General features: G+C 38.4%; 7 protein-coding genes and 2 long non-coding RNA genes across 15 annotated transcripts in view; 2 read left to right on the forward strand and 7 right to left on the reverse strand.

The window, feature by feature from the left end:
- Positions 1–237: 237 nt before the first annotated feature.
- Positions 238–1,841, reverse strand: LOC148728234 (uncharacterized). Its single transcript, XM_088724935.1, has 2 exons — positions 1,632–1,841; positions 238–793 (listed from the first exon to the last, which is right to left on the reverse strand). The coding sequence occupies exon 2, from the start codon at positions 784–786 to the stop codon at positions 238–240; it is 549 nt and encodes a 182-aa protein (XP_088581061.1). The 5' UTR covers positions 787–793; positions 1,632–1,841.
- Positions 1,842–3,201: 1,360 nt separating this feature from the next.
- Positions 3,202–24,684, reverse strand: LOC111340501 (polycystin-1-like protein 2). Of its 4 annotated transcripts, none has more exons than XM_088763376.1 (20): positions 24,589–24,684; positions 22,433–22,532; positions 22,120–22,223; positions 18,071–18,178; positions 17,225–17,553; positions 15,681–15,822; positions 15,205–15,314; positions 14,619–14,677; positions 14,099–14,256; positions 12,866–13,586; positions 11,921–12,527; positions 11,424–11,591; positions 10,760–10,879; positions 10,368–10,556; positions 9,799–10,038; positions 8,821–9,522; positions 8,255–8,491; positions 6,633–7,898; positions 5,926–6,097; positions 3,202–5,449 (listed from the first exon to the last, which is right to left on the reverse strand). In XM_088763376.1, exons 4-20 carry the CDS (start codon positions 18,141–18,143, stop codon positions 3,759–3,761), a joined length of 6,984 nt encoding a protein of 2,327 aa, XP_088619502.1. In that variant the 5' UTR covers positions 18,144–18,178; positions 22,120–22,223; positions 22,433–22,532; positions 24,589–24,684; the 3' UTR covers positions 3,202–3,758. The 4 variants fall into 4 exon arrangements, with proteins under 4 accessions (XP_088619502.1, XP_088619499.1, XP_088619501.1 ...); XM_088763373.1 differs by having other exon boundaries at positions 5,926–6,100; XM_088763375.1 differs by lacking the exons at positions 22,433–22,532; positions 24,589–24,684 and having other exon boundaries at positions 5,926–6,100; positions 22,120–22,240.
- On the forward strand, positions 23,915–28,091 carry LOC148728235 (uncharacterized). 3 transcript variants are annotated; one of them, XR_016002547.1, is made up of 5 exons: positions 23,915–24,140; positions 24,564–24,730; positions 25,029–25,195; positions 26,637–26,784; positions 27,775–28,091. It is a non-coding gene; the product is annotated as an uncharacterized LOC148728235 (long non-coding RNA). The 3 variants fall into 3 exon arrangements; XR_016002546.1 differs by having other exon boundaries at positions 24,564–25,195; XR_016002548.1 differs by having other exon boundaries at positions 24,605–25,195.
- LOC111340506 (polycystin-1-like protein 2) lies at positions 27,742–44,719 on the reverse strand. Its single transcript, XM_022947362.2, has 17 exons — positions 44,440–44,719; positions 43,954–44,294; positions 41,787–41,928; positions 41,027–41,136; positions 40,558–40,616; positions 40,248–40,402; positions 38,961–39,645; positions 37,824–38,442; positions 36,536–36,700; positions 35,843–35,971; positions 35,176–35,367; positions 33,977–34,216; positions 32,882–33,628; positions 32,332–32,568; positions 30,800–32,083; positions 30,250–30,421; positions 27,742–30,007 (listed from the first exon to the last, which is right to left on the reverse strand). The coding sequence occupies exons 1-17, from the start codon at positions 44,516–44,518 to the stop codon at positions 28,317–28,319; spliced, it is 7,047 nt and encodes a 2,348-aa protein (XP_022803097.2). The 5' UTR covers positions 44,519–44,719; the 3' UTR covers positions 27,742–28,316.
- Positions 35,310–36,522, forward strand: LOC148728236 (uncharacterized). The gene is made up of 2 exons (XR_016002549.1): positions 35,310–35,393; positions 35,825–36,522. It is a non-coding gene; the product is annotated as an uncharacterized LOC148728236 (long non-coding RNA).
- An 8,166-nt stretch (positions 44,720–52,885) lies between the features above and the next one.
- Positions 52,886–59,926, reverse strand: LOC111340483 (uncharacterized). Its single transcript, XM_022947335.2, has 2 exons — positions 59,698–59,926; positions 52,886–58,214 (listed from the first exon to the last, which is right to left on the reverse strand). Exons 1-2 carry the CDS (start codon positions 59,768–59,770, stop codon positions 53,581–53,583), a joined length of 4,707 nt encoding a protein of 1,568 aa, XP_022803070.2. The 5' UTR covers positions 59,771–59,926; the 3' UTR covers positions 52,886–53,580.
- A 1,667-nt stretch (positions 59,927–61,593) lies between these two features.
- On the reverse strand, positions 61,594–66,005 carry LOC111340502 (calcium-activated potassium channel subunit beta-3). 2 transcript variants are annotated; one of them, XM_022947359.2, is made up of 3 exons: positions 65,317–66,005; positions 63,758–64,090; positions 61,594–63,313 (listed from the first exon to the last, which is right to left on the reverse strand). In XM_022947359.2, the coding sequence occupies exons 1-2, from the start codon at positions 65,968–65,970 to the stop codon at positions 63,776–63,778; spliced, it is 969 nt and encodes a 322-aa protein (XP_022803094.1). In that variant the 5' UTR covers positions 65,971–66,005; the 3' UTR covers positions 61,594–63,313; positions 63,758–63,775. The 2 variants fall into 2 exon arrangements, with proteins under 2 accessions (XP_022803094.1, XP_022803095.1); XM_022947360.2 differs by having other exon boundaries at positions 61,594–64,090.
- A 1,248-nt stretch (positions 66,006–67,253) lies between these two features.
- Positions 67,254–68,866, reverse strand: LOC111340504 (melatonin receptor type 1B-B-like). Its single transcript, XM_022947361.2, has one exon. The coding sequence runs from the start codon at positions 68,719–68,721 to the stop codon at positions 67,702–67,704; it is 1,020 nt and encodes a 339-aa protein (XP_022803096.1). The 5' UTR covers positions 68,722–68,866; the 3' UTR covers positions 67,254–67,701.
- Positions 68,867–69,899: 1,033 nt separating this feature from the next.
- Positions 69,900–70,302, reverse strand: part of LOC111340482 (calcium-activated potassium channel subunit beta-4) — a 2,270-nt gene continuing 1,867 nt past the window's right edge. Inside the window, exon 2 of the mRNA XM_022947334.2 lies at positions 69,900–70,302. This exon is cut by the window's right edge and continues 259 nt beyond it. Coding sequence (XP_022803069.1) covers positions 70,241–70,302 — 62 coding nt within the window. The 3' untranslated portion in view covers positions 69,900–70,240.

Genomic DNA, 70,302 nt, shown 5'->3' on the forward strand with positions numbered 1-70,302 from the left:
GTCCATCATACGTATCAAATACCGCAGTTCAAAATATATGATTTTCATATATTTATTCTATCTCATTTATCACTTTCACGGGTTCATTACGAATCAACTTAACGGCCTGCTCTCAGTTGGCTTGTTAGCTCAATTGGTTAGAGCGCTGCACTAGTATCGCAGAGGTCAGTGGTTCGAGTCCCGTACAGGCCTGATTTTTTTCAGGTCTGAATTTCGCTATTGCTCAAATAGCGCTATCTACTGCGAGGATCGTCCATCATATGTACAGATCTTATTTCTATTTCTCTCCCTTAAATAGGCCACCATTTCAGTTTCATTGGATCGCCTCTTTTTGGCCTTGTTTTGATTTTCACCATCCCTATCTGAAAGTGACCGTTTCTTCGTTTCACTCAACGACTCCATGGCATTAAGCCTGATATCCTTAGCTTGCTTTTGTTCTCTCTGTTTTTTCTCTCCTGTGTTGTCATCCTCCTCGTCTCTTGACTGATCACAGGCCTCAGCTCTCTCTATGATTTCTTCGAGTAGCCTGTCCAGCTTGGTTGGCTTAGGACTAATGCCACTGGCTTTTAACTCTTGTGAAGTCTCTTTTTTTAATTTTGCCACCAGGACCATATAATGATCTCTTACAGACCTCTCGTTAACTTTAAACTCTGCTCTTTTGATGAGAATGTTAGCAATTTTCTCCCATGCCTGTGCTCTGCCCACAGTCTTCTCTTTAGCCCTGTATGGCTCAGCCTGCAAGACTTCATGGCACAGGAGAATGTCTTTCTGTTCACTCCATTCCATTTTACCACTGTTTTAAAACAATGCATGAAATTTCAGCCTTTAAAAGATAACTTATACAAGTATCCAGTTAGCTTACATGAACATAATGCCCAGTTGATCTGATATGATTAAAAAATGCAGTGTTAAACTTCTCTGGAGCATATGTAAATATAAGTCCCCCCTATTTTCCAGTTTTCGAGCGTACACCCTATTTTTGGTAAAAATTTATATTTTTCATTCCCAGGCTGAAAATCCTTCGTTTCCCAGCGATTTTAGGCTAATTTAAATGTTCTATACAGAGGATAGTAGTACGTCAGCAAAGTAATTAGTATGTATCCTACGAGTCAGCCAACAAATGGCATGGCCGGTATAGAACCACCACAGTTGCAAACTGTCTTGAATTCTCCCAACCAACCTCGTGTTTAGATGAGGCTATATAAACACGGAAAAAGTGCTCTATTACTTAAGCTTAAATAATATGCTTTACGTGTAAGAGTAAGTTTATTAGATACAACACACACTTTATTTTCAAACTAGTTTGGGCGGTATCACGGCTATTCTTTAATTTCCGCCAATCTCAGTTAGTCCTTTAAAAAAAGATTACTAAAGAAAAAAGTGTGTACATTAGTATAGCTAGATGTCGCACTTTGAGCCGGGCCGGACAAAAAAGATAAACAAAATAGGAACTGCCGACTGCTTGTTGCATAAAACTAACGGACGACTTTTGATATTTATTTGTTGTAGCGAAGTTAACTTTAACTTAAGGCTAAGAATTTTTTTTTTCTCAAAGTACGCATTACGCTAAGTTACTTGCAAGACTTCAGAGATTTTCGTCCAAAAAAAAATTAAGCTGCATGACAACTAACCTCGAGGATCTGCTTCGACCAGCGTAGTTTCCTTATTCACCGGGAACTTGCAAGCTTGACATGACTACCAGTACAACAGCCGAGAAAATTTAATGTGGTTATCGGAGTGAATGACATCAAATCATCTTCGAAGTACGGCAATTTTAATCTCAAATCCACCTGTATTTCTGCGTTTTCTCCAGGACGTCAAACTAAGTGATCCTGCGTTGTCGACGTCACCTTTCATCAGGGACGGACGGTATATCCATAGCAACGACTAACGACAGCTGAAAAATCCCTTCCGGCGAACGTCCGTGACACCTAAAGTCATCGATGCTTAATGTCTTTAATAAGAAGAATAAGCATCACCATGATCGTTATTAACAATGCTTCAACGGGACGCATTTTTTCAACGTTTGTTTTCCTTTTTCAGTTAACTGCTCTCTCCCCATAACACGTCGATAAACGTGTGTCTGGTTTATCAAAGTGTCATCACTGACATTTTTTTCACCTAGTGCGACCCTGGTAGTTGAAACCAAAAGTTTGCTTTCCGGTTGCGGTTTCAAATTTTCTGTGGTTTTTTTGCCGGCAAAGTTGAAAACTTTGCCCAAGTGCGAACCATACCTAACTGACGGCATCGTCAAATCACCTCATTTTATGCAACTCTAAAATTTGATTAAATCGCATTGAACCATTTCCCTAAAAAATCCTTTGAACACGAGAAAGAACCACACTTCACCTTCCAAAAGCCAGATTTTCAGTCGATTATTTTGTATAGCACATAGTCAAATAACAAGTTACTTTTGACCTATTTTTAATCTTGTTAGAAGAAGGTCGGATACATTCAATTACGTTGTGTGAATAAATGATCAAGAATTGCTCAAATTGCTGTCAATATATGTATTGATGTCGTTTTTCAAGATTTGGTAGTTTGTATCGGTCCAAGTGTTTTCAATTCGTGGCGCGACGTTCCGAGATTCGTCTGAAATTTTGAGCTTCAAAAGTGGCATTTGGACGAAATTCAGCTTTTGTTGATTTTCTCGAAAATAAATCGATATTTAGCCGAACGAAGTATGCAGTGCTTTGTTTCACCATAAGGCCTAACTAACTTGAGAATATGAGCTGAATCGATTTTTCGGCTGTTGCCACCATATTTTGAAAATGTTGGATTTTTGGCCACATTTCCTCTTAATGTCGTAACCCCAACAGCTGCGTCCCAAAAACAGCCATTTGAAATAAGAAAAGGACTAACGAAAAACTGTGTTTAAATAAAATACACCATGGAGAAGAAAAACGTGCGATTTGTAATGAGAATTGAAAGACGACAGGTTATGTCACTTTCCTTTGAGATATTAATTAACACTGCGTTAAGAAAATAACAACATCAACAACGAGCTAACTTGCCACTTCAGGTTTATCGTCTCTTAAACTTAAGCAGTAAATGTGGAACATGATGACTTTTACATACTTTAAAGGAGAAGTCTGTTTGGGCTCGTTCTGTATGGAGAAAGAGGCTGATTGGTTATAACGTGTCCTTTATATCTGGTTATTGACTAACACTACGACTAAAATAAACAAACAAACTGAAAAATTGGATCTGCATCTTTTATTTTAATGGAAAAATAAGACTTTTTGAATGGTAAACATCCGAATACTATTTGGATTTTTCTTGAGAGAGATTGCATTTTCCTTAATATGAATTTCTATTTTAGTTTTTGATAAGATATTCGTATTTTCTTTTCTATTGAGAACCACATATTTGAATATTTGGGTGACGTACTCATATTTTTCATATTGGAAGACGACAGGTTATGTCACTTTCCTTTGAGGTATTACTTAACACTGCGTTAAGAAAATAACAACGACAACAACGAGCTAACTTGCCTCTTCAGTTTTCCCGTCTCTTAAACTTTGCAACGTTATCCTATATGTCCATGATGTCGGTTCTCAAGTGAGGGAGCAAAATGAAAAATTACATTAGATAGTAACTAAAAGACTGCTAAATAAGGCTGTAAGTTAGATAACTCATTGGGTTAATTACGTCACCTTCGTTAAATATAGAATATTGTTTTGTATTGTATTGTAATGCTTGAAAAGTTCAAGATCAGCAACAGAATCCCCAGAGAATATATAATCCTTTTCTTCAAATTATAAACGAGTTTCTGATATATCACTTTCCGACAAACCATGGAATGAAAAAATATCTTGAAAATTGAATGTCGAAGAAGCAGATGACGGATATCCAATTTCCTCAAGAAAACTGTCGGAATCACTTTCAAAGTCAAGTTTATCCTCAGAAGAGTTTCTGCTTACATTGGTAGTTTGGAATGCATTGAGACTTTCTTCGAGGAGCGTTTGTTCAGATAATCGTTTCAAACGTTTTTGTACTATGGATAACAAGTCATCCACAAGCGAGATCCTCGACGAGTCTATTTCGATGTCACATAAGCTTTCCATAGACGCTAGCCTTGGAACCAAATGGTTTATTTTAGAGAAAGGTGCTGGATGATATCCATTGACAGGCTTTTGAGAAGTGAATCTTCTTTTGCAGCTCACACTTTGTTTTAAGAACTCGTAGAAACTGCGGCAAAAGTCAATCCACGATTTTACGCAGGACATCAAGCATTGAGCCAATTCAATGGAATCAATGTCATTTACATCTTTTGCTTTCTCTGTTCTCGACTTTGTATACGACTCGTTCAGTATTGCCACAAACGTATTGAGCACTATAGCTATTGAAGTCATCAGATAAAGGAAGAGAAAAAGAGGGCCCAGAAATCCGTCGGCCGCGAACTTAAGCTGATAATATGAAAACCTGCCCCCAATGAGCATCTGAAGCAATGATCCAACTGCTAAGGGTAGGGAAGAGTAGCTATCCATCGAAGATCCGAAAGACAGCAAACCAAATGAGGCAAATGATACAACAACGACAAGAAATATTGCCATGAAAGAGCAAAGTGGAGTCAAGGAACTTCTAAGAGTCAATCTCATTTGATAAATGTGACGATTAAAACGAACAAGTCGCAGAGATTTAATTGTAGCTAAAAACATAATTATGGCAAGAAGATAGTCTTCCATTTCCGACCATAGCACAATGTGATCTGTGCTCCAGTTGTCAAACGGATTTGCGCGAACGTTATTCACGTAATTCCGCATAAACTTCTCTTTATAAAACATTACTCCTATTCCAGAGGCTGAGACAAATAATAGTAACATATCAGCCCAGCTCCAAAATTGCTTGAAATACGATTGACCCCCGCGAAATGCTTTTACCATTTCCATAATTGTGAAACCGAGGATGATCAGCATAAGGAGTGCTTGAGAGAGAAGATAAAACAACCTGAAACTGTTGGAACCATGAGGTAGATATACAGTCATCGCTTTCACTTTGCTGCTTGTAATGACACCTCCTGTCAGTAATCTTTCGTACACGTATTTCGCAACCCCAAATAAGGACGTTGAAGGATCAAACAATGTAAATTCAATTACAACAGCTGCTGTCTTGTCATCGATCCACCTGTTCTCTTCCAGGCTATTAATTGTAGCAAGAGCCGATTCAGAGTTGTAACCTAGATTAGCTACATACCCTCCACCTCCGTACATAGCCATTTTACCTTGGAATGGTGCATTACCTAGTAAATCCGCAGTTCTATATTGCCACGGCTTTGGACACAAGAGCTCTATTTCATCGGCACTGCTTCCAAACCCAGATATGTTGCTAACTGGTATCCACCCAGGTTTGTAATAAGGTGTGGTATCTTCTTTATGACTGTTATACAAGGGCAAGCATCGTGGAAAAACAAGTCCTTTCACTCGGCTGTTTAGGTCACAGTCCACTTCTGTGAGTGCAAAAAATAAGAGCTGTATTTCGCTGGTAAAACTATAGTCTTAACAATCTCCTTTGCATAACAAAATTGCATTAATAAAATTGCTTTCAACCATCAACCGAACGGAAACCTTGTGCTTAAAATCAGTCATACATGTCAGCTTATTTTATACTCCTCGAATAGTTTTAAGAGGAGTAAGAAGGTTATAATGCACTTCGATGAAAACTAGAAGGTAAGAGACTAGGGCCGCGTCAGTTGGAGAATATATTGCAATATGGGTAAAATAAAGTATATGTAGACCATCAGGAAGGTAGTGAGCGACCACATCGTGATTCGGGACTGGTTACTGACACTACTTGTGGAGAGGTTGACTTACATAATGAGCTCTTCAAAAAAGCTGTTTTACTAGTTCCAGCACCCTACAGGATGAGTATACTGTGAATTTTCCTAACAGCTAGGAAACATAGGCATACGACTTGTAGACTTACCTGGGAGTATACGCACTTGTCTCAGTCTTGGCATTCCGACCAGAAAATTCTCTCTGTTGCCAAGGAAACCCTCCTCGTAATCGAACAATTCACCATTGTACCAACGGGTGTCAAACAATCCGCAGACAAATGTGCTCCTCACCCAGGTCCATAAAGAAGACTTGTTATTAACCTGCTGAAGTAAATTTTGAGTATCACTAAAAAGCGTGCAAAGTAAAGTTCTTTAATTGTCACTGGGTTACCCACTTAGAAGCTGGCCTTAATGGCACTGACACACGGCACTTTGAAAGCTTAGTCAATTCCCAAAATATTAAACAGAAATGTTTTCAAATATCTGCAATAATTTCTGCTTCAAAAAATGTCTATAACCTTAGATAAGAGGATAATGACCAAGCGAAGCCTAAACAAAACCTTAATTTACTTCATTGCGATTCAGGCTGAATGATTTCTTCTACGTGCACCAAACCAAAGTCGACTTATGAATAAAGGGGGTAAGTTTTTAAAGAAACTGTGGTGCTGCGTCGGTGGGAGTTACAACGTAATTTTGGTTTTATGATAAAGTACACTGGCCACCGTAAAGTATTCCAAAGCTATCAGCGAGAGCGTCGAAGGGCTAACGCTTGAAACGTCAGCTTTGAAACTCTTTACAGTGGCCAATCAACTTTATCAACTCATTTCATAAAACCAAAATTACAATGTCGACTTACCTTTGTGAAGCCTTCAAAAAGATCTTCTGCAGATTTCGTGACACTATACCTCAGGGAATTTCTGTTCCCGTAGCACACGATCATAAGGAGTGAGATGAATAAGATAAAGAAACAAATTTCCACGATGGCGCGAAGTGCCTTCAATTCCCTTTGGCGTTTTCGGCGTGCATCTTCAATTTCTTCCATTTTAAGCATCCTTGCTTCCTGTTTAAACTCGTCAGTGCGTACAGAATAATGTTCGGATGGATATTGTGATTGACACACCTCTTCATGATCCACTGGTTTCCTTATGACTATGGAAAGTAAACAAACAATACATAACACTTTGACGGGTTGAACGAGTAAGACGTCTTGAAAAAAGGACAATGTCATCGACACAAGCCACTGGTTAGACACCTCGGCACCCCAAGTTAGACTATAAAAGACAGTAAATGCAGCACTCCCTAACATTGCAGATACGCACAGAACCCAGCCAATGTAAATGCAGAAGCGTGGTAAGCATCCTGAAGATGTTCCTTGATCTCCACTATATTTGGCGTTCCTAAAGATGGTTACGACCAAGAAATTGACTGGTATAGCGACAAGGCCACTTTGAATACCTATTTTTATTTCTGTCCAACTTAACTTTAGTGGTCCAAGGTGAAAGGTGTCAGTGGCTTCGGCACCAAAGCGATAAAACATTGCTCCTGTTACCATAGCGCAGAATATCACTGACATGCAACAGGAAAGTCTTTGACATCGCGTAAACTGATTGTGAGGTGGCTTAGTGAATAGAGAAAACCACAAATGGGAATCTCCCACAGCTTGCTGGGTTCGTGAATGAAATACGTTCTTGAACTGCAAAAGGTCTTCATTCGACGCGGCTTGTAACTCCAGTTCTATTTCTCCAAGGCCTTTTTCGACAGCAAGCCACCTATTAGCAACAAAATGCCATTTTTCTTCTGTCTTGATCTCTTCTATGACTATTTCGAGAAGAAACCATGATGGACTATTTCCAGAGTTGTCGTGCCAGACATTCACCTTATAAAGAGAACCCAGAGACTTGCCAAGAGACAAGGTGAACGTGTTCACACTTCCCCTTGCAAAGAATATCTTTTCCAAGTCTTGATGTGTAAATACAATCGGATTTGAGACACTTTCTTCGCCAAATAATACTAGTCCTACATTTGCTGTCGTTCCAGAGTTTCGCCAGGCGCCAGTTTGTATCGAAATAGTATACGTGTGGTGCCCATCTTGTCGACTGGGAAGCTCAAACTCCGCAATCACCTTTGGTGGATAAAAGAAAAAGTTATTTGAAAAAAGATGTGGTATGAATGGTCTTTGCTAAATTTGTAAATGCAGTATAAGCACATCTACGGCTGAATCTTTAAGCAAGAAATGCTTCCTTTTGGGAGAATCTTCTTTCGCGCGGCTTAAGTAATTTCGTAATATGATATTAGAAGTTCTTAAAAGTTACTTACTCACAAACACATGTATTCCATAACTAATAATGACAACTTCAACGTTGCCATGACTTTTTTTCATAATCAAAGACAATCTACGGCAAACTCTCCCTGCCTTTGGAACACTACCTTTTAAATACTGAATGAAGTAATTTGTATGTACAGATATTTTTAATATACCTTCAACTCATCTCTTTTGTCAGCTCTTCGTGCAAATACTAAACCCACGAAATAAAACCATAACATGCTGCAGACTGTCACCAAAACAGTATAATTTCCTGTCGCTCCTAATCTGCCAAATTCTTCCCAAACTTTGTCAAAGTCAATAGGATTTGGGGCCACAAAGAAAGCTCCGCCAAATGACGTCAGATGGTTGCAGAGACAGTGGACTTTTCCAGGCCTTGATCCACGGCCAACCTAAAATCAAGAGCTAAATGAACAAGGTGACCAAAGCCATATTGTGCCGGCATTAGTGATGTGCATTTTCAGGGATATCAAAAAAAGAGAAGAGTCTATCGAGGAATACTGCCCTAAACATATATGCAAAAAGAAAAGAAATTTTGATATTTATACCGCTATATTTTGCTTCAGAGAATTTTTTTTTAAGAATTATCAGAGAGAACGAGATACATTTGTTCGGAGTGCCTAAAATATTACTTAGTTGAGGTGTGGGGTATGCATAGATCCTTACTGCTCGAAACTTTCCTTCTCTAAAAGTATTCAATTTTCATATAAAAACTAAGTACCTGACACCCTTTACTCGACCATCTCTCTTCTTGTTCCGACCAAAACAAGCATGCCCCTATCTTCACGGAGAAAGTGTAAATAACGTCTGTTGTCGCATTATATCGCATTGTAATAATTCTAGGAGTTGGAGGTGGTGTGGAGGGTGGATCCTTAACCTGAACACAGAATCTCTTTGTACGCCTTCCATTTCTACTGCATGATCTCCGGAATCTAGCAGCAGGAGGAACCAACATGATGCCAACATAGTAAAGTCCGGGAGCATAACCATTAAGTTTAAGAGCGTGAATATCATCGCTGCAGTTCGGTAACCTGTGACTGTTATTGCCGTAACAGGAGGATACATCTGGTAAATTAATGACAAAAGTATAGTTGCTTACGGTAGGTTTAAAGTCTCTTCCGAAGTAAACAGCCAGCTGGCGATCTCCGACGGTGGCGATCCTCAACGACACAAAGTGATTTTCTGTAGGGATAACAAAAGTGTGGTATCGTAATTTTCCTGGTTGTAAGAACAATGGTTGTTTCTTGGCTCTCAAGTCTCTGTTTGTTTCGCTATAAGGTATGTGCAGTTCGAACGGCTTGCTGAGATTGTCCATTTGTACTTCTACGCCTTTACTGCCTTTTAGAGTGACATCAATAACAGATGATTGGACACTCGATGCAGTCATATCCCACGTGTAAGGATTTTCTTTAAACGCCATCATCTGAAATGAAAATAGGCAGAAGAAAATAAATAAGTGGATCGAAAGAGATAAATTTCGGTATTTTTAATGATAAATTTACGTTCCCTAAGAGCTGTTAGGAAGATAATGTGAATAGAAAGAGCCCATCCATTTTCATTCAAATTATGCTAGAAGTTAAAAGGTTGTTAACGATCCAAATTTTTCAAAAGCAGTCACTGTGATGGATATCCTGTTGCCTCTGTGAAAGAGTATTTTTTCAAGGTTAATGCAAATAATGGTAAAAAAGAGTCAACATACCTGTATTGTGACACTCTCGTTTGCGTTAGGAAATATATCCTTCGAGTCAGGAATGGCAACACTAGCTCCTCCCTCGCTGATACTCTTCCCACTGAGATCTTTTGGTTTTTCTTCGTAGATTATTATGTCGACAAAGTTAGATTTCAACACCGTTTTATTCTGGCGGTTACTACCTGTAGAATAAAGGACTTCGCCAACTTTTCTGACTAAATCCAGTGTCTTCATGGTTGTTTCCCTTCCCTACGGCACAAGCGAAGAACTCTAATTTCCTTAGAAGAACTAATCATTTTCCGACTGATGTAAGATCAGATTAACGCATTTTTAAGGTTTCCATTTCAGCTGCACAGTTTTTCATGAAATTCTGTGGGGAATATTGTCGTATATATTTTACAACAGTTAATCTCTAAAAATGCGTAAAGGGATCGTTAGCGGTCAAGTTTTCAACAGATGACATTTCTGTTGTCCGTGTAATTCATCAAATAGCATTATAAAACAATTTCCCCTGTTAAAATTACGAAACCAATACACTAAATTAAATTTAAAAGCTGGTGAAACACGATTTCATCTACCTTTTCTTTTATAAAATTGTCCTTTGTTTCTACTTTGGCGTCCCTTGAAGAAATCTGTAGAACACTTCCAATGCTATTGAGAAGACCAGAGCTAACATTCTTGGCAAGCTTGGTATCGTGGGTACTGTTTGAAGTGAACTGTATCGCCATGAAATCTGTGGCTTCGGTCAGGAGGGTCAACGCATCAGTCTTATAAAACAAAAAGTGACAAGTATATCTCAGTAGTGAAAACACAGATAGTGACTCGATGCATTTTATGACTGGTATGGCATGCATGTTTAGCCCCAGCAGAAGCAAGTGATATGCATACGTTCAGAAAAAAATATCCCCTGCATTGGCCATCAACAAGATTTTCAGCCTATATTGTGTATTCAAACGTAGTGTAAACCTACCTGCAAAGACATAGGAACACTTCTCCTATTCTCTGTTGCCCAAGCAACTACAGCCGCGACTTTTGTAACATGAACCACGCTATTGACTTTTATGCCTTTCATATCTTGTAAAATGGCGCCCTGTTAAAAAAAAGAAAGGAAAAAAAAAACAGAAAAAGAGAAATTGCTAAGAAATAGAGAAGTACGAGCGTTTTTTTTTTTTTTTTCATCTTTCTTACGTTAAATCCAAGCTGCAGGACACACTATCACTATTTCGTGTTAAGATAATTTTTCGCGTTTACCAGTCTAAACCCAAAGAGGGTGAACAAGGTTAAAAAAAATTCGAGACAGTCAACTAAATCCTTGACCGCTACCGAGCATTCTTCAAAACCTCCGAGAGTTTATTAGAGGATGGAAAAGTCCTCCATTGTTTTCTTAAATAGTTGTAGAAAATGAGCACGACTCGTAAGCAACACAGCTACGTTTTGATGCTCTTCTCAATACTCAACTAACAAACTGTCACAAAATCCTATGCACCATCATAAACATCTGAAATGCTGTTTTCTAGCATTACTTCGTATCGGTTTTTTCTCAAATGATTCATCACTAAAGTCCTTCACAGATGACATCAACCTATGTGCTATCATAAATATCTTAAATGCTGTTTACTAGCATTACTCAGTACCGATTTTTCCTCAAATGATCCATCACTTAAGTCCTTCACAGTTGACATCAGCATAAAAGCAAGCTCAGTTGCTCGGTTAGCATCGCCAGCCTGCACAAAGTCCCGGATGACGCTAAGCTGCTTTTCCACAAGTCCATCGTTTAATTCAGACTGCTTGGGTGGACGTACCTACATTTTAAAACAGCAGCAACGTAAACTGCAATTATTTCGAATTCACCTTTTGAGAACGGGCCTTTGCAGTCATGCATATATCGCCCAGATAAAGGTTTCGGTGAAATAAGCAACACTAATAGGATTTTTGCTTCCTGTTTGAGACCACCCTTCTCTTAAAGTCCCAAATTTAGGAAAATCAACCTCGGGTGATTTTTTCAAGAAATTCCTCCGCCATGTTGCAAAAAAAGGCAGGTCCGAATAGGTCAATGCAAATTATAGCAATCTGATCTCTTGGAGAAAACTGGCTATTCACGGGAAGTAAAATAAAGAGTATTTATGAATACCTTCACTAAAAGACGAGTTTCAACGAAGTCTTTAAATGAGTCCCCTACTTGAGCCTCAAGAACTAGCGAATAATCTTCCGTCACTTTTCCAACCGGAAGTTTTGTAATGACTCTGTTCAGAGGTCCAGTTTGAATCAGGACCATGCCGTGTTTATCTTGATATCTGAACTCGTAAACAAGTGGTTTATCTTCGTCGTTCCAGCCCGAACACGTGATCAGAAAATCTGTTGAAATTGCTTCACCTTCCATTGGTGTGACGTGACAGCTGGTATTTGAAGTTCTGTTAGGGGGTGAGTTAACTAAGAAGGGAAACCTTCCTTCAAACTTTGTTTTTTTATCCAGTTGAACAATGGCTTTAACGACGTAGATGATTTGTTTATTTGAGTCGTCTCGCAATTTGGAAATGTCTTCCATCAAAAAACGTTGGCCGTTCATTTGAGAATAACTTCGAAGATGATGAACTTCTTGAACAGAGAGGTCCTCCTGGTTAACTAAATGAAAACTCCACTTGTATCTTGAGACTTTGTCGCACGAATGTCCCGCGCAGTGAGCCTCTAGTAGTAGATCATCTTGCGGGGTGACCTTTTCACCACAATTTGACAAGCATCTGATGAAATGCAAGAAACAAAATATCATTTGAACTTTGCTGTATCTAGAGTTTGATCTTTTGCTCATCTCAAAGGAAAATAAAAAGCCAGTTGAAATTTAATTCCATTTAGATTAACCTTTCTCTAAAGCAAAAGAAATTCCGTTTTCTTTCAAGAGGAAAAATTGCCAAGTGTCAAATGGCAAAATATATCTGCTGTCGCATAGTGCATGAGAGGTAATGGCGTACGTTCGGTATATCCGGTACAGTCAACCCAAACTAAATTTTGAAATGAAATCTGGACCTATCTTTGCCTTCCTAATTTCTTTGAATGAAGAGCCACGTCTAGTACTTTTTACCTTATACTGATGGACACGGCAGGCTTCACTGTAAATTCATACACAGCACTTGCATTCCTGACGTCTTTCTCGACCATAAGCTTGAAGACGTACATCTCGCTTTTGATCATGTCCGTTATATCCAGTGTTAATACCTCATTCCTAGAGGTGAGTCTACCAGGTCCAAATCCCAGACATCCTGAGTTACTCTTATTTCTACCTAGTGGCTTGTCCACAACACGCTCTATCTCGTGCGAAAACGTTTCGTTTACGAGCCTGCAAAACCAAGCAAACCGCAGACCTTGTGTTCCAGGCCTCCTGCTACCGGTATCAAGAGATTCCTTCGCACTTAATATGATTTTAGACGACGACTCGGATATATCAATGATGTGTGCCTGAAGGGGATCCCGAACCACTCTTATGTAGCCGTAGTCGTAAGCTATGGAGCCAGTATTACCGGAAATTTCTACCAAACATTGAATGTAGGCATACCCAACGCGCATCATACGTAAGGGTAAAAAGAACCGATCCTTTTTTCCGAACTCAAGTAAAGGGCCAAATAAGCCTGTTTCTTTGTCTATTTTTGAGACTGTCCAGGAGTAGAATTTTGATCCGCTCGACTGACATGAGTTTTCTAGCTCAACAGGAAATCTGAGCATCTGCGAAAGTCTATACTCCTCAGCGGTCTTCATCGTTTTTCTAAGCTTGATCCTTACTCTTAGAGGCGTACAGCCACATCTTTCTGCCAAAAAACAAAACAAAACAAATTGAATTGATCTTTCATATTGCTGTCTTTGTTTAGATCTTCGTCTCCAATATGAGATGAACACGATACCGTCACACTTTGTTTTATTTGAACTTGAGGCAAGCTTGTAGCTAAAGAACAGAAAAGAAAACATTAAATTTTCATGATCTTAACCATGGAGGCGTCTGTAAATTGCATCCTATACGATAATTTTTTGTTGCAAACTGTGGCCCTTATACTTCTTAAACATAATCCATTTGCCAAGAGTTCTGAATAGTGAACTACATGTATATTCTTGTGGTTGTCACAAATAAGAAATCTTTTCAAGTCAATTGGATATTGCACGATGACGTCGACTGACAACAGCTGCTGAGATTCACATAGCTTTTTTGCACGCAGATATGAATTTTGTCATCTCAATGGAGTCAAAAACAGTATAAACCTGAGGAATATAAATAATTGTAATAAACTGACGTCATCGTGCAAGTTTACTTATGTTTACTTCTTACTTGGAAACTGAAACTTGATATAGCTTGGTTCAAAAACTGTTTCGAATTCTTCCAAGGCAGTTTTAAGATTCGCCAACAGGACTTGTTCACTTGATCGTAAACAATGGATTTCTACCATGGCAGTTACCATAGTAGCCAACGATGTTGACTTTTGTGGGCTGCAATAAGAAATTTGATATAATCCCTTGCGTATCTGTGTTCTGCTGCTGTACAAATTAAAATGAAAAGACTCGAACTCGCTAGAAAGAGATGAACTACAGATGAGAGGTTTGAGTTAAGGGTAGCTAAGGCATGCTTAAAGGCAGAACTAAAGTAAAAAGTTGTTCGTGGCTTTTTTTTCTTGTTGATGTTGTTTTTTTAGCATGCATGGACAACGAAAAAAGCTATCTGTTCCCCACAACGAATTGAGCTACAAATATTTGACATATGTTATAGATCAAATCTCTTTTATTCAGTTAGTCGAGCTGGATATGGTGCAAATTCTAAAGGCTGATCCACACTGACGAAACTGGCAACGTACCTTAAATTTATTATACGTGCGTGAAGGAATCCTCTGGATGTCCCAAGAATTCTTCTTATCTGAGATAAAAAATTGCGAAATGTAAATGCTAAAAAAAAGTGAGCTTCCCCAGGTACTCGAATTGACTTTCAAGGCATGCATATTGTAATTAAAGGTTGAAGTGCCTGTGACACAACATGGCCCTACCAATAAAGGTAGTCGCATATTTTTATCTGCAAAGACGGAAGAGACATTGAATTGAAAGCTTCCGCAGAACTCAGAAACTGGATTGTTCGAAATAGGACACTGCTGTCAAAAAGAAAAAAATTAAAGAAGTCGAGTGTCCGAAATCGGACAGTAGTGTCCAAAATCGTACATCAGCATCCAAAATGGGACATTCGTGTCCAGACAATGGTGTCCAAGATTGGACACAAAAGTCCAAAACTTGTCACTACTGTCCAAAATCGCACGCTCGTGTCCAAACTTGCACACTAAAGCTTAAATTTGAACACTGGCATCTTAAATGAGACACTAATGTTTAAAATCGGACATAATTGTCTGATAATGGACCCAGCATCAAACAAGTTCAAACATGCTCTAAACTGACCTCTTCCACGACGGTTACGGTGACTTCTTCATATTCATAATTCGATGGATCGGTGTGAGCCACAGAGAAAAGAGTCTCCTTTAACATCAACCAAGCAACAAAATAATATCCTAAAAGAAATCATCGATTTAAGATAAGATGAAAAGGAACAAAAACAGCAGTAACAACAGAAATCAACCAGAGCAATCGCTAACTTAAGGAAAAACAGACCATAACTCATTCATAGTTTCGAAAGTTGCAAAGACATCATGATAAAGTTCAATAACCGTTTTAGCTCTTGCCCCAGAGAAAAGATTAAAGTGCACTGCTTCTAACGGATGACTGATTAGAATTGCCATCATCCATCATTGGAAGCAATAGAAATTTGAAGAGGATCTTAACTGGAGGAAGGAATTATCTATGCAACGCGTGAACTAGGCCAATCCGCCTAATCCTAAATTATATGCAGCCAGCACTAATCAAACAGAATTACTTACCTCCCTTGCAACCGTAAAGCTCTAGCCTTAGGCCAACGTTATTATTAGCAGTGATGGGTAAAATGGTAACAACCGACGTGAGTACAGGAATGGGTAGAGGATTCCGCTTTACCATGTTACCGTCTATATTTCCAAAAAATACCTTAAAGGTAAAACAGCTTATTCTTTATGTTAAAGTGTAAATCGATTAATAAATAATGCTCAATGCAATTTTATATATATGGCAAGTTTGTGATATGTCAGCAACTGTGTAATGTCAGACGATGCTTCATTGACTTACCAGCAGGAGTGTCAAATTTTAGCTATTGTGATTTGCTCTACCACTTTAAGTAGTTTTCACCTTGAAACTTCATTTATCTTGGTGAAAAAGGTAAGCTACGTTCAAAGCCTCCCGTACAGTCGCTGACTCGTACACGAATGTTGATCGGTTGCTACATATGATTTATTGGAGAATAGACGCAGAGATGACGTCCCCATTCACAACATCTTTTTTTTATCACATGAAATATGTATATTCAATGTTGCCGAGGATCTGTTCGTTAACATCATGGAAGATGTGAATATATGTCGTTTATTATTAAATTCACCACTAGCGGTTAAAAGCTGAATTACTTGTGCAATATACATAATTTACCATCATTTATAAAGTATATATTACAAAAAAAATTAACTTGTATAATAATAAATTCTAAATATAAACAATTCAAATTACTAATATTAATAATAATCCGAGTTAGATTCACATTTGCTCTTTTACTGCATAGTGCATTATTAAGGAATTTTGAAACATTTTGGTTTTGATACCGGGCATAGCAAACATTCGCTCATTCCTTAGGTTGTACTGAGAGGCATTATTGCGCACAGGTAGCAGGTCAGATAGTTTATGCTGACCTTCACTCTCTGTGATCTGATTGAATAGGCTTAAGCATAATTCTTCTCGCCTATCAAAAAGTGTTTTCGGGAACAATTTCCGAGAACGTGGTGTCGTCGGCAAATTTCCATATACCGGGAAGGGGGTTGATCGAAGTAGCAAGGTCATTAATCATGGCCAAAAAGATCCAAGAGCCGATGCAGTAACCCTGTGGAATTCCAGCGGGGACAGGGGTAAGGTCCGAGAAACAATCAGAGCTAAGCTTTACACGCTGGGATGTGCCCCGTTGGGATCTGCGCCGCTGGGATCTGTCCCGCTTGGATCTGCCCCGCTGGGATCTGCCCAGGTGGGATCTGCCCCGCTGGGATCTACCCCGCTTGGATCTGCCCGCTGGGATCTGCCCCGCTTGGATCTGTCCGCTGGGATCTGCCCCAGCAAAAATCCGATCATGGAAGAAGTGGAAATTGAGTTAGAACATCAGTAAGACATTCGCTTTCGTTCCCATTTGTTTTTCTTCCAACACATTGACGTCACCTATAAGCTATAACTGAACAAACGCGCGACAACATGTAATCTATTTCATATACAGGGGCTTAACTGTAAGCAATTCGTTGCATTTGGGAAGTCTCTTTGGTCCTAATTAAAATATCACATCTAGTTTTCTCAGCCTTACCAGTCCTTGGCCATCAGTGCCTTTCACAGACTCCTGTTCACCTTTAGAATCTTTGTAAAGCATTTGGAAGCTTGTAACCCATTCGTTAACCTTGGGGTCTCCAAAACCCTGAGTTGCTATGGCAGTGATAACCATTTCCACGTCGAAATTAATTACTAAAAAATTAAGTGGCTCAGCGGCCTGTGGGTCACCTCTGTAACCACGGAAGTTATGCAGTCGTGCATTTTGGGAACCATAATTAGCATAGTCGTCGTTGTAAACAAGCACTGCGGAAATCTGAGAGTTTGTAATTCTGTTGTCCTCCATCCCGAGGGCTTTGGTACAATCATCTGCGAAAAAATAGGAGTGAACAGTTACTTACTGAAGAGTTCATGTTTCGAATTTTTTTTTCAATAAATATGCTGTGGATATTCGTAATTGTGCAAATATTAATGATTTATTGAATAAAAGTGAAGCCACCCCATGTGACTAAGGATTAGTTCATTCTATTTTAATCATATGTTGTATGTTATCGGCAATATGCGTTTGACACTTAGTTCAGGAAGTCTCAATTACTTCTAGGCAGCCTTCGAATAAAACCTGCATTGTTGGCTGTGGAACACATTTGGACAATACTCCAAGAAAAAGGCTGAATTTATGATGAAAAAGTAGGATATCCATTTTAAATAGAAGTGTCTAAGTACTGTACTTTTTTTTGCATGGAGATCTATTTATCTTTTCTCGCTAATGATTGGTGTCAGATTAAAAACACTTTTTTAAACAGCCGCAAGGTTTGTTTAATATACCTGAGACAAGGAAAGAATTCACAAGTTGCCGAAATGTTACATACGTAGCCTCTAAATTCACCTGAACAATTTCGTTGCCCATAGCCACCAAACCACGTAAGCACCATTAACAGAAAAGTTACTATGATAGTCATGCCGACGAGCCACTAGGAATCTTTTCCTCTTGATCCTAAAGTAAAAGAAAAAAATGCTTTTATTTCAGTTCTGCAGACAGCAGGAAAGTCTTTTGTTCCGCTCTTTTTTTATTAAAAAATCTTCTTAGTTTAAAATTGTCATTACAACTGTAATTTTGAACACACTAAAGGTTCCGTTGTGTCTTGTCTGTCTCGTTAAGATACCTCATTTGCTGCATTAACGCGAAAAATTAACGGAAATTGAATGCAAATTTCTAACCAGAACTAACGAAGGATTGGTGAATTGAGAAGCAAGGCGATAAAGTGATATTAATCGAAGCGGAAATAGACTATAAAACTTTAATGTAAGCTTGGTTGTATCTTAATTGAACTGTAGACAAAATCGGAATTTCGTCTTTACTAATCATAGAGTAATTTTCTTTATTCAAGGATCAGATTCCGCTCAGAGTTTTGTGTAAACTTGGTTGTATCTTAATTGAACAGTAGAGAAAATCGGAACTTCGTCTTTACTAATCATACAGCAATTTTCTTTGCTCAAGAATCAGATCCCTCTCTGAGTTTTATGTAACCAGCAACCACATGATTAATTCTGCGAGCTCACATCATGTCTCAAAAATATAGACTACAACTGCTGAAGTAAAAGCTTTTTTTTTTCGTGTTTTCCCTTGCAGTCGACACCATACCGCTGCCATTGATTATTTACAACACTTTCGAAATTTAACGAAAAAACTGGAAATTTAAAAGAAATACTAAATAATATACCCCCTATATGGACGGAAATAAAAAACCAGATGATGAAACCAAAAGCTTTTGCAAGACTTATTTCTGGCGTGCAGTGATGATTTTTATGACTTTAAATTGCTTCCTGTTTTCCAAGGCAAAGTTTAAAGTGCTGATGAAGCCATTTTTGTTAAAATTCGTGCTCATTAAATATGTATATTCCTTTTGAGATTGAGTGTCAGAAGGCTCTGGTTTAGCGCTTTCTACGGTTTTGGAGAATTAAGATGACGTTGAAGGGTGCCGAAAAAAGTCCTTGTGATCAGTTATGGTAAAGAATTGAACGTTTGAAGTATAACATTGATCAAGTTTAAGATATCTTCCTTTTTTTTATTAAGTCAGATACAATGAATATATGAAGTTCATATATTTTGAACATTATTGAGTTCCTCGACATCTGCATTTAGACAGTTATTTATGTACTTGAGGTGCCGCAAAAATTCTTGCTCGGAAAGAGAGGTCTTCCAAAGTCCTCAAGAAAGATAAATTGATGAAATAACGAGAGAGATTTTACGCGTACCGGAAATATCTCATTAAACCTCTTTTCCGTTTAATTCCCTGTTAATGCTTAGGAATACGTTGAAAATCCAGACAAATGAATCGAAGAAATTACGTTTTCTAGTCGATGACATGCAGACCGACGGATTGGCAAACAAATAGAATAAGCAATGAAATGAGAGACAGTTTCCTTTGCCCGCGAAGTATTGTGTATAGAGTAGATAACTGAAAAAATCCCGATCAACCTAGCAGCTCCGCTAGCGAGCATTTTTTTTGGAAACGATGAAAGTGCCGGTTTCCTCGATATTAGGGATTTCATAGGTATATTCACATACACCGCTTAGACAAGTGCTAGTGTATTCGTAAAACAAGCTAAGGTTTTGCCAAACAAAGCTTATTGAAATCATTAGTTCTGAGAAATTTTATTTATCATTTACATACTGTACTCTCTCGCTTTGAAGACAGAGTATAAAACCATATGAACGCAATTGAAACGCAACTTATTAGAATCCGAGGCATACCAGTACGTTTTGGACAATCCGGATTAGGCAAACAAACAAATAGTCGCTCTTTACAGTGGAACTTCGATTTAATGAACCCCTGTATAACGAAGTCCTCGGTTTATATAACGAACGATACTTCAGTTTCAGCCCGGCCAAAGTTACAGTAAAATGTATGCCACAAAACCTCGATACAAATAACGAACCCTCGATATCGATATAGCGAACTAATTTACCCAGTCCCTTGGCACTTTGTTAAATCGAGCTTCCACTGTACATGGATTAAAATGATGAAAATAGCTAACTGTCAGTAATAGCATTTGAGTGAATGTAACATAATTTTAGACGATACTGACCCGTAAGCCTTAATATGTCTGATACCTCACGACTTGAACTGTATTTGAATGTAACACAGAAGTTTATTGCCTCGCAATGTTTCCCTCCTGGGCTGCAAAAAAACCGGATGAACGAAGTAACCACAAAAAATATGATACAAAATATTCCACGAAGTCATCGGGCAGTAAGTTTTAGTCGACGAGGCTTGAGTGACATTTTACTGAGCTTCAGGGTAGATTCAAAATAAAAATTGTGTTCAGTTACGTTTAGACATAAGTTGTGGTTTGTTATTTTTCGAACATTTTCGACTTAATGATTATTGATGCCCTAATTTACATTTAAACTATCTGCTTCCCTGAAAATTATTCTGTCAAATGTGATACACAAAGGCTAAATTTATTCTCAAGCTTCTGCTTTTTCATTCCCGAATTTTTTGACGCTATTTTCAAAGAGGTTGTCGATAGATGAAAAATATTTTTGTATACAGGGTGGACAGACCTTAGCTCGAAACTGGGTAGAATCTAACAACGATGCTGGTCTTGTGTTAATATCATATGAACCCCTGCTAACTGTTTTGACAGATTACTCATGATGTTTAAGGCTTCCCCGCGTTCGCTACGGGTTGCAAAACATAAATTATTGGCGTTAGCCGATAAAAGCATCTGCTTACGAAACAAAAGAACTTTCTCCAATACTTTTGACTCAGATGGTTCACGGAATACTTCAGATAGCGTGGTTATTAGAAAAGATTGCAAACGAAGCGATTATATAGAGCTAACGGAAACGGTTGCACAGGCATGACAAGAAGGAAAACGCGTGCACTATAAGTACCTCTCGTTGTCCCATACAAACTTTTCTAAGGCTTAGTGTGGGACAACGAGAGGTACTTACAGTTCACGCGTTTTCCGTCCTGTCATGAAATAGCTGAAAGTTGATCCAGTATTTCTAACCACAAACTTCAATGCTTTACTCGTCTTAAAACTTACCCTTCGAGACTTTATCAAGCTAGGAATTGTTTTAAACCTAACATACAAATACGCGTTCGGCTCACCAGCGAGGTCCTTTTCAATCAATTGGTTAAGCATTCATTCGCGGGATCGAAAGAAGTGTGAGGTTCAATCCCTTGGTAGGGAACCTCTTTGTCCTATTCTCGTAATGAAAGTTTAATTTCTTCCATTTTTTAACATCCGTTTTTGGTTTATCTCAAGTCTAGTCTAGAATCCGCATCAAGTTACAAAATATTTGGAAACCCCACCCTTTCAATAAAATGGATTGAAGGACAGAACTTTTGTTCAATGAGTGTAAATCAGGATTTAGGTCAAATTTTTTTATCTTGTCCAGTATCGTGTAGTTACAAGTTATATTTCAAATCATTTTGTGAGTACATTTTTAATGCTATCTTATCCTGACATCTAGCCCAAAATTTCTTTAATTTCATTTTTAAGGTAAGGGATAAAGAGATTTTGCAGTTTGATAAATATCACGAAGTCTGCGGTACGCCACTTTGTTCCCACGGATCATTTAACCTTCTGTAGTTCTCAATTGTTTGAGTGACTATGCATATACAAGGCGCTCATCAGTGAGAATTAAAAATTTAAATTTACATTAAACTGTCCTGCTTAACAAAGACTGCTTGTTTGCTGATTATGCAAAGACTTCGAAGATCATATTTGTTTTAGGGTTTTTTCGCGCAGAAATTTTATGGGCCGTGAAAGATAATGACAATGAAATGATTTTAGAACAATAAAAAGATCAAAGATTCAAAGTGTCGAGACAACTTACATCTTAAAACAGTTACTGACGACTTTTTTTCAAAACTCAATTATTTACATACTCCGTTGACGCGACTACTCCCAAGCCTTTACCTTTGACGCTAAAACTTGCCAAATCCATTATCAACTGGGGGGAAATTTTCTTCTTCATATGGAGAATATAAAAGTACAGGCCAAATAGGAATCAAGCTTTTCCACTGTAGGTGAAAATGAATGTAGCAATTGGTGAAGACAAAATCCGGCGCGAATGCAAAAATAAACAGAGATGCAGACTAGGTGGTAACATTAAGAACAAATGATATTCGTGTATCGAGCAGCTTGTCACAAGTTAAGGAGATCGATGTTTTAGGTTACATAACGTCTTTCATTGAAAAAGAGTTAAGAAAATGTGTTATTCAAGACATACCTCGTTTACATCGGCAGCTGCCTTCTTTTCTGTTTCTTTGTTGCTGGTAATCTTTCGACGTTCTTTTAATGCCAAGTGCATGTAGTTTACCTTTGAAATTCTATATAAAAAGTGACGTCAGTTGAGGCGGTCTACACCATGAACTGACTCGGCTACAAGTAAATTAGTTTCCCTTTTAAGGGACGATGGCTTTGATCGTGTAGCTATATAATACAAAAAAATCATAAATTTTCTAATCAGTTTTTATTGGCAAGTGAAACCCCCAACGAATTAGCAAAACAATAGGCTATGGTTTACAAATTCAAATCTGAAAGACTATGAACCTTTTTATAAAATTATTTCTAAACTTTTATTTTCAGTTCTCAATTTTTTTAGTGTCTTTTTTCCGGCTTCTCCTGTTAAAAAAAAAATGAGATTTTTGAAGTGTCAGCGGACTTCTTGAATGTCCTTGAAGCTCTAGCTATAAACTAAATAACTGGTACCAGCAAAATTTCTTATCCGAGTGAAATTTGAAAAAAATAATTACAGTATAAATAAATAATGAATTGAAACCATAAAGTGGGGCCGCCATGAGCCATTTCTATCCTCAAATAAAATATTTGCTGAGGCGTTTTTTTTCAGCCGTATGAAAACAAGCGGTACTTTTAATTAAGTAAATGATGAAAACAGAAGTAACGTTTAATGATTGTAGTAAGTGTTACCCAAAGATTGGCTAATTTGTTAAAAAAAACACCACAGCGAGAATCAGAGATGATTTCCCACGCACTGAGAATATTTTGGGGGACTTTGTGCATGAGTGCACGAGTAAATCATAATGACATTCGCACTTCTAGGGTATTTTTTTACTTTTATGTATCCAAATCACCGGTTACGGCAAGTAACTTACTATTGTCTTCAATTCTAATTAAGTTGCCTAACACAAACAACCATACTTGTTACAGAAGTGGAACAAGCCACCAAACAAAACAATGACATGAAGACAGAAACATCAAACAAAGAAAAACCAATCAAAACAAAAACACCTACAGGGTTCCCTATCAATGGCATTCGACGCTTATTTGTAACATCTCTGACAGCACGTGTGATTATGACTTTGAGCCATACCGCCAGATACAACATATACATATTTGGCAAATCAAATCCTATGCGGCGTTTCGTGATGATTGTATCTTGATGAGACTAGAGGGCATTTTGTCCCCCCTCCCCCTCCCCCAAGTTATATTACTAATACTACCCTTAAAATTCTTCGTAAAGTCTGAGTTAGTCATAATCTCAGTTCAAAAAGATAGAAGAAAAAAAAAGGGTCTTCTTTTCGTTTCTAAGGCTAGGATTCTCCTTTGCCAAAGTCATCGATTTAGCGGACCAATGAAAGGAATTTTAACAATAACTGGCTAGGACCAGAAGTTTCTAAATTTCACCCCCTACATGCTTTGTCACTAAGAGCTTTCTTGAAGACAAAACAAAAAACAAGTTCATAGTGCAATTTCGCTATGGCATGAAATGCTATCATCTGACATTATAATGCCTCCTTTTTAGGAATGTTTCCCTTGTCTTAATTTTTACGTCGAAGTGGACAAAAGACTCGAAAATATTCATTTCTTGCCGTGAAATACCGCATCCTAAACATCGATCTAACTTCATCGCAACCGTGAAAAATAGGACCGAGGAGGCTCTGCGTACAAAGTAGCCATTTTCGTGACATGCTCGAGTAAGTCGAGGAAATTAGTATTGCTTTTTTTTGTCAAAAAAGTCTTAAACAATCAAAACAGTAGCTTTTTTTTAGGCATTCTACATTATTTTTCGTCAAAAACTCTAAGCAGTGGAGAGTTGATACAACTAAGAAACAGATGGATATAAATGTGACATAAATTTATTCCTGTTGAATTTCTTTTGTCTTCTTAAAGAAGCAAACGCTGCCGACGCTTCACAAAAAAATAAACAGTGTTTGAGAATCGTTTGGAGACTATTTTTTTCTGCAGATAATGTTCGATTTTATTTGATTGAAGACTGCTCTGACATGATCACAGCGTTAAGAGCCTTAATGAGGGTCGGGAGTGACATTTTAGCAAACCCTCAGGATTTTATGTAACGGATGCATCAATCATTTGATTCAATCATATCTTTTTAACAGGTGCATGTAAACATTTTAACCTCACCTTTGCCAGTACACAGTGCAAAAGTTTCAGAATATTGGTTTTGCTGGTCTGTTTGACAGTGGACGTTCTTTAAGAATTGTATGAGGCGCACCTGGCCCTAATGAAACAGAAGAAGGAGACAAAACAATTTACATTGCGCCAGGTCAGTGTAAATTGTTTGTTTCGCCTCAAGAAAAGGTTGTAAATATTCATAACATTCCACTTAAAGGAGACGGTTGTCTTGGCATCTTTTTAAACCTGCAGAACTACCTTAACGTGTTTACATTATACTTTTCCTTTAAACACTGCTCCGCATAATGAGAAAAGGATGGCTCATTTCATCTGTTGGCTATGTGAGGTTAAGAGCCTTAATGAGGGTCGGGAGTGACATTTTAGCAAACCCTCAGGATTTTATGTAACGGATGCATCAATCATTTGATTCAATCATATCTTTTTAACAGGTGCATGTAAACATTTTAACCTTACCTTTGCCAGTACACAGTGCAAAAGTTTCAGAATTTTGGTTTTGTTGGCCTGTTTGACAGTGGACGTTCTTTAAGAATTGTATGAGGCGCACCTGGCCCTAATGAAACAGAAGAAGGAGACAAAACAATTTACATTGCGCCAGGTCAGTGTAAATTGTTTGTTTCGCCTCAAGAAAAGGTTGTAAATATTTATAACATTCTACTTAAAGGGGACGGTTGTCTTGGCATCTTTTTAAACCTGCAGAACTACCTTAACGTGTTTACATTATACTTTTTTCTTTAAACACTGCTCCGCATAATGAGAAAAGGAAGGCTCATTTCATCTGTTGGCTATGTGAGGAAATAAAGAATAATACAAAGTCGCGCGTAGGTACAGAATTTATCTGGTGTTCGAGTTGAACACGATAAACACCATAAGCCTTTACTGACAAAAAAACTTTGACTTGATCAAAGGTGAATGCTTTGTCATTCATTCACCAACCGGAGATGAAAGGAGCAAACACACATAATTTCACACTTTTGCGGCCACGGGGTTATGACTTTTTAAAAACGCCGCAGTTTCTACAATTAAAACATTTAGCTTCCAAAATAATTGTCGTTTTTCTTTTTTTTTCGATTGCATGACGCCTGCATTCGTTACACACTGTGATAATCAAATCAGAGAGGCCTTCTACCATTTTGGAATTAAGTTTACATATGGAAAAATAGAGAATTAGTGAATGAAATAACTGCATTAGATCTTTGAGGAAAACCGTTTGAATGTATGCGTTTTTAAACCTTTACATCTAAATTCTTTTGTGAACGTGTTTTGTAAGGATTCGGTAAAAGTTAGCTGGCTTATCTCTATGATCTGTCTGCGCGTTTTCGAACGTTTTTATGCCATGAAGCGGTGGAAGCTGAAAAGCTAACATAAATTTTAAGTGAATAGCTTAAGGCCACGCTTGAAACCTTTGCATAATTATAATGCTAATAAACGCCAACAGCTGAGACCTTAACAAGCAGCAATACCAGGGTCGGTTTTCCGCACTGTTTTGTCCAGCTATACTTGGACCATTTTTGTCCCCTATGTTTGCTGCTCAAGCAGTCAAGAGCTCCTTGGTATAGTTATTTTGACCTACATCTTTCTTTTACATCCTAACATGAATGTCAGTTGTTGTATCGGTGTCGGTGTATACCAATATTCAATAGGCTATCGGTTTCAAACAACTTTATTCCGTTTGGTGGCAGAAGCGTAGCGTGTAATTGAAGCAATGATTAATCAATATGTATCGGGTGGCTCGAAATCTGAAAGATAATATACAACTGTCTATTTACGATCTCCAGAAAAACAGAAAGAAATGCGAAAGCACATTTACCCGATGGCCTTATTAAATTTATTATTAAATTTAAATTTATACCGCGCAGTTTCTATAAAAATATTCAACTGCGCCTTACAATAAATAGTCAGTTGTAGTCGTATCACAGTCGCTTCTGTAACAACTCGCCAGTAATTATCGTTTGTTACATGTTATGTGCGTGTAATTAATCATGAAAATTATAATCAATGACGATACAATTGTCACCGTTCTCTATTCATTTCCGTAGGTGCTGGCAAGGAGAATTCGTTCAACAATAGAGAGCTCCTTTAGTTGGTAATCATTTCCTTCGTTCTCGACATCCAGTGGTAATACTGGGGTTAAGGAGCCGAATTCACACGAGATAGGGAACTGGATGCTTAACACCATCGATGAAGGTAAATCGATTCAGAACAAAAAATTCTAGGCTACATTGAATTGTAATGAAGAAGGAGGGAATATCTGAGAAATTATGCATATCACGGCAAGGATTAAACTGGTGACTTTTAAAATGATGTCCTAAGCAAACTAACGGTCACAGCTAGGGACCAGTCATTATTTAGCCCCGGGGGAATAGAGGATTTCGGGGGGATCGTATGGTTTTCAGGGGGAACAGAGACGGGATCAGTCGTCCAAGCGATAAACAATGATCAGTCCCTGATTGGTCCACAAATTAGGATGGCAAAAGTAGTTACCACGCCTCCCCTTAATAGATGGTCAGCAGCACTGCACTGAAAATAAAATAAATTTTTTTTAATTAATTACTGATAATAAGCTTCTTAGAAGTCCCCACTTTCCCCCTTAGTGACCATTCTGTTCACAGCAGCCATCATTGAAATGGGCGAAAGTGGAGGTCGTGGCGAATGTGTAATATTTTTTGTTTTTTCTTACACAAATTTCTTATATTTCCGCACCCGTTAATTAACTCTTATTCTTTTCGTTTTTACACGTAACATTTCTTCGCAGTTATTCTCGCATTTTATGCAAATTACGCTGCTCCCTATATATCATGTCACGGTCTTTGTTTTTTTGCGTCATGTGAATTTGTTCTTCTGTCGAGTGTTTTCATGTCTCGTACATTCCCTCAGCATTTGTTTTTTACTTCTTCTTCTTCTTCACGCTTTAAATACTTGTTGCATTGAACTATGAGTCGTATTTGATTGACACGGGCCCTTGCCTCTTCATGGGAGATAGATGAAACGTAATAGAGCGGGTTAAGATCTTTCACCTATATTCTGCCATGAGTGGTTTTGAATAATCTTTAAAAGTGCTAAAATCCAGTGCTAGTGAACGATGACAAACCGAGTACTTTCGAGAACTATCAATTTATCAGGACAATGAGGGTCTGGAACTAATTCTCAGTTGTTATGTTTATTTCATCCTTTTAGATTCCACATCGATCCTAAATTAATTAAAATCGCATTAACAGAGGTAGCTGTATAACTTGTTTAATAATTGAACGACGGTTGGCAGAAATTGGCTGTATATAGAAATGATGCTGACGGCGGGCGACGTGGATGAGGATACAGATGAGGAGGAAGATTATATATGATAATGATAACGATGATAAAATGTTTGAGGGGAACCTTATTTCTGCAGCTGGTCGGGGAACTCAAGACGTCCCAGTTTTGAAATAAGAATTATCTTTTTCTCTATGAAAATATATTTTTTCAGTTTCCTTTGAAATTTGTTTTCAATACTATATCGAAACAGTTTGAAGCTTTATTTATTTTGCTTTGCAAATTCAAAATTACCTTCTACGCCTGCTTAAGGTGAGGCGTACCCAGAATTTATAAGGTGGCGCAGTTTATTCTTTTTAGACTTATTGCGAAGAGAAACGTAATCAGTTTATTCGTAATCATCAAGATTTTTCAAGCTATTTTGGGTTCACATCTATATTTTCTGCACGAACTTCACCCACTTCAGCATTTTAGTGAAACCATTTGTTTATAAGGAAACAATCATCACGAGAAAATTCGTCTTCGTCAACAAAGTAAATAAGATTTTCCAGCTCTGCAATTTCACTTTCTGATTCAGGGCTAAATAACGAGCTTGAGGAACACGAATAAAAGTCAAATGAATCCAACGAGCTGTCGGGTCGACAAGACTTTGTGCTTTCGCCGTCATTATCAATCGTTACTATAGGAACGACGTCATCGAGGGAAAGAATAGAATCGCTGATGTCATGCTTTATTTCGCTTAATAAAGCTATTATATCAGTGAGAGAGGGATTATCGCCTTCGTGAAATCCAAAGTTCTTATTCCTTTCTTCAAATGAGCTGGACACAAAAGCCTCTTTTTCAAACGTAACGGCAGTTTCTGACCGCCTCTGCCATAGTAAGTGTGGTATCGCTTCAAGAACTTTGATCGCTGCCACTCTGGTCTTCTTAGCAACTCTCTTGGCTTTCTCCTTGAATAGTCTGAATAGCTCTAGGTCCTCGCTGCCTTTATGTCCGAGTTTACGGGACTGCGTGTACGCATCATTAAGTATAGCCAAAAACATATTCAAAAAGATCATGACAATGGTTACCATGTAAGCAAATACGAAAAAAGGTCCAATAACGATGTTGATTCCTTGAAGTTCGTGGAAGGGAGCTTTGGCACCTATAAGCATCAGCAGTATGGAGCTGAATGATTTCGAGAACGAATGGTATTCATATACGGCATTACCAAATGTTAGCGTCGTAAGCGTAACGTAGGAGATTATCATCGTTAAAAAGACGAAGGTGAACGAGGTAAAATGCTTCGAGGCACTGATGAGCGTCATTCTCATTTGAATAATGTGGGGATTGAAGCGAATGATTCTCAAGACTTTCATCGTAATTAGAAATACAACAACTGCTAAGAGCGTCACTTCAAGGTCTGACCACAATGCAATGTTGTCCATGCTCCAGCTTTGAAATGGGTTTTCTTGTACCTTTGCGACGAATTCGCTCGTGTATGATTCTTTCAGGAAAAACATGGCCATGGACACAACTGAGCTCAACAAGAGAATAACTTCCAGCCAACTCCATGGGTTCTTAAAGTATTTACAACCTTGTTGATATAATTTGCCAATTTCTGTGCCCACACAGAGGAGAAGAAGGAGCATAAAGAGTAAATGAGAAGTCTCATAGATGCCTCGAAAAAAACGATCTTTTGGTGAATAAATCGTCAAAGTTTCGACCCTTCTGATGGTATTTGTTCCACCGTTAGGAAATCTCTCAAATAGAAACTTTACAGCACTGAAAAGTGAAGTGGTAGGCTGGTAAATGTTAAATTCTATGAAAACAGCGGCTGTCATGTTATCAATCCAGTCATTCATCTCCAAGCTGTCAATAACTTGTAGTGCGTCATCGGTATTGTAGCCAAGGTCAGCAATGTAACCGCCCCCCGAATATTTCGACCTCAGTCCCTGAAATGACAATGTGTCCAACTCCTCGGCTGTTTCATAACGCCAGGGCCTAGGACAACGATAGAACTTTTCAAACTGATGTTTAAATTCGCGGTAATCGTTGACTGGAAACCATCTCTGTAGATGATATTTGGTTTTGTCTTCGGTTGCTGTGCTGTAATGTGGAATACATCTTGGAAACCGCCGGACAAGTTCTGCTTCATTGTGAATAGCTTGACAAGTCGGATCTGAAGGACATAATAAAAAAAAAGGTGTTAAATATTGATGAATTAATTAGAAAACGTTTCAGTTGCATTTCTTTTTTTTTTGTCAAAAAATGATCATGCCACTCATCTTTTTCTATATGTACATCGGTGAAAAGTTGCAAGGAAAAAGCAAAAAATTCTCTGTAGAACCGGAACTTTTTCAAGAATGAAATCTTTGTGACAACACGATAGAACCCTCAAGGATTTATCCACTATTCTCTCACCTTCTTTAATTCTCTTCTGTCTTAATCGTGGCATTCCTATCATGAAAGCTTCTCTGTTGCTGATGAATCCTTCCTTGTATGAAAAGGCCATTCCGTTGTACCATTTCACGTCAAAAAGGCCTGTTAATAAAGTTGTCCTTGTCCAAGTCCAGAATGACGTAATGTTGTTCACCTGTAAATCAAAGAAAATAGCGTAGCCATGGGTTTATTGTAACCAGGTCATCAATACAATAGCAAATTTTGTCAAATGAATGAATGTCTACAAGAGCAGCCAGCCTATCTAAATCTACGTTTTGTCTTTAAGTTAATTTTGGGAGATACTCGTACTGCATAAAAAACATACGATTTTCAATTGCAATTTGTTCTCTTGTTGAGGTAAGCGACCTGTGGCGTTAACGCTTACAGGAAGTATGACGATGATTATGTCATGAATGAACCTGGAAGGTTGAGCACAGGAAACAGATGTTACTATAGCGATAAAAATATAATTTAGGATTGAACAAACACTGTATGTACCAAAGAGGAAACAAATAGATATTTTCATACAAACCTTCTCGAAGTTAAGGAAGACATCTTCCACTGCCCTGGTGAGTCGAAATCTATTACTGTCACGGTTTCCATAACAAACAATCACAAGAAGAAGCAAGAAAGAAACGCAGATACCAATTTCTATCAGTGTTTTCGCAAGTCTCCTTCTCAAAATTTTTGCTGAGCGCTCTTTGTTCAACTCCTCGTTTCTGGGTGGAAAGGAAGTTATCCCTTTCTCTACGCATTGATTGGAGTGATCTTGTCCCCGTATTTCATCATTTTCGATTGGTTTTTTGAAGATAAGTGATAAGAGTGAAACTATTATAACCACCTTCACTGGCTGAATTACCACAATGTCCTGGAAAAACGAAATCATAACGGAAGTGAGCCACTGATTGGCTACCTTTTTACCCCACATGAGGCTATAAAACACAACAAAAGCCGCTGATACCAGTGACGCCATAAGACATAATGCCCAGCCAATATAAACACAGAAATGAGGGAAGCAACCAATTTTTTTCTCTTCGTCTTCTCCGTTTTGACTATTTCCTCTGTGTATCAGTGCAGATGGTCTGATATTCTTAAAAATAGCAACGACGAGAACATTCACGGGAATCGATACCAGCCCACTTTGAAGGCCAATTCTTATTTGAGACCAGGATAGCTGAATAGGACCGACGCGAAAGGTTTCAGCGTTATTTATGCTTTGCTGGTAAAACATCGCATTGGCGACCATAGTTGCAAACAAGATTGACAGACAACATGAAAGACGTTGACTGCGAGTGAAAGTACTGTGTGGAGCTTTGGTAAATAATGATAACCAGAGGTGCTTCTCGCTAAGGGTTTTAGCACCTCTGAAATAGAACAAGTTACTAAAGGACAAAGATTCACTTTGACCAGCGGAAATGATGTCGGCTTCGATTTTTCCGTCTCCCTTTTCCAGAGCAAGCCACTGGTTTCCAAGAAAATGCCACTTTTCGTCTGTGGCATTACAAGTCACCAAGACTTGGTGAAAAAACCAAGCCGGGCTTTCTCCAGAATTGTCATGCCAGATTTTGATTTTGTACAAAGACCCAAGTGATTCTTGGAGATGAATTGTGAATGTGTTGACGCTACCTCGTGCGAAAAATCTCTTTCCCAGCTGACTCTGTGTTAAGAGCACAGGAGGCGTACATCCATTCTCGCCAAACAGGATGATTGCCACGTTCGCTGTAGTTCCACAGTTCCTCCAAATTCCTGTTTGTATTGAGATGTTGTATGTGAAGGTACATTCTTGTCCTATTATCACATGGATGTTTGGTGCAATCTGAGAAAAAAATAACCAAGTACTCTGAGCAAGGTGTTTTTATTTTTAGAATTAAACTAACCATAAGTTAACTTCTGAGTAAACGTAAGATGTTCCTTTCATAGATTATGAGTTTTTTCCAGCTGAAACTTTCCCGTCGCTGGACACCTCCAAACAACTAACCAACGCACTACTTTCAGCTCGTGAGGCCCGGAGTTCTTTTTTCAGACGGCAAACTATAAGAAAACTAGATTATAAAACACATGTACCTCATATTCGTCTATCTTGTCGGCTCTTCGGGTGATAACCAGACCGATGGCGTACAATCCAAATACCACGCAGACAAATGCCAAAACAACGAAGTTCCCGGTGGCTGCAAGGTTCCCAAACTCCGCCATAACTTTATCAAAGTCTATTGGGTTTGGGGCCACGAACAGGTCACCTCCAAAAGCTGACAGGTGCGTGCAGAAACATTGAAGTTTTCCACGTGTGGCTTTTGGGCCAACCTTTTTTAAGAAGGAATACGAAACAATAAGCAAAACGAGTATTTTCTAGTAAGCGGTTAATGCAAGAAGAAATTCAACTGCTGATGTACACGGTTTCAATTAGAAGTTCTCAAAACGATATGCAAAGGATATTGCAAATACACAATGTAATACTCTCTCATTTCAAAACTTACTGGGTGCTTCTTTCTATAACAAATTTGTGCTTGGAAAGGAACTTGATGTACGTGGCCTACTTTGAATCAAATCTTTATTATTTTAATTAGCAAGCAGTATGCCAAATTTGATCTATACGAAACTAATATTATATTCCTACCTTACATCCTCTATTGGTCCATTCTTCGTCCTCAGGGGACCAGTACATGCACAGACCCATGGTGATGAACAGTTTATACTGCACGTCGGTATTGTTCTGAAATTGTTGCTTTAAAATATTTTCCGGAAGTGGAGGTGGCTTCACTTCGACGCAGGACCGTTTTTGGCGACCGTTAGTCCCACGGCATGATTTCTTGACGCGTGTTCTACTTTGAGTATTGTTCTTCTCAGAGGATTGAGGGGCGTTCCTTATACCAATAAAGTGAGTACCCGTATGTCCGGTGATCGAAGGGGATATGGTAAACAAATAAGGATCAGAGGCACAATCAGAGAAACCATTCTCTTCTGAGTAACTTAAGCATGAGGAAATATTTGGGACAACTGTCTGAAAGTCATTCTCTGCCGGTGTTGGTCTCACTTTGTACCTGATGTAGATTTCGAGTGTTTCGTTTCTTAATGGTTCAATTCGGATATTTGCATCAGCATCACCGTATTTAAGATCGATTTTGTGAAATCGCATGTTCTTTGTCGATTTTGGAGGGCTTGGTTTTACAAAGAACACTTCTTTCTTTTGTATATCGTTTTCCCGGTGCCAGTTTTTGATGAACATTTCAACAGGTTTGCTGAGACCCTCCACATGAAGTGCTTTCCCGGATGTAACGTTCTTTAAAGTAACATCAAGAACAGATGATTTTATACTTCTGGATTTCGGATGCCATGTGTAAGGATTCTTTTTAAAAGACACAAGCTGAAATATCGAAGAAATGTAAATATTAGAATGAAGAGAACATTTTCATCGTCTTCAAGGTCGGAGAAGACACAACCAGACCCGAGAGCAGGAAGGCAACTTATTTATCAATTGTTGATCAATGACACAAATACCTCCAACTAAGAAAACTGAAGTAAATAAGTAAGCGAAAAAAAAACTGACATAAATTTCCAGTTCTCAGTAAGGAATCAAACTTCTGTCCGGTAGGCACTAAGAAGTTTCTACCCCCAAGTAGACAAATAAAAAGAAGTAAACTCATCCTCTTTCCTAAGTTGAAGTGGCTACCAAAGCACTTCATGGCTAGCTCTAGCTATATTTGCTCCTGACCTTGACATCCACCACGGTGTTGTCGTCTAAGAGATCAGCCGGAAACAGATCCTTGGCATCAGGTAGCTTGACTCCACTCTCACCCTTAAGCAGCTTGCTTACTTTCATTTCAGTGGCTTTTTCAATGCAAGCTGTTAAATTTATGTAAGGTGTGGTGATGATTGTAGGATTTGCACACAATTCCTCTTCGGCAGTGATCGTGTTTACCAGTTCCACACATTCTGAGGTGATTTTCTTGCCCTGTAAAAGAGATAGGAGAACTGAAGCGCTGAAGCGAAATGTTAGAGATAATTTGGATATATCAACAAAGTTGAAATGGTAAATTGGCCACCGTAACGATTACAAAGGCTGACGTATCGAGCGTTAGCCCTTCGTCGGAGACCTTCGTCGGAGCCCTTCGTCGTTAGCCCTTCGCTCCGACGAAGGGCTAACGCTCGAAACGTTAGCTTTTGTAATCGTTACGGTGGGCAATTTACCATTTCAACTTTGTTGATATATCCAAATTATTTCGTTATTCCCACCGACGCAGCCCCAAACAGTTTCTTTCGAAACTATCAGCCTTTATTGAAATGTTAGAGACTTTGATCAGAAACTGGTTGGACATTGATCTTCTCCTCGTGCATATTCTCAGGTAACTTGTGGGTTGTTAAGACGAGACATAACCATTATGCTGTTTCCGATTTTAACTACCTCAGTCAGATTATCAAAGACTCAAAGAATGTCAATAGTTTTAAACGTAATGTTTTTAAGTTTTTAATATCGCTTCTTACGTTTAATTTTTATTTATACTTATTTTTAATTTTTTATGCATTTTTTGTATGCTTTTAATCCCTTTGTAATTATATTGCTTTTTGTTTCTACTATATATATCTAGTTTCGAGGTCCTTTTTGAAAACCATACTTGTTATGAAAAAGTTTCCTCAATAAAGATTATTATTATTATTATTATTATTACAGATGTAAAGGAAAAAGGGAGAAAACAACTGCAGTTCTTAATAAACAAAAGACACAACAAAAAGTAGTATGCATCAATGGAAAATTAGAACAGATTAGATTAAAATTAATTGAGACACCTGTTGGATTCTTAGTTCAAATGTCAAAGTGGTTACTCCGAACAGTATTTACAAATAAATAAACGTTACTCTAAATACTTGTTAAATTTTTCCTATAGAAAAGAGCCCAAAGCAATGTTTACTTACATTTTTCAAAAAATCAGGTTCCTTATTCGGAGATTCATAATCCATATCCTTAGAAGAAGAGGCTAGAACGTTTCCAATCCCTGTTAATATGTTCGTACCTATCTCTCCAATGACTCCCAAATCTTTTATAGTACTGCTGTTCATTTTTTGCATGAATGTTGTTGTTTTTCTTATTAAGGTCAATGCATCCTCCTTTGGGAAACAAGTTGAAGCAACGAGTGAGTGTACCATAGAAACGTATTCAAATTTAGTGAGTGTGCATTCCCAGATATCTTAAACTAAAACATCAGTGGTGGTGCTATTGTCTGGGACGGAAGCGGCTTTTTATGCTCATTTAAATATTGTGGGGGCCCTTATATTACCTGACTGGAGGAATTATTTGGTGGGTGCACTTGCTTTGTTCAGGAAAAAGCTTGTTAATTCTACCTAGGATTGCACGTCGCTTTTTTTTTGGGTCTCAAAATACCAAAATAGGTCCCTCTTTAAAAACCTCAAGAGGTATGGAAGTAAACAAACTTCTCAGACCAAAAAAGATCATGGCAAATCCTCATTAAAATAATTCAAAATCTACTGCTGAATTGCTTGTAGGTATAACTGTTTCTTTGTCACGCGCTGTTCACTGTGTAAAGCAAACAATTCATCATTTCAGGTGCAATCCCTGACTTACCTGTGAATTCTGAGGCAGGGAATGGTCAACCCGTTTAGTTGAGTAAGCGGTAATAACGGCAACCTTGGTAACCAGATTGATCTTGTCAACTTTTACTCCAGACATGATGTTTAGCACAGAATCCTTAAACTGCAAGCAAAATTATACATTCAAGGACATTTGGTGCCTTTAAGCAATATAAGTGAGGGGAAATTTCCATTTTATGGGTCAATGGCAATCAAAGTATAGAGAATTTGGGCCACAAATGACAAAAGCATTCTTTTTTAGCTTTCAAACTCTGGTAAATAACCGAAACAAAATTTCTTCTTACAATACCAATACAACAAAAAATGGACAAGTGATAAGAAGAAAGAAAAATATCAGTCAAGAGATTATCAGTTAGTCCAATACCAAAGTTTACAAACTAACAACATAAGAATTGTATGAAAGACAATAAGGAGAATAATTAATGAGATCTTGGAAGTAAATTTGGGAATACAAATACATGTACTGGGCTCAAAGATATAACGATTTAGTTCGTGATTCAATGGTCTATAATTAACTGATAAACTGTCAAATTAAAGGTCAGAGTTTCCAACTTAGTGATTACTTAAAGTGTATGTTTCCTTTTCAAAACCATTGTGATCGCACTTTTTTCAATTGCCTTTCGTTAATCATTTTCATTAAATGGAATTTTAGAAGTTCTGATCTCACCGTTTCGTCTTTCTTAAGCTTTTCGTTGCCATCAATAACAGAGAGAATTGTAATAGCCATATCAGCTGCTTTGTTAACATTGTCACCTGCAACCAGCTCGCGCATTTCATCTTTTGCGTTATTGATAACATCTAACAGCTTCTCTGAAACAAGCGGTGGCCTAACCTTAAAAGCAAAAACAGAGAGGTGTGACACGTTTGATCAAAGCGCTGTAAGGAGAAAAGAAGATAATGTTGACCTGGATATATTCTGCGTTGATCTGGACTCAGTTGTTCAAAGGACGGACAAATCACTATCCAGCGGATAAGCTTAACAAAACTTACTGTGTATGATGCACGATCCTTCGCAGTAGATAGCGCTATTTAGGCAACAGCGAAAATCAGACCTGAAAAAAATCAGGCCTGTACGGGATTCGAACCACTGACCTCTGCGATACTAGTGCAGCGCTCTACCAATTGAGCTAACAAGCCAACTGGGAGCAGGCCGTTAAGTTGATTCGTAATAAACCCGTGATGATAAATCAGATATATATCTGTCATATCATCATACGCAGAGGTCAGTGGTTCGAATCCCGTACACGCCTGATTTTTTTCAGGTCTGATTTTCGCTATTGCCTAAATAGCGCTATCTACTGCGAAGGATCGTGCATCATACGTATTTAATACCGCAGTTCAAAATATATGGACTTCATATATTCATTGTATCTGATTTATCATCACGGGTTTATTACGAATCAACTTAACGGCCTGCTCCCAGTTGGCTTGTTAGCTCAATTGGTAGAGCGCTGCACTAGTATCGCAGAGGTCAGTAGTTCGAATCCCGTGCAGGCCTGATTTTTTTCAGGTCTGATTTTCGCTATTGCCTAAATAGCGCTATCTACTGCGAAGGATCGTGCATCATACGTATTTAATACCGCAGTTCAAAATATATGGACTTCATATATTCATTATATCTAACCAAAACGTACTGCGCTATCCACCTGATAGGGATCCAGCGGATAACTGGGTGATGATGGACAACTACAATTTTTTCCTCAAGCTGATCATGCAATTTGGTATGTACTGAACTTGTATGACATTAAGCGTAAAAAAGATTCTGAAATGATATCGCTAAAGGCTCGTCGTTGTATCAGTGACGTACAAAGAAAGCAAAGGCCATGCAACACCATATGCATGTTACTCAACAAAATGACGATTGAAAGTGACTCTATCTATCTAAACAGATTGAACACAAATTTCATCATTTATATCATCTTTTTTGCTTGTATGTTTAAATTCAAATCCTATACCTTAATTTTCTTAGGCACAGAAGTAAAATCTCCATAAGCATCGATAATCTTCAGATCCACAAGACGATCGTAGTCTTGATCATGATCCCCCAAAGGAAGTTTAGTCGTCACTTTACCCACATTTCCCTCTTGAATGAGAATTGTGCTAGAGTCGAACGTGTAGGTGAAAGCATATTGTAGTGGAACATCTTCGTCATACCAACCCAAACATGTGATGTAGTAGTCTGTAATAATTGCAGAGCCTTCTTCAGGCATCACCTTACAACCTTCTTCTATAATTTGCGCTTCAGAGTTAGTTGGCGGAGCGTTGACAATAAATGCATAGACTGCTTGTTCTTCAAAACGGCTCTTGTATGGATTGGCTGTGACTCTAACTTGTAATTTTTGTCCGTCTTTGACTTCTAGAAGATTCTCAAGTTTAAGTATATTCATTTGTGTCATGTTTGCGATAGTTTCTACCGAGCCACTTATATCAAGCCTGGTAAAGTTTCCATGATCGTCTTCTGAGAAAATCATCCATGAGAAGGTCGCTATTGACGCACACTCTTCTTTAACGCAAATCACACGAAGGGAGAGGGGTCTTTTAATGCTGACCTTCCTTCCACAATTACTGACGCATCTATTGCGAAAAACCAAAAAACAAAGAAACTAAGACAAAATGTTACAACATAGAACAAAATACAAATCTCAAAAAAAAAACAACTACTACTTGAAGAAAGAAATGAAACTGGGTCAATATGGTACTTTAGAGAGTTAGAGTGGTTAAAAGAAACTTAAAACCGCACGCATCAAGAACTGTTTCTTGAGCAATTGCTTTTCTCAAATGTTCACGGTTTTTGTTCCATTAAAGCAACACGGCTTTTTCGAGAAGGGGTTTTAAGGAACATCTCACAGCAAATCATTTGTATTAATCGAGCATATGCATAGCAGGTTGAGGTTATCAACTAAGAAACCTCGGCTGAAAAAGGATAGTAGATAGGTAGATACATTCAAACATCAACAAGTCAAATTAACGTCGGAAAATGCATTTATATGTGAGTGCATTTTAAAATATCTGTACAAAATATTCAAACTTGAACTACGATAACTGAATAAAAAAAAAAGATGTAAGTAAATCAACAGATGAATTAAACTTACGCAACAGAGAACTGTATTCCAGGCTCGACGTATAGCCTATGACTTGCTCTCGAACTCCTTGGCTCTCTTGTTACAGTCAGATTAAATTCGTAGGTACATTTTGGCTTTAAAGAAGAAGCATCAATCGTAAATCTTTCAAGGATGGAATTAGAATCAGTTTCAATACATGGGGTTATTAGAGTTTCTTGGCAAAGCCTTCGGCACTGCCAAAAAAATTTCAATCCTTTAGACTGATCCTGTGGGTACTCTGTGTCATGTGAACCGGAACCGTCAATCGTTATATTCCCCGCATCTCTTTTTATTGACGAAGGTGCCACTATTTTTGCCATTAGAGCTGGCATGCGGACTCTGAAGAACCCAAAGTCATAAGCGGACGTGTCTGTGATATTGTTTGTGAACGATACATTTACTGAGACGTAAAATTCGCCGGGTCCAAACAATCTTGGTAGTAACGTCATCTTGGGTGTAGTTGTGAGGTCAATTAGGATAAATGGCGAGAAAAAACTAGTTTCGCGGTCAATTTTGAAAAACGTCCAACGGTACGTTGCATGGATCGACGAGGAACAATTAATTGACACTTTTGGTCTCAAAGTGAAGTTTTTGTCAGCTGACCATATAATATCTGACTCAGGGATACGATGCTTGAGCTGCAGATCAACCGCAGGAGGATCGCAGTCGCACGTAACTGGAATGGAAGAGAACATATGCATGTCATTCTCAGTGAGACAATGGAATTAAAGGTTATATAAGAGATCTAAAAAATCATGAATTTCAACTAAATATTGATATAGGAAAGACTATCGAAAAAAAAAAAGGCGTACATCGATGGAACTGATCATGATAAAGGGATTTCCAACAACGACAGATCATAGATTGCAAAGATTGGTAAAAATATTCGGGTCCAATAATACGTAACGTTAAGGATGAATTTCATTGTCTTTCATTCTGGCGTTTTTCAGTGACTGGTCCAGAAAATTCACACTACTTTCTCGACCAATTAGAGATACAGGACTGAAAGCAATCGTGACTAAGTTACTTGCGTTTTCCTGAGCATCAGGTCGTTTAGTTCACATTTTTTGCTCTTAGTGCTTTCTTCACTCAATCAAGAAACAGTTCAAACGGTGAGATTGATCCTTTTCAAGATATTGATTGAATGCAGTTTCACCAGTCAATTGTCATCAATTCTACTTGGATTTCTTCATTGTTACTACTCAAGTCACTCTTAGAACTTTGGAATGCCCTTGACGTTTACTATTTATTTAATGATGAGGTTTGGTGGGAACTTACTTGGTTGTCTTATATTTAGATAACCTGGGTGGAAAATGCTAGATTCTTGGACGAATGCCTTTAGCTTGGCTCTCAGACGATGAACACTGGTTTCTGTGCAGTAAATTGCTACCTCTGCTGTGGCAAATGTCGCTAACTGTGGTGACCGTTGAGGACTTAAGAAAAAGAAAGATATAAAAAAGAGAAATAATAAACACAATTTTCCATTCGGAAGGGGTGCAAATGGTCGTAATCGTGTCATTCGGTGTATAAGGCCATCCATACAAGACGCTCTTTCACCATCGACTCATGAACAAAGTAACACCTTTACCTTAATCTCAAGACTTTGTTGTAGAGGTATCCTCCTACGGTTTTGAAATACCATTGAATCTGAAACAGAAACAAAATGCAGAACTTTTTCTCTTTGAATCCATTTAACATGTGGTTAAAATTAGGTTTTTTTTTAAAAATGGAAAGCGTCAAATGTAACTGATTACGCCCTAAATCTGGCTCTGTAGACACCGGGATAAGGGTGAGTGACTAGAGCAGACGCAGCAAGTGATCATTTTTGCCACAAGCTATTCATGAGACAAAGAATATATTATCAACACTTGAATCTACGTGCGTGTTTTCCTTGCTCATGGACCTCCGCTGAATGACGGGGTCAGAGTGTATATGCTTTAGCAAAACACTCTACTTTCACAATGCCTCTCTCTCCCCCTATCTCTCTTTCTCCCCCTCTTTGTAAGCTACAGAAGTATAAGCCAATCAAGATAACAACAGAAATTCTCTGTAGTGACCTCCTCCGTCGCTTTGGATGCCTCTTGTATGTATTCATCACTGGAAGTGTTTAAGTAGTTGTAGGCGAAGGTAGTATTATGAAACATCAGCCACGCCTCGAAATAATAAGCTACGATAAAATTAAAGAGTAATGATCCGTTAAGCAACCCATGATTTAATTATATAGGAATCTTAGTTATTTAAGTTACTCTGGAGTGATCACAAGGGTGATCACACATACTTGATGTGCCTTACAAAATATGGTGTACCTCACGATGTTTTTAGAGAAGGGAAAATTTGCACCTTAAATAATAAATTTCTGATTGCGAAAAGCTATTAAGAGCTATGATTAAACTAAAAAGGAACTGGGAAGTTTAAGGTTGGTGGTGACTGAAAAAGATCGTAATTAGTGGGTTGAAAACCTCGGAAATTTTTTTCTAGATGCTGGCAAACCGCGAAGTAGCTTCTTCTAATGGCGGTACGCCTATTTTAAATACTAGGGAATTTTTTATAATTGTCGTGAGAGGTACAACAAGACATTTCCTCATACAAATCAAAATATTCGCTTAGATGGAAAAATGGCCCAGAAGATTCGCCTGGTTCAATGAATAAACCTGAGGACAGCTTGGACAATTTTTGATGATAGCCGTTTAATCATGAGACTGCAATCGTTTGGAAAGTAATTCAGTCAAGTATTTTTAGATGAGGCTTAAAAATTAGCTATATTTACTAAGTATTCGTTCCTACGTGGAAATCTGAACCTGAACTACACTTTCTTACTTGGTTCGCAGCCATAAAGTTCCATTCTGAGTCCAATGTTGTTAGTCCAATTAAGAGGTACCAAAAGTACACTTGATGTAATCCTAGGAGCTGCTAAGTCGTGTCTTACTATTTCATTGCTGTCACTATTTCCTTTAAACGTCTATGAAAAAAACAGAAATGTAGCATAGAGTTACTTATAATAATCACTCGCGTGTCAATGAGATTCAAAAGCACTCTACCCTGATCGCTTAAGACATTTTAACGGCGAAAAAAAAACACACGAACACAAATAAGTTTTCTTATCTACAATTTATGAAAACATTGATGGAAAAGCCTCTCTATATCTGTCTTTCTCAAAGGGACATTTGAGTTCATGTCTGTGCCAATGTCGTTTGAATGGATAATGTCCTAGTCTTGCCTCTCATTATCCAAGTTTACAACGCATATCTAGCTTCGATGTTTATTATTTCCTGAGATTGCATGAATGAAATGTAAAAAAAAGAAATGATGGGCTTTCTTTTGAAACGCAACTACTCCTAAATTTTCTTACCTAAAATGCAAGGATTTATAAAGGGTATGGAGTGCACCTTATGTATATCTCTATCGACTCTGGGCTATCCACATAAATGAAAGATTCACGAATTCGAAAGGCATAGTCAAGCAAGGGCTGTTGAGTAAAGGGTAAATGAATATCTTGTACGTGGATGAGCAGAAAAACAAAAATATATTGTTAACAAAGCCTCTGATATTCCGCCTCCGCCAATTTTTTCGATTGGACATAACAGGGATCAAAAGCTTCGAGCAAAGTTATCTCTATAATCACACTTAAAACAACTGATACATTTGAGATGTATCCAGGTCTTGTTGGATATGTTTGATTGCCCACGTTTTGAATCGTTCAAATTTGGCTCCTCATCCAGGAACCAGCATAACGCGGGCGCGTTCTTCTTGTGGTGGAAACCTGCTATTGTATGTTTAAAAATAAACACAACCGCAGAAATAATTGTCCTTCTTTAAGCTTGTAATTTATATGTAAACAACGATTGCAACGAACAGCAATTGAACAATTTCATAGCACATTTTGATGACATATATATTTTGCTAAAAAAATGTAATTTTATGTAGACATAAGCTCTGTTATCATTTATTTCTTTTGCTTTGAGGATTGGCCATTCGATATATCAACGGTACCCCATCGCAACCCTATTGTAGACCTAACTATACGCACTCCAAAATATATATAACTTATCCTCGGCGTTGTTCGTCAAACTAAACCGCATATACCACAGGTAAACATTTTATATAAAAATGCATACTCAAAACCCTTTAGTTACCGTAACGAGGGTTTTTCTTTATAATTTGAATCAGACCTTTTTCAGACGTAATGTTTAATGATCCAAAGGCTTTTTCTGGCAGATGATGGCGACCTCAGGGGTCTATTTTAAAATATTCTAGCGAGAAATAGGGATCCTATTGTCTGGATTATACCTTCCCATTTCAAAGAACAAGAGCTTTTCAGGATTGACGTAGCGCCGGAACGGCTATGGCGGACTCGTCACTGTGGAAATCATGTCGTTCTACATATTGTTCATGCACTGCAGTGTTTGAGATGTCATCAATTGAAATTGAGTTTTCGACTCACATTATTTTCTAGTTCTGAAAGGAAAGATATTGAATATACCGTAGCTGATCATGAAATTGAGAAGAAACCCAAGCTGAGTCAATACTACTGGTAAAATAAAGTACAAGGCCTTGAGAGAACTTTTTTTCGAAGACTGTATGTAATCTTTGTAATAAAGATGGAAATTTTCATATCATTCATGAATATCATTCAGAAATTTGGAAAATAAATAAGCAATTGAGGAATGGAGAAAAATGTCCACTTTTCAGTTAGATGGGATCTATTACCAAGAAGGAGAAGAATTAAAAAATTAACCACAGTTTGTAGTTAATTGTATTCTTTTTGTAACAAGTAACGAATCCTTGTAAACAACTGTGAATGGAGCGTTAGACTGATTACATTTCTAACAAGTACCTTTTCCCCAGGCTGCAACAAAATGGGAAAACGATGTATTTAAAAATTCCTGTAAAAAAAAGCCCACGACTGGAATGACTTATTTTCTGGAATTGTACTCATCTTCCGGTCATATGAAAGTCATCGGATCTACTTGCGAACAAAACGTACCATTATTTCTCCGTCACTGTCCACAAATTTCACGAAGTCGGTCCCGGTGGCGTACATCAATTCATACTTGGTGACCCATTCTGAAACCGAAGCATTGCCATACCCTTGAGTCGCTATTCCAGTAACAATTTGTTCCCTTTCCAAATCGATTTTAATCCAGCAATAATTCTCCGTGACACCAAGAATAGTTTTGTCAGCTCTGTAACCCGGCGGCCAGGAGTGAAGTCTGAGCCTTGCTCGATGAGCTCCAAACCTCGTATCGTTCCCATAACATGAAAAAGCCGAGAGTTTATCATCCGTAATAAGGCCACTTTCGATGCCGAGAGGCACATTGCATTTTCCTGTGAAAGGATTCATTACTAGATTACTAAACTGAAAAGAAAACCATATTGCCCTGCGAATAAAAACAAAACATTGGCAGGCAGGATCACAACTTGAATTCGCACTTAACTTTAACCAGTCATATTTTCTTGCGTACGTACTTACTTGGACACTCGGACTCTTCTAATCTGGTGCTAACGCACAAGCAAACGAGGAAAATCCATAACCGCATCAAAAGCTTCATCTCGAGGCGCTGTTGCTTTGTTATGGAAGTCTATTCATTTCCATGTTCGTTCACAGAGCATCCTGCCAAGAATTCCACTCTTTGACAACCATTACTGACAATAAAAACGTATTCCTACGTTGCTCGTCATACGATTAACGGCTTATTTATTAAATTGTAAGCGTCAAGAGAGCTAAAGGAAGATATACAGCAAACACGTCTTAGTATTAATAATTCAAACAATGAAGCATTTATACAATTTACCGAACAGCATGGAGCTTTCAGCTTACGAATTAGTCTTTAGAATGCAAAGCCGAACACAAAGAATGCCTGTGTCGTGTTTATAAAGCTATTATATAACTGAAGAATATTTCCTTTCTTGGAGAAATTTGCTAAGAAACAACCACAAATCAACATATTGAGCGACGAAAAATCTAGAATTTATGCCTAAGCCAGAAAGGTATAAGACACCTCACTTACTATGGATATTTTAGTAAGAAAATATTTAATTTTGATAAAATTTATCGAGTTTTATGGCGAAAACAAAACCAATAACTAAAAATCAGAGTTTTAGGATAAAAATATATAACAAGCTCACAGCAGGCAAGGCATAAAACTCTGAAAAATAAATAGCCGTCAGACTACTGTCATTCATTAATTTAGCATTGTGGTCTCAGAAAAAGAACGCGGTTTTTTTTATTCTATAGTCTCAAAGACTTAGGTGCTATCCTATCAAAAGTCTAAATGGCTTCGTTGTTGCCGTATAACTAAAACGGTTTACTTTCAGGCATTACTGCCTTGAACTGGAGTCCTCCGAATCCTAAAAAAAATCATACCTGCTCTAAGCTTCCAAACCACCTGTTAAAATTCTCATATTTGTTCAAATCAATGCAATACAATGCGAATAAGACTTGTGACAGTTTCTTAGGACGACGTAAAGTAGATTTTCAATCTGCACATAGAGGAGAACACGTTCCAAAATATCTCGAGAAAATTTTCTCTACGCAACTCCTTATTTATTGTTTTGATCATAGTCAGGTGTCAACAATATTTACCAAACATTTGGCACCAAATGACATATGTAAAATTTAAATTCAATAGCTGGAGCATGAGGTACAAAAGTCACTCTTGATGCCCATGCTATCTATGAGCTCCTACACAAGCGAAATTGACGCGTGGTCAGCAACGTTCAAGGAAAAATACCTGTTTGTCATACCTTAAATACTTCAGTAGGAAAAGTCTGGTCTAATCTCTCTGAAATACCACAAATAAGATTGTTTTGTTTGTTTGTTTGTTTGCCTGTCTTTATTGTTGTTGTTTTTTTTTCTTTTTTTCATTTTTGACTTTTCAAAAGAGCAACTTCAAAATGTTTTAAAACTCTGCAACATCATCGGAAGTCACCGAATATGACAAAGTTCATTCACCAGCTACTTATATCAACGTCCATATTTTCTTTTCCTTTTTTTTTAAAATTAATTCAGTAATTCATTTTCCTGCTTAAACCTTGCCCAGCCGATCGAAAATTTCTGAAACTACCGAGAGAAGAGGGCAAAGTTTGTTTTGCAAGTTTGGGATGGTACGACATTTAACGTTGTGTGCTGAGACAGTAATGTTTAAGCCATGAACCAAAATATGGCCTAAAATTTGGCAATTTTAGCTCACTTAAGACCTATAAGTATCATTAAAAAGACTTAGATATACCGGAGGCAAAAATTAAAAGACTTACCGAAATGGATCGATATTAGCCTCTCTTTCTGAGGAATTCTATTTTTCCTTTTTAGATCCTCGAGGGTTAAGTCAGACATAGCCCCCTTTAATTATTTATTTATTTTGCATTGTTGTTGATGAACCAAAACCTCTATTTCATGAAATAATTTGGATATATCAACAAAGTTGAAATGGTAAATTGTCCACCGTAAAGATTACAAAAGCTGACGTTTCGAGCGTTAGCCCTTCGTCGGAGCGAATAGAGGAATTGTGGGTTGTGTGTGCTTTTAAAGGCAGAAAATGGAGCTACGTTATTTGTGGGAACATGGCAACGAGAAAAACATGAATAAATTAGTGGAATGAAAAGCGTTCGTTGAACCCTGTGGGATTTAGACTGCCGGTTTGAAAGATGAGCTCTTGTTCAAGATTTTTACGGCTTTCAGTGCTACCTAAGTGTAAGGAAGACCGCAGATTGCCATATGTTGCTTAGAATGATTAGGTAAATTAAAATGCCTAGCGACTGGTTTCGATGTGTCCTTGTCATTCCCTTCCACGTCTCGAAGGTGTTCTCGGAATCGGTCACCTAGTCTTCTGCCTGTTTCGCCGATGTATATCTTTTTGCAATAAGTGCAAGTTATGCAATACATTACATTGGCGGAGGTGCACGTGAAGTGATCGGTGATCTTAATGGATCGTTTAGGTCCCAATATTTTATCAGTGTCGTGAATGATAGGACATGTTTTGCATCGTGCACGAGCGCATTTAAAAGTGCCTGGTTGGTTATTAGTCTGAAACGAACTTCTGACCAAAAAATTGCCTATGTTTTTGTCGCGTTTGAAAGAAATGAGCGGAGGCTACGAAAAGATAGTGCTAGTCTCTGGATCGTTTTGAAGTAATTTAAAGTTTTTAAGAATGATGGATTTAACTGAGTGGTTGTGTGGGTGAAACGTGAGAGTGAATGGAATGCGGTCGGAATCTTCCTTATGCAACGTTTGTAGTGCTGAATGTCGATCAATAAGTTGGGCGCGGTGGTAACCCGCTTGAACGACAGAAACAGGGTAACCACGTTTATCGAAGAACTGGCACATTGACTCTGATTTGTGGTGGAAATCAGAGTCATCACTACATAAACGACGAAGTCTTAGAAACTGAGAAAAAGGAATGGAATTCTTAGCGTGAGATGGATGCGAAGACGAATATAACAAGTAATTATGCGAGTCTGTAGGTTTGTAATACACACTAGTGCATAAACCGTTACCTTCAATTGAACCTTTGATGTCTAAAAAGGATAAAGAATTGTCAGAAATTTCCCAAGTATATTTCAGAGACGGGTGAAAAGAATTGACTGCGGTTATGAATTGAGTAAGCTCCTCTCTGGTAGAGGAGGTAGCGCCGATACAGTCGTCGATGTAGCGACCGTAGAGTTCAGGTTTGGACCCGTTGTATTGGCAGAAAAATTAGTTATTTATATTAAAGACAGCCAACACGCTCCTCAAATTTTTCGAGACTTTATTTTCCCTGGCCAAAACAAACTTCTTTTCACCATGGATATTACGTCTCTTTACACTGTCATTCCTAATGGCGAAGGCCTTCTGGCCCTTAAACATTTTTTTGATCAACGTACTGATAAGGAACCTAAATCTGAAACACTACTACGCTTAGCCGAACTAGTGCTCACACTCAATAACGGAGCTCCATTTTCTGCCTTTAAAAGCACACACAACCCACAATTCCTCTATATTCGCTCCGACGAAGGGCTAACGCTCGAAACGTCAGCTTTTGTAATCGTTACGGTGGCCAATTTACCATTTCAACTTTGTTGATATATCCAAATTATTTCGTTACTCCCACCGACGCAGCCCCAAACAGTTTCTTTCGAAACTATCAGCCTTTATTCCTCTATTTCATGACTGAATTTACCTTTTATAGCTCCTGAAATCACTTTCGAGAACTGGTCCAAATACCTCGATGTGTCTTTCTCCTGCTTCTAGGGTGAAATTTTCTTAAGAAAAATGGAACCGGAGTGTAATAGTGGAATTGTGAAAATGTCGCGTCTACTTCGTATTTGCTTTATTTTAATGTTCCCATTAACTCGTCTACTGTAGCAGGTGCGTTACGACATTTTCGTAATCCTGGTGATGAAATATTACTATTTCAGACAACTAAAAATTATTGAATTAAGGATGTGTCTAAGGAACAGCGTCTTTATGTCCTCAGCCTTTGTTTTACGTTTTTATTACTGCCCATTAACTCGATGTACTATATCTGCAGATGTGTTAAGACATTTTAGGATGCTGTAATGTGGCTCTTTCGTTTCTTTGTTGAGCTAATTTTTTCCTTTCATATCGTTACCTTTTTTAACCCGCCATCAACATTTTACTTTTTGTGTTATTCATAATTTCTCCACATCCGTTGGCTGCGCAATGAGGCCTTGAATCTTCCTTCATTCAAATTTCAGATTATTCTATTCCGAACATGACAGGATCTTTTAGACCCCTGGGTTCACCCATTACCAAAAGCATTCGTGACATTCAAATTCAAAGTGACTTGCAATGTTTAGAGAACCATAACGACTCTAAAGGATTGACTCATTCTCTCATGCAATAAAAGCTAGTTAATGCTGTATACAACAACAGACCCGAAAGGTTCCACAAAACGTAACTAAAATTATGTAACCCTGGGAATGCTATATGTTCCATAATGAAAAATATAAAAAAAAAATACTGTGTTAGAGATCTGTCGCTACTCTTTCGTATTCAGCAAATAAGGTAATTAAATATTTATATAAAGGCCAATAAATGAAAATTTCTTGATATGACTGCAAGATCTCAAATAGAGGTAGAGGGAATGTCCTCTAGACGTATTAATCTCAAGTTTAAAGTGTGGGACTTAAATTGTACTGATAAGGAACCTAAATCTGAAACACTACTACGCTTAGCCGAACTAGTGCTCACACTCAATAACGGGGCTCCATTTTCTGCCTTTAAAAGCACACACAACCCACAATTCCCCTATTCGCTCCGACGAAGGGCTAACGCTCGAAACGTCAGCTTTTGTAATCGTTACGGTGGCCAATTTACCATTTCAACTTTGTAGATATATCCAAATTATTTCGTTACTCCCACCGACGCAGCCCCAAACAGTTTCTTTCGAAACTATCAGCCTTTATTCCTCTATTTCTTTATTCCTCTATTTCTTTATTCCTCTAGACGTATTAATCTCAAGTTTAAAGTGTGGCACTTGAATTGCTTGACTACTCACCCGGCAGCATTGAAGTTTTTCGAGATTAGGAAGTCTTTTGCAGCTCTACGGTACAGGAGATCTTTCCTGTTCTACTATCTCCTGCGGTGTAGCGACCATCTTGTGACAGTCACTAAATCAAGTTATCTTTAGCTGAATCCGCAACTTATTGTTTACGTTTTAGCTGCTATTGAGCAAACACATCGTTGCGGAACTTTAAGACGAAACGCAGGCTTGGTTTCAAATCCAGGTGATTTTTATTCCTTTAAGTAAGTCATACAAAAATACATAAAAGTGAAAAAGCAATTAAAAATTTCTACTTATCTATGCAAGGTTGGTATGGAAAATTATAGTATGAAAGAAATTGAGATTACGAGTACAAACTCAGTTGCCATCTACCATAAGAACCAATTTTCTAGAAAGACCATTACCATTTATCTTAACCTAAAACCTAAAACTTCAATAGTAATAAACAAAAAAAGTAACGAGAAGTTGGGAGAGCAGGAAAGACTTTTAAGTTTTAGCCTCGTGCGACTCTTGAAAGAGTCGCACGAGGCTAAAACATGCCGTTTATCATCAGCAACCTTGACAATCTTAACAAACAATTGTTACGGGAAAATGTAGCGATTTTACCGTTTGTTTGTTTGAAGCATATTTCTCGGTTTTTTTTTTTTTTATTACTCTAACTGTTTTCAATTTATTTGAGTTTCCTTTATTGTGATGTTTGAAAATATAGAAAAGCCACGTAGTTTTGAATACTCGACTAATACATTTTTTTTATTTTGTCTTCATTGTACAGCTGCATGTCGGTACTTTTGTTGTTCAATACTAATGAATTTTTAGGTAAATATAATTGTCAATGGTCTTTCGGGAAAAAGTGGTTTTCAATGTAGTTGGGAGCTGAGTTTGTGCTCGTAATCTCAATTTGTTTCACACGACAATTTTCCACGCCAATCCTTCATAAATAAGTAGAAACTTTTAATTGCTTTTCACTTTAATTTATTTCCTAAGCTGCTCTATTGTAACTAAGAGAGGTGTATTTTTAATATCAGAGCTGTGAATTCTCACCTAAGTTTCCAATTTTTAATGACCTAAAGTCTATTGTATCCGCTTTCTCAATTTTAAAATCCACTCCGTCGTAGAAACAGGTAGAGTATTTAACAAGAAATCGGTTTACTTTAAAGAGACCTTTTTAGTCCGCTCTTTTGAGTTACTGATCAAATATTGTAATTTGTGAAACAATGGGACTTCACACCAGTTCGTACTTAAGAAACTACGTTGTAACGGTTTTTCGATTGCATTTCGCGATTACATCCCGCAATTTCATTGTGCGATTACATTTGCCATTACAACCAGCGATTGCAAGTTGTGTAGGTAAGAGGTCATGTCAGTTGCTGGCCTGACCTAGTAAAACTACTGTGGAACAAAAACGCTGTCTGATCCTTGACGTCCGTACAAGCTCGTTTGAAGTAGATCACCGTGGACCAGGAAATCGTGACGAGATTATGACGTTCCATCCTATTTTCCTCCATTCTTGTTATGCCTTCTGCAAGAGTTCAGTTGTGAGCAAAATATAAAAAAGGCTACTTTAAATTCATCAATGAGCTACTTTTATTCTTCCTTGAACGCTCCATATACCTAAGCATCAAAAATGAACTCTTACATTGAGGAATCCAAATATCTGTCACTAAAAAATGGTTCCTATTGATACCGCTCAACCCTTTACATTCTAACATCAGTATGCAAGCTCTCCATACTTTTCTCTATACATTCCCTATGGTGCTTACAAGGAGAATTTCTCTAACAATCAAGAGACATTTAATGTTTGATTGACAGGTGATATTGTGAGGCGAAATAAGATGTTAGTAAGTCTTAGGAGTTAGGAGCTTCTGTTGTCAGAATGTAGTATCATGAATGCTCTTACCAGAAATACATTTTACTCATTTGAATTCACTATTAAGCCTCAAAGAAACCCCATAAGTTTAACTTACAGCCTTGTTTCTGTTTTCGAATCTGTTACGGCAAAGCTCAAAACAGATATCAACTCAGTGTGGATGTCCATAAATTGAGACTTCTATTTCACCAAGCAGGTCATCTTCATAAGGAATGTCTTTGATACAACTACGGAAGTTGTCAGTCTTAACTTCCTCTTCCGTGGTGAGTTTAACAGGATAAGTGATATCAATAGCCCTTATCGCATTTGTGTCTGCAATGCAAAGGGTCCGCGGAGTTACAGTTTCAGGACGAGGCTATCGGGTCAACGTTTCTCGAGAAACACCAGAACCACTCCATGTCTAACTCTAGAATCTGCGTTTTTTTCTCCCGAGGAAAAGGTTAAAATTCTTAGTGGTAATTGTCCTGGCATCACGAAAGGAAGATTGAAAGAATGGCTGTCCTTTCGGAAGGGAACGGCAAAATTTTGTCGCGTTTGTTCATGACTGCGGTTGTCATTCCTTTGTCGGCCTTTCTGAGGTTTAACTCAGAGTCACGTTTCAAGGCCCTCAGGCCTTGCGTTCGACCGTAAGCAAATTATCTTTTGGTTTTGTAATTTCTATTTCTGAAACGTCACTTTTAACCTCTTGACCCGATAGCCTCGTTTCGAAACTTTAAAGTCCGCTGAGCTCTCGTACAGTGGGCGTAAATGCGATAAGGGCTATTGTTGGCGAAGCTGGCGGCATAACAATGTTATTCTTAGCTTCTTCGTTAGATGATTTAGTGAAGCATTGCTCTTCACCGCTCTCTTTTACATCATAGCTTCGGTTCTTTGAGAAACATTTTTTTGAAAGATATTTACCCAGCGACTTCATTGTAGAATGGGTGTGAGCAAGAAACTCTTTCCCTTTATTTCTTATGGTATTGCACTTGAAAATCCCAAGTTCTGCGTCGAAAAAATAAACTCCTTTTTCCTCCTTGACCTCTCATATGCATCAACCAAAATAGCTATAAATATATTGATCAGTACGCTTTGAATGGTTGATTATTCATATCTCATTTGCCCAATGACACAACAGCCAGAGCTCTTTATATTTTTTTTATGTCTGAAGTCTTTTTTTTTTTTTTCGCTTTGGCTGTTCAAACTGCATGGTGGACTAGCTGTTTTAATTCTCATACAAAACTTCCCCATAGAAAAAGGAAAGCAATTCTATGCTTTGGCCTTGGCATTCTTCTGTCTTATGAAGTTGCTGCCATAAAGCCGCATGTTCATAAAGCGGCAGAACATTGTGATGTGTTTGCAGAAAACATTTCTGAGTTGTCCTAATTACCTTTCTTACAATGCTAATAGTCACCCTCCTCACCCCTTTGTTTTTCGTGTTTAAACGTTCTTTGGCGTGGTACCTACTTTAGTCATAATACTTTTTTCATCTTAAAGAAGTTATTACTGAGTTTTTATCATGAATGATGTTGTAGCTGTTGTCATAGCAGGATGTGTAGCAGGATAAGTAACTTTTCTTGCTATGTTTAATAACATAATGCCATGAATGATCAAAACTAAGGAAAACAAAAATTACATATAATTACATGACTCAACAAAGCTGTTTCCACTCTGAGGAAACATTCCTAGGGAAACCTCTAAAATGCAATATCAGAAACAGTTTAAAAATGCGGTTCTTAAGTCTGTGTCATTAGTCATGGAAAATTACTAATTATTATTCATCGCAAAAAAAATCAGCCTAAAAAACCTTAAAATTTTCTCCACAGCCATTTCCACACCTTTTCGATGTTAGAGTTAAGCTTTCTCACTATTGCACCGAACATAAAACGACATTTTAGCAGAACTCAAACAAAAGAGTACAAAAAAGGTAACGCTTCCTTTTATCGAACAACAACAAACATATGAAACATATGAGTGAACTGCGGTTATGAGACGTATATAAGAACGATCCTTCGCAGTAAAGCACTATTTGAGCAATAGTGGAAATCAGACCTGTTCGAATCCCGTACAGGCCTGAAATTTTTTTTTTCAGGTCTGATTTCCACTATTGCTCAAATAGTGCTTTACTGCGAAGGATCGTTCTTATATACGCTTCCTTTTATAACAAACATCACAAAGTGATGCAGAGATCAATTTATAAACAACACCTTCAACGAAAAGCCACAAGGCCTCGAGAGGATATATTGGCATTGGGAACACTTCTTTATGCTCCAAGTGATCTTGTTACTGTATCTAATGCAACAGTTGTTGGCTTTGCGCTATCTGGTGCAGTTGCTGATACTGTTGCTGAGACAAGTAAACCAGCCGATTGCGCTGTTGATTCTGACGCAGCACTCGATGTACTTGGTGTTGCAGCTAATGATGTTGTTGAACTTGATGGGGCAAATGCTTGTGCTGTTGTTTCTGGCACAAGAGTTAATGACGTTGTTGAAACTGATGGAGGAGGAGCTGCTGGGGTTGATTTTGATACAACATTTGGTTGTGCTCTTGAATTTGATGAAACAGATGTTAGTGAAGCTGTTGCTGGTACAAAGAGTGATGCTGTCGTTGAATCGACTGGATAAGATGTTGGCGTTGATGTTTTTGGCGCTTCAGGCGATGTGGTCGTGGAATCCGATCGAGAAGATGCTGGTGTTTTTGTTTCAAGAACAACAGGCGCTGACGGTTGTGCTCTTGAAATTGATGAAACAGATGTTAGTGAAGCTGTTGCTGGTACAAAGAGTGATGCTGTCGTTGAATCGACTGGATAAGATGTTGGCGTTGATGTTTTTGGCGCTTCAGGCGATGTGGTCGTGGAATCCGATCGAGAAGATGCTGGTGCTTTTGTTTCAAGAACAACAGGCGCTGACGGTTGTGCTCTTGAAATTGATGAAACAGATGTTAGTGAAGCTGTTGCTGGTACAAAGAGTGATGCTGTCGTTGAATCGACTGGATAAGATGTTGGCGTTGATGTTTTTGGCGCTTCAGGCGATGTGGTCGTGGAATCCGATCGAGAAGATGCTGGTGTTTTTGTTTCAAGAACAACAGGCGCTGACGGTTGTGCTCTTGAAATTGATGAAACAGATGTTAGTGAAGCTGTTGCTGGTACAAAGAGTGATGCTGTCGTTGAATCGACTGGATAAGATGTTGGCGTTGATGTTTTTGGCGCTTCAGGCGATGTGGTCGTGGAATCCGATCGAGAAGATGCTGGTGCTTTTGTTTCAAGAACAACAGGCGCTGACGGTTGTGCTCTTGAAATTGATGAAACAGATGTTAGTGAAGCTGTTGCTGGTACAAAGAGTGATGCTGTCGTTGAATCGACTGGATAAGATGTTGGCGTTGATGTTTTTGGCGCTTCAGGCGATGTGGTCGTGGAATCCGATCGAGAAGATGCTGGTGCTTTTGTTTCAAGAACAACAGGTGCTGACGGTTGTGCTCTTGAAATTGATGAAACAGATGTTAGTGAAGCTGTTGCTGGTACAAAGAGTGATGCTGTCGTTGAATCGACTGGATAAGATGTTGGCGTTGATGTTTTTGGCGCTTCAGGCGATGTGGTCGTGGAATCCGATCGAGAAGATGCTGGTGCTTTTGTTTCAAGAACAACAGGTGCTGACGGTTGTACTCTTGAAATTGATGAAACAGATGTTAGTGAAGCTGTTGCTGGTACAAAGAGTGATGCTGTCGTTGAATCGACTGGATAAGATGTTGGCGTTGATGTTTTTGGCGCTTCAGGCGATGTGGTCGTGGAATCCGATCGAGAAGATGCTGGTGCTTTTGTTTCAAGAACAACAGGTGCTGACGGTTGTGCTCTTGAAATTGATGAAACAGATGTTAGTGAAGCTGTTGCTGGTACAAAGAGTGATGCTGTCGTTGAATCGACTGGATAAGATGTTGGCGTTAATGTTTTTGGCGCTTGAGGCGATGTGGTCGTAGAATCCGATCGAGAAGATGCTGGTGCTTTTGTTTCAAGAACAACAGGTGCTGACGGTTGTGCTCTTGAAATTGATGAAACAGATGTTAGTGAAGCTGTTGCTGGTACAAAGAGCGATGCTGTCGTTGAATCGACTGGATAAGATGTTGGCGTTGATGTTTTTGGCGCTTCAGGCGATGTGGTCGTGGAATCCGATCGAGAAGATGCTGGTGCTTTTGTTTCAAGAACAACAGGTGCTGACGGTTGTGCTCTTGAAATTGATGAAACAGATGTTAGTGAAGCTGTTGCTGGTACAAAGAGTGATGCTGTCGTTGAATCGACTGGATAAGATGTTGGCGTTGATGTTTTTGGCGCTTCAGGCGATGCGGTCGTGGAATCCGATCGAGAAGATGCTGGTGCTTTTGTTTCAAGAACAACAGGTGCTGACGGTTGTGCTCTTGAAACTGATGAAACAGATGTTAGTGAAGCTGTTGCTGGTACAAAGAGTGATGCTGTCGTTGAATCGACTGGATAAGATGTTGGCGTTGATGTTTTTGGCGCTTCAGGCGATGTGGTCGTGGAATCCGATCGAGAAGATGCTGGTGCTTTTGTTTCAAGAACAACAGGTGCTGACGGTTGTGCTCTTGAAATTGATGAAACAGATGTTAGTGAAGCTGTTGCTGGTACAAAGAGCGATGCTGTCGTTGAATCGACTGGATAAGATGTTGGCGTTGATGTTTTTGGCGCTTCAGGCGATGTGGTCGTGGAATCCGATCGAGAAGATGCTGGTGCTTTTGTTTCAAGAACAACAGGTGCTGACGGTTGTGCTCTTGAAATTGATGAAACAGATGTTAGTGAAGCTGTTGCTGGTACAAAGAGTGATGCTGTCGTTGAATCGACTGGATAAGATGTTGGCGTTGATGTTTTTGGCGCTTCAGGCGATGTGGTCGTGGAATCCGATCGAGAAGATGCTGGTGCTTTTGTTTCAAGAACAACAGGTGCTGACGGTTGTGCTCTTGAAATTGATGAAACAGATGTTAGTGAAGCTGTTGCTGGTACAAAGAGTGATGCTGTCGTTGAATCGACTGGATAAGATGTTGGCGTTGATGTTTTTGGCGCTTCAGGCGTTGTTGTTGTCGAATACGATCGAGAAGATGCTGGTGCTGTTGTTTCAAGAACAACAGGCGCTGATATTGACGTGACTGAGTCCGACGGAAGAGGTGTTGGTGATGTCGCATTCAACAGAACAGTTGATGCAGCTGCTGAATCCACTTGAGAAGAGGTAGCAATTGTTTCTGGTACAACTAATATTGTTGTTGAATTTGATGAAAGAGATGTAAATGTCAGTGTTTGTGACACAACAGCTGATCTTGTATTTGGTATTGATGTTTCTGGTACCACTTCTGATGGCGTTGTTGAATCAGATTTTGGTGCTGTTGATTTTGGAACAACCGTAATGGATGTTGCTGAATTTATCGGAACAGATGTTTGTTTTGTTGTTCCTGTCATAGAAGCTGATGGTATTGTTGAATCTGATGGAGGAGTTAAGGTTGTTGCTGTTGCTGTTTGAATTAAGACAGCTGACATCGTTGATGAATCTGATGAAGCATATGTTGGCACTACTGTTTCTGGCAAAATACTGACAGGTGAATTTGTTGATGACTCAGCTGGAAAAGATGATGGCGTCGCTGTTCCTGTCACCACAACTGATGGTGTGGCTGTTTTTGAAACAGCTAGTGATGATGTTTTGGAATCAACTAGAACAGATATTGGTTTGGTTGATTCTGGAATTACAGGTGAGGGAGTAGTTGAATTTGATGGAACAGATGTCGACGTTGTTGTTTCTGTCACCACAGCTGATGGCGTTGTTGAATCAACTAGGACAGATATTGATGCTGTTGTATCTGTCATCATAGCGTATTGTGATGTTGAATTGACTGGAGCAGGTGGTGCTGTTGTTTCTGGAATTGCAGATAACGGTGAAGTGGACTTTGATGGAACAGAAGTTTGTGTTATTGTTTTTGGCGCATTCATCGATGTTGTTGAATTTACAGGAAGAGATGTTAGAGTTGTCGGTTTCGGTTCAAAAGGGATTGTCGATTCCGGTGGTGCAGATGATGGAGTTATTTTTCCTGGAGCTACTGTTGATGGTGTTGTTGAATTGAATGGCGCGAATGTTGATCTTGTTGTTTGCTGCACAACGGAAGGATCAGTTGCTGGCGTTGTTGAACCAGGCACAATGGCTGAAATTGTTGAATTTAATGGTAGAGGCATTGGTGTTGCTGTTTGTGGCAAAACAGGTCGTGTTGTGGTTGTTTCTTCTGGAGCAGATGTTGACGTTGTTATGTTTGGCGCAACAGCTGATTGCGTTGCTGAGGTTTTTGAAAGAGAGGTTGGTGTTGTAACTTTTGGTACAACAGCTGAAGGTGTTGTTGGAATAACTTGATATGATGAGGTTGATGTGACCGTCACGGTAGGTGATTGGGATTTTGAATCAGATAGAATGTAGCTTTTTGTTGCTGTTGACGTTGGCAGAAGAACTGATGGTGTTGCTGAATCTACCTGAGCAGACGTTAGCGTTGTGGTTTCTGGTACAACAGGCGATGGTGTTGTCGAATCAACAGGAGAAGATGTTGGTTTTCTCATTTCTGACACAACAGTTGATGTTGTTAAACCCACTGGGGCGGATGCTGGCGTCGTTCTTTCTGGCAGAACAGCTAATGATATTGTTGAATCAACTGAAGCAGTTGTCGTTGATCCGGTTTCTGACACAGCGGGTGATGGCGTCGTTGAATCTAATGGAACGGTTGTTTGCACGGGTGATGGTGTGGTACCCGAAGGCACAGATGTTGGTGTTGTCGTCTTTGGTAGAACATCAGATAATATTGTTGAAGCTGGTGAACCTGGTCTTGGCGTTGCTCTTCTTGGCAGATTAGGTGAAGCAGTTTCTGTATTTGTTACAAAAAAAAAAATTGAGAGGATTGTCTTATTCAATATAACAGTTGATGTTGTTCGTGTATTTTGTAGGTTGGGTGAGGATGAAGCATCTTGCAAAGTGACATATTGCGTTGTTTTAACTGAAAAAAATTAACTTTGGTATATTTTTCGTCGACGTTGTGCCATTTTTGCGGTTTTTGTTTAGCGATTGCATTGATGTCTGTGATATGGTACCTCTGTTAGAAATATTGAATGAGTTGGATTGATATAGAGATGATATATTCCTAAGCTAGTGTTCATAGCCGAATTTAAGAGATTTATATTTTTCTTAGTTTGGCAAGAAACCAAAACAATGTTCCCGAATCAGTTCATTACCAAAACGACAGATCCGAGAAGACACCTTTCTTAGAAAACGTCCTTTCTCGGCTTTAATCTGAGGATTAAGTAAAACACTGTTCGACTCTAGAGATGTCTAGTAGTACTCCTAACCTAGAAAGGTCACCAAAAATATATATTTTGTCAATATTAGTGTTGGAAACCCAGATCTCTGGAGTTGATATATATCCTACGATATTAAAAGTCACTTCTGTTATATACATGTATAAGAAAAATACGAAGGGTCGATTCAATATGGTCTGCTAAAGATGCCTTATATTATACTTTGCATTTATTCTCTGATTTATTTATTGATATCTATTATAGTCAAACTAAGATCGTTGTGGTGCCTTATTTGAGTTTCGTGTTGTTTGCAATCAAAACAGCCCAGTAGTCGCCAATATTTTGAGATGGTGTTGCAATATCATAATTCTGGAGTCATTGGTTAGGTTTTTTTATAAGAGCTGTGAATTAGGACAACCACACCTCGATATGTGACAATTTTTTCTGAAATAACCGTTAAAAAACTACTTTCTAGCAGTCGATCGCTTGCCTCCACAAAAGCTTATATACATAAAGAATAATTCCCGGAGTTCCACGGCGGCGAGGATCACGTCAGGATATTGTTGTTCTGACGAAGAAAGCGGAAGAAACTATAAAATAAAGAGTTTAACAGTTTTTAAAAAGATTTACCTTCCTCTTGACTAAGTTGGTTTTCATAATCTTCAAAATGTTAGTTACGTAATGATTAATCTGCAATAGTAAACATCTAAGAACAAAGCCGAAAAAAAAAAGGAAAAAAAAAAGCAATTAAGTTTCCAAAGGTCCTCTAGAGATACTAAGTTACCTTCGGTAGGTATTTTAAAGGTCTCACTCTATGTATGTTTGAAAGATGAAAAATATACGTACAACGTCAACTATAACTACAGAATCTACCACATTGAAAAAGTGCACTTTCACTAAAATGAGGAATGAAAGAGTACTTTCACCATTCTCAGACGAGCACTATTGGCCAACAGTCATAATCTATCATGTTATTGTCATTACTGATAGGTTGTGGTGTTATGTGATGAAAAACGAAGTTTTTCTTTTCACGGCGTTATCAATTACTTCACTTACCTATCTGAGCCCAAGATAGCGTTGATAAAATTGTTATCTGTAAAGCCAGTACAATCAGAAGATCGAAGCTCATTGTAAAAGTATTCACGGCCCCTTAAGCTTCCTTGTAGCTGGTGTCAAAAATTTCTAATTCGAATGGTCTGACAAATAACTCGAGGAACTCATAAAGCTGTTGTTCTCATCAAAGCGAACCCTCTATGGTAATCCACTCCGCTTGCTATTGGCCTTTTTATAACCTTGTTTTTGCGTGCACGGATCTGGTCGCATATCTCAGTTTGTTTGTAACTTCCATGGCAATTTACTTTGTATTCACTATGTAATGATTATATACAGCGACAAGGTGATATTGCATTCGTGGTTATTAATTGTATATCAGTGTATTTTCTGTTTAATATCATGAAGACGAATCGACTGTAAATGAAACGTGGTTAAGCTACTCTTGTTGTGTTTGGTCGACTAAATAGACATCATCGTTGTCCATAAGCAAACAGCTTTTCAAGCTCTCCAAGGGTGAAGCTAGTGCCCAATGATCCATTAGTATCCAGTAAGCACGGTTACTCATGATGCATTCATGGCTAGGGAGTCGATGAGTTTGAGATTGCTGTGTCCAGCCTTCTTTTGCGGTTTAATTTAGTAATATTATCTCTATCTTAATCCACTTTTAATATTTCATTTACCAATTCCAATTGTATTAGTAATGTATCTCTGAACCTAGTATTCAAAAACTTACTCTCCAAAATGTATGCACCTTTACATTGAGCCCACGGGTAAGGGTGACGCAAACACACTTTCATGGGTGACTCGCGTATATTAATGGATGAGCTCAAGTTTCTAAAAGCTAGAAGTTCACGAGAATTGAGAGTCAATATACAGCGGTAAAATACAGACAAGTTATGATTGGTACAACGATCGAGAGAGGATAACTTTCAGGCAATGTGTCATATTTATATCTGGAGCACGTGAATAGAGTTTTTATATCTACTCAAAATTTATAGGCCGGTGCATCGCTCTTAAATGTTCCAAAAACTTTTAGTACTGAAAAAAAAGAGAGAATTTTTCAACCAAGATTAATAATAATGGCTCAGTTTTCCGCCCAGTGCAAGTTATGATGCCCATGCAAGACTCAAGTATATTAATAGATGTGCTCACGTTGCCAAGGGCAATTGAGTGACAATATACGCACGTGAAATTCAGACAAGGCATGACTGGTACAATAAGCGAGAGGAGACAAATTTCAGCCAACTGTCATGAATTTAAATATAAGAAAATGGTATGGGCTAAGATATCACTCTTCAATGCTCCAAAAATTTCTTTCGTTTAATGAATGAGCTAAGTTCATTGTACCATCCCAAATTTTAATTTTCCACCAGGCATCAGCGAAAGAGAAATTGGAAGTAATCGTTGATATACGTATCAGAATTCTTATAAAAGTTCGTGAAAAAAAATTCTATTTGGGCCAGTTTTCTAATTTCGTTTTTGGGGCACATAAAATAGCGATGGATATTCCTTAAAAGACAAGAAAAATGCTGGTGAAAAATATAAATATATATACTTTTTTTAACAGCTCAATGATAAAACTAGATAACAATAAGGTTCATTATTTCCCACCAGATTTTCTTTGCATAATATAGGAGAATTTTAATTTTATATAGAGAATAAAGTCAGACGATATTAATGGCGGGGTCAAGTATAGGGCCTTCCCAAGAGAAAAGTCTCATCAGTAATTCTTATCTGTTACCAAGATCGTTGTCATAACAACTATGAGATCTCATCCCAACAAGAGTGTAATGCAAACGAGGAGAGGGGGGGGGGGAGGAATGGTAAGAGTCTCTCATTTCCTATATTAATCCCAACCCCCTCCAGGTCTACTACACAATAAAGACATCAATTCTTAAGTTGTTAAACAAGAAGATATATTTATTACTGTTAAATCTAATTCCTTTATGTCTACAAGTTTTTCCTCTACATCTTCAGATGAAAACAATGCCAAACGTAGGTAACAGTCGGTACAGTAAATCTTTAAAAAGTTTTCCTTTGAGGAATTCAAGTACACGAACACTATCTAAGTCCAATACAACTCGTATTTACTCCAACAAAAATAGTAATTACAAAATAAATATTATTCCTAAAAAAAGGTGAAGAAAGCTATATTCTAGCCCCACCCAAATAGAAACTACAATTTAATCACTTTCTTGGCATGCTTTCCGGTTATCACAAGAGACCGGATAGTCTGCCTCTTAATAAGAAGAATCAGTTTTCTCGCTGTTGCTCGGATTACATGTACTCAAAATATGTGAAGTGCTGAATATTGCAACCGATCGTGCAGGAAAACAAACCTACCGGTAGTTATGTTGTTGTTGAAAACAAGAAAAACACGCAAACCTCGGGCAAATACTCCCACTTTTCATTTTTAGAAAACGTCATGATCCAGTCGGCCAAATTCCTCTAGACAACCCACCCACCACTATCTCTCTCTCTCTCCCTCTCTCTCTTTTTTTTTTTTTTTTTTTTGTCATTTTTCATGACAGGTGCTTAACACCTTTCTATTCCCTAATTATTTCATGCAATAACAGGCACTGACCAGTGCCATATGTTTCTACCTTGTATACTGCTGATAAATACTCTTTCCAACTCCGTATGGAGAGTTTATTTAAGGATTACCGTGAGAATGTAATACTTACGAGGCTGAACCTTAAAAAGAGGTGTTACACTATACAACAGAGAAATCACTTTTAAGTAACCATGTAACATTGATATATCTTTCCTGTGCTAATATGATATTGCTTAATGTTGTAGCTGTGTCAGTCACCTTCAACACCTAGTGAAGGGCTAACCCTCATAACATCAGCTTTTTAAGCTCTTTAAGATGACCAATTTACATCATCAACTTAGTTGATAAAAACAAATTATCTTGTTATGCTTCCTACCTACAAAAAACAACAGTTTCTTTAGAAATGTACCCCCTCTTTACCTATTATTACAGTCTGGGCAATATTATTATCTATGCCATCACTTATTCCATGCATGTCATTTAACAATCACAGTATCTACAGAAACAGCTAAGTACTTAATTTTTGGTCACAAAGGACAGGTCTTTGCCACATCTTAATGCAATTAATTATGTCTTTCCTGGTACTAACATACCTGTGGCCCAGGAGTCCACAAGTCATGTGGAATAAAGTAAAATTTTACCACACAACAAAGTCAACTAATTTTTAAACCATCATAACCAAGTGCAACTAACATTCAAACTTTCACAGAAATCTGTGAAAAGACCGAAATTAGGTATGTGAACCTTGCAGACAACCACTTTAAGCTACTGCCCAAAATATTTTCATTGTAATTTATTATCAGCCTCATTGAAATCCTGTTACCCAACTCTTCACACCATAAGATCAGTATGCATATTCTCCATACTGTTTTCTATACATTTCCTTAGGTGCTGACAAGGAAAATTTGTTATCTCAAGAGCTTTTTAAGGAAGTGATCATTTCCTTTATTCTCCTAACTTTGATGTGTGATTCCTGGGTGAAATCATACGAAGAAATTAGATGCTGTTTCCCTTGGGCTTTAGCATTTCTTAGTTACAAGTAGTGAAATGATTCCCCCAAGTGCACTGCAAAGAAAGCATTTAGAGAAAAAGAAACCTGAAAAAAAAGGTCAAGCTGATCTAACTTTAACTCCCAGAAGTGATTAGCATGCAACTTCTCCCTATAATATCCATGCATTATCCAGCAAACATGAAATGAGAATACTCAAGCTTATGTTCAGTTATTGTCTTGATCTAACACCAAATTCTCTTACGTAGTTTCTAGCAAAATGTGAAGCAGATAGACTGGAAAATTACGAATCAGATCTTTCGAGTCAAAGGGTTAAACTCAGTACTTTTTACATCTAGAAATGCACTGTTCTTGGGCAACACCTCACCATGATTATAGGGTAGTTCAAACTTTTTGTTCCAATATTTACTGAAAAATGAGTAAATGGTTAACTTCTCACTTTGTGATTACTTCCAATTTCCATTATGACATTCAATAAAAACAAACTACCATATGCTTACTTCAGACTCATCATGACATTAAGTTGTTGGCTGTAGGCCTTGGTAGGGAACAGAAGAACCATTTCTCTTCCTAAAGCAGCAGTGGCCTTTGGATCGGCAAAACAGAGTACCAAGGAGACCAATGCTCATTACAATGATGAGCATTGGCCACAAAATACAGTGCAGAATCTTCATCTTATCATTTTCTACTGAAGATCTTGTTAAAAACACCTCATCAAGCTTCTTACGATTGTAGAAACAGGTGTAGGTGTCATTAACTGAGCCGTAGTTGTCGTTGAAGTCTGAAACACTTTCACGGTTGTCAGAAAACTGATCACAGGGTTGAGTGCTGCACTGTAACAAAAATGTATCAATATTATAGACTGGCTGCGAGATGACAAGGTCTATTAGTTAAACTGTAACTGGTGGCAAAATTAGTTGACATAGAGCGACCTAGTATTTAGAAATTAAGTTTACAGTTACATGCAATTCACTTTATAGAATGGTTGCAAGATGACAAGGTCTATTAGTTAAACTGTAACTGGTGGCAAAATTAGTTGACATATAGCTACCTAGTATTTAGAAATTAAGTTTACAGTCACATGCAATTCACTTTATAGAATGGTTGCAAGATGACAAGGTCTGTTAGTTAAACTGTAACTGGTGGCAAAATTAGTTGACATATAGCTACCTAGTATTTAGAAATATTAAGTTTACAATCACATGCAATTCACTTTAATAACTATCTACCTCATTAATCATTGAGCAATCACATAAAACAAAGTGCAACATAATTCAGGGAAGAAGGAGCGAAAGTAGGTATACCGGAAATAAAACTGGAAAACAAGTTCACTGTTGACATTTCAAAGTAGGTATACTGCAAATAAAACTGGAAGACAAGTTCACTGTTGACATTTCAAAGGGGATATGTAAACAATTTGGTCACTGACTTTTAAGTGGTGTGTTACATAAAATGTGCATTGAAAGCAAGTACAAGAAGGTTTTCTCTATAAATATAAAGTAACAGTAGATATACGTTGTACATTATTGTTTTGATATTTACTAGGCAGTTGAACAATCTTTCAGCAAACGCCCTCTGGTAAGGGGAGGTAAAATAATGAGGCAATAGTAAATTATGCTTGAATTCTAAAAGCAGAGTTATGAAGTCAAAACTTATCGTTAACCAGAAACCATGCGACTTTTCGACAGAGAATGTGTGCACCTAAGTGCAACGCTAGTGCAGAATTCTCAGAAAAAATCGTGATCTCGAGTATCGTCATTTTTCTTCCTGCACAATCAAGAGCAGAAGGGATTTTGAAGTTTGCATGCACATATTCCTGAATAAAAACTGCCACAATCTTTGAACCATGTTTGAAAATTAAGTGCCACCCATTATTAGGATGAGATCAGTGCAGAATTATGTTCGAAACCAAATTCTACGTATATTATACGTTCGTAACCAAATTCTTCTTAAGAGGGGATAACAGGGGGGGGGGGGGGGGGAAGGGAAGGTTGCTTTGAGTTATGCGGATTTTTAACCGAAATATACTTAGTAAAAAGACTAAAAAAGCGCCCCTCACCTTGTTTTTGCTGTCGTAAACATTTTCATACAGATAAGCAGAGTGTTCCTCGCCGCCAGCGTTAAAGCTCACCGTTATCTCAAGACAAGGGTAACTCGAAGAGCAGTAGCGACCACAACTACAACTTTTCTCTACTACCGTCATTTCACTGGAGATGACTCTGCATTCGGCGCTCTCCAGCTTCATGTCGTTCATGGTGGGATGGACAATGAGGACTCCAAGCAGTATAAGCAATACCAAACCTACCAGTAAGAACGAAACGCCGAGTCGGGCGAGACGGTAGCTGCAGCTTCGCCGAGGGAGTCTACGACTGATCACCACCGTGTTCGCGATCCCTTGTTGGACATGTATCTCCTGCTGCCGACGACGGATGTCTTCTCCACTGACGACATTAGGACCAGGATAATATGGTCTGGGATACCCGGGGTTGTGCGGATGAAATGCACCCGGCTGTTGGGAATAGAAGGGTTGCTGTTGAACGCTCCCTCCGAAGTTCGTGGATCCAGGTTGTGGATTTTCCACTCTATACTGTGGCACTTGGGTGTATGGCGGTGGATGTTCTAATCCAGCCCCATGTTGGCCTCCGTGAGGTTCGTTATTTGAGGAGGCAATAATAGTCCCGTCGGCGACACTAGATTTCTGCTTGGCGTCCATGTTCAGTCTATTCAGTCGTATAACGTCATCGCAAGATCCTCAAAGCGTACGCAACCTCATTCCCAGGGTCCTCTCCTTTCCTCCCTCAGGAACGAGGTTGAAGAGGGTCAGGAGACCTGCTGAAAACTTCTTTGGCCCGGAATCCCTCAGGTGAAGCCCACGAGGAAGATTTCCGTTGTTATCAGAACACACGAAAATTTCGGGTTCGTGAGAATCAACGCGTGGGAAAATGTATGATAAGGACAGATATTTCTTTATATTTTAGTATGATAAGGACGGGCATTTTTCCACACGCGTGCGTGAGCACTTAATTAGTCAGTGATAGGACCTCTCACGTTTTCAAACATCTACAGAATTCTGAACATTGTCGCGCCTTGTGTTCAGTAGATTGTTTCCCTATCTTAGATCACGCCTCTACGAGTTTCCAACTCATGTAAATCTAAAGCTATCCTTTTAATTTTCATATTGTCACGTTGTCTGTTGTTTCTAGCTTAATTAGCATGTACTTATAAACTTGTAACGCTTTGTTAATCAGCTGAAGATGACAGAGATTTCTGTCGAAACATGTCTTTTAAACTCAAAAGTTTTGTCGTTTTCATTTTAAACTTTTAAGGACAGATAAGAGTTTAATTGCCGTTCACCCGTTTAACCTGTAGATATTCGTTCAGTGGAAAGTTATTTTTTTCGTCCCTTGCCTTTCTTGGCGGCATGTCGCTGTAGTCTGTTACGACAAGTCTTTATCCAGTGTGAGAGTCGCTCGCTAGTTAAACCTCGAAATGCTCAAAATTCCAACCAGAGTAGGCGTTAAAAAGTTCAGATATCAAGAAAAAAAACCATAAACGTTTATCCTGCTTTACCATGTTTGGTACGAAATGAAAGTTCTAGAGTGGATTTACGTGCTTTGATTTAACCATAGTTCATAGACTGAGCCAGTGAAGTTACCCGTTTTCCAGCTTTGCGCCAGACCTCAGCACGGCCAACATAGCGGCGAGGAAAAAAGAGGAAAAAGACATGGCCGAAAAGTCCCCGGCGTGACCAGAAGCCTATTATCTTTTCTGACTTGACACACTTGAGACGACGTCGTTGTTGTCGTAATTGAAGAGTGCTGGAGAAGAGCCAGCAAAGCGAAAGAAAGTGAAAATAAGTGAAGCTTGTTTATGAAAAAGAGGAGCGGGAATTTCGTTTATCCTACTCCTATGCAACGTATACCCAGTGTTTGTATCTGCTGCAAGTTCGAAATTCCAATGACTTTTCTGCCATCTAACGTGAAAGAAAATGTCAGATTTCTGGTTCTTCTGATATTTTATTATTACTAATTGTCAAACGTTTTCAATTGTTTCCTTCAACGGCTAAGAGACAAATGAATTATTTCCGTGTTTATTTAGTGGTCAGTCGCACAAAATAAAGAAAAACACTAAACATTTAATAGAAAAAATATATGAAAAAAAATACGTCTTAAAAGTACCGCAAGTACAACTGAAAACTTTGACGTGTAAAAAAATAAGATAAAAGAATGATGAAATAAATGGTTTCTTTCCGTTTCTGTAAATGCATTGATGGACATTTTGCCAAATCTGAACGAGGAGTATTTGTACTTTGCTGAATCAGTGCTTTCACGTGCTTCGGCATTGAGTTCATTCTTGCCACCTCACGACATATGAAGTAGAAGAGAATCAGACATACTCATGTTCCATTATCTTGAACAACCAAAAATAATCACGAGCGCAAGATTTAATTGGCGGTGAGTTCTGTGCTACAAGGGTTTCGAGTCGAAAATGAAGTTAAATCTATTTGCAAATGTTGCAGTCTCGAGTTTCTTTTCCTTAAAGAAAAAATCTTTCTATATTCTCTTCTTAAATTCCTGTTCAAAAAACCGTAAAGAAAAGGATTAATTGCCCCTGAAAAATTGCCCAGAAATAGATAGAAAACATAGACTTGTCTCGGAAAGGAAACTTCACCTCGGAACGTGTCTATAAAATCTATTACCGCAATTGGCATCCAACAGGCCAAAAGTCCCATCACCGTGATGAACAGAATCTTCGTTACTCTGACATCCGCATGAGTTATGTTATCCACAGCGGTAGAACACGATCGCAAATTTTGAACTGTTCTCCGGTGAATACGTATTTGTCTGAACACAAGAGCATAGCATATACTTAAAGTAAAAGTAGGCACTCCGACATAGAAATACACGATGAAATTTGGAAAGGAAATTTCAGCTGTTTGGAAGCAAAACAACTTTCCGGGATGGAAGACATAACGTCGACCCGAAATTAAATAAGGTAATGGTTCCAGACAAGCTAAGCCGACTCCAAATGCTATCATAATTAAGGTTCTCCGTTTCGTAAAAATTCGTCGATAACGTTTCGTTAGCACCAGTCGGTAAAACCGATTGATTGCAGTCAGAGTCAAGGTTAACAAAGAGGCGCAAGCCAAGATTATGACAAAAAATCCTTGAGTCTGGCAAACGTTGTCATTAAATGGCCAATAACCAACGATGGCAACAACTATAGAATTAGGAGCACACAACAAGGGTAAAAGAATATCAGAGATCGCCAGAGACACGATGTAGTAGTTAGGAATCGTTCGGAGTCTTGAGTTTCTGTAAACCGCCAGAAGAACGCAGGAGTTTCCGATGATTGCCACCGAAATAATTAACAGGTAGAAAAACGTTTCACATATTACAACCTTCCTGTCTCGGTTTTGGAGCTCTTTTGCCAGAGTCGTGATTCCTTTTGCCATCATCGCCATCTTCTCAAATAAGTTGAAGATTTTGCTGTATACAGAGAATGTGGCGATTTGGATGAACTATGGATGCCAACCACTTTTATCGGGCCCGCCCTTAAGCTAGTAGCTGAGGACGAAAAGAAGCAAGCTGAATTGCATGAGACAATGTGAGAAACGTTGTGGAACGTTGCCAACCTCACTTTTTCATAACCATTTCGCTTTCGTAGCACTCTTTGCTTAGTACATTCCTTCGCTTCCTGTACCGCGTTACGCGTTCTCGCGAAGGCCCTCGAACTGTCGTAAATGGGGAGGTGTTACGTTTTTGTATCTGACCCCTTTCCCCACCCCCCTCCAACGCCGAAGGAGAGAAAACAAACAATCAAGGATAGATGTGGAACAAAACAGGCAAATATAAAACAGCAAATGATCCCACGGCTGAACCACAATGTTTATTGATCACATTCCAGCCCCTCAGTAGAGAATTACTAAATACACGAGTACAAAACATACCATCGTTACGTCTTGAGTACATTCCCTTCCCCTACCCACCCCTAAAACGTTTTTATTTACACTTAGGGTTTAGACTTCTATTCAATGCATAATAAGGTAGGCATGGGAACGTTGGGGTGCATGCGTAGTAAAACAATTATGTGCCGGCTTTTTTGTGGGAGAAGTACAAATCCGCGAGAGAGATGGGCTGGCAGCTGTATTCACTTCTCGTTCTCCTTACGGCGGCACTGCCGATGGATTCAGTTTTGGCAGGATGGCGAGAATCATTAGGGCCTTGGCTAGCGTTATCTTCGGCTACGGCAGATAACACAAGCCTCCCAATCGGCCATGATAATTCCCGCTTCATACCGGGCAATATTTAGAGTTCTGGTTATTTCTTATCCCGTTTGGACCACCGAAAGTGATTTTTGAAATAGCAGGGACTCGAGATTTTATCCAATGTAAAATTACAGACACACTGCGCGGCTCAAGCCCCCATCTGGCATGCACTTCTTTCACTGCTAGGCCGTAGGAGCCTGGCGTAGGGGCTGAGGTATGATAAGATAGCTAAAATCGAGTTTTAGGCGTCTATCGGAAAAGAAGACTCTTTTGGAAAGTTACGGGTATGGAGCAAGAGATTATTCATAATTTCTTGGCACAGAGCTAATCAAAACATGGCGATGAATAGGCACTAGAAGCCATAGACAAAAACCTCTTTTTTAATTTCAATTTTAATATACGACTTCTGCGTCATTTGATAAATTACCAGAGTTGTCGATCATTTCTCGGAGCATACCTGCATTAGACATAGTCAAAGTCTATGCCATATCTATACCATATCTATGCCATATCAGAGATCGATGGCAGCACGCAAAAAAGTATATAAATATATAAATAAAAGAAGGCAAAAAGATGCAGCTTCATAATCAGAGTACTTCCTAGGACAGACAATAAACTCTCAGATATGGTTAATACAAGAACCCAAAAATATATTTTGACCACACGTTAGTACGATAACTAATCTTTCAAACAATTCGTAATGAAATGTTTCTAATTAGGCTATTGACGAAAGATCTTGATATGGAACAGAACTGGAGGATTCATTTCGCTTCCTGC

This window comes from Stylophora pistillata, chromosome 6 (genome assembly GCF_964205215.1).
Source record: "Stylophora pistillata chromosome 6, jaStyPist1.2, whole genome shotgun sequence".
NCBI lineage: Eukaryota > Metazoa > Cnidaria > Anthozoa > Scleractinia > Pocilloporidae > Stylophora > Stylophora pistillata.

Bases quoted from the DNA above. Each gene is read 5' to 3' on its own strand.
- LOC148728234 (XM_088724935.1), bottom strand. From the start codon at position 786: ATGGAATGGAGTGAACAGAAAGACATTCTCCTGTGCCATGAAGTCTTG.
- LOC111340501 (XM_088763373.1), bottom strand. From the start codon at position 18,143: ATGACTATCATAGTAACTTTTCTGTTAATGGTGCTTACGTGGTTTGGT. The intron at 14,678-15,204 runs GTCAGTTTAGAG...TTTTTATCTCAG, and splicing joins CCGTAACCGTCGTGGAAGAG to ATAAGAAGAATTCTTGGGAC. The intron at 14,257-14,618 runs GTACGTTGCCAG...TTCTTATTGCAG, and splicing joins GCACGTATAATAAATTTAAG to CCCACAAAAGTCAACATCGT.
- LOC111340506 (XM_022947362.2), bottom strand. From the start codon at position 44,518: ATGAAGCTTTTGATGCGGTTATGGATTTTCCTCGTTTGCTTGTGCGTT. The intron at 41,929-43,953 runs GTACGTTTTGTT...TTTTTTTCATAG, and splicing joins ACAGTGACGGAGAAATAATG to ACGTTTAAAGGAAATAGTGA. The intron at 40,403-40,557 runs GTAAAGGTGTTA...CTTTTTCTTAAG, and splicing joins AACAAAGTCTTGAGATTAAG to TCCTCAACGGTCACCACAGT.
- LOC111340483 (XM_022947335.2), bottom strand. From the start codon at position 59,770: ATGAGCTTCGATCTTCTGATTGTACTGGCTTTACAGATAACAATTTTA. The intron at 58,215-59,697 runs GTAAGTGAAGTA...TAACAAATACAG, and splicing joins GCTATCTTGGGCTCAGATAG to AAACTGCTTCACCTAATCTG.
- LOC111340502 (XM_022947359.2), bottom strand. From the start codon at position 65,970: ATGGACGCCAAGCAGAAATCTAGTGTCGCCGACGGGACTATTATTGCC. The intron at 64,091-65,316 runs GTGAGGGGCGCT...TTTTTGTTACAG, and splicing joins TTTACGACAGCAAAAACAAG to TGCAGCACTCAACCCTGTGA.
- LOC111340504 (XM_022947361.2), bottom strand. From the start codon at position 68,721: ATGGCGATGATGGCAAAAGGAATCACGACTCTGGCAAAAGAGCTCCAA.